The sequence below is a fragment of the Rutidosis leptorrhynchoides genome, chromosome 1 (assembly GCF_046630445.1).
Source record: "Rutidosis leptorrhynchoides isolate AG116_Rl617_1_P2 chromosome 1, CSIRO_AGI_Rlap_v1, whole genome shotgun sequence".
In the NCBI taxonomy this organism is placed as follows: Eukaryota; Viridiplantae; Streptophyta; class Magnoliopsida; order Asterales; family Asteraceae; genus Rutidosis; species Rutidosis leptorrhynchoides.
In genome coordinates, this window is record NC_092333.1 from 234,085,623 (window position 1) to 234,157,711 (window position 72,089).

Below are 72,089 nucleotides of genomic sequence, written 5' to 3' on the forward strand. Positions count from 1 at the left end.
AGTAAACGAGAATCCTCAATCAACCGACCAAGGTTAATTATGGTCAATGGTGTTTCCGCCAAGGAAGCAAAATATTGGGAGGATTACCAATTCTCCGATGAATCGGATTCCGACGAGAATTCCGATGATGTTATAGAAATTACCCCAACTGAATTTAAAAAGGCAAAAGAAAATAATAAGGGAAAGGGCATAAAAATAGAGAAATCTAATTCCAACCCCGATGAACTTTATATGTATCGTCAACCCCCGAAGTCCTTAAGTTGTAACAATGACCCGAGAACCTCTAAACCACCAGGTTTTTCTAAACCAATGTGGACAACGACATCTCGTATTAGGGGAACATCATATATCCCTAGAAACTTGGCAAAACGAACTAAAACCGAACAAGAAGAAACGAGCGAGTCGGAATAAGATAGTTGTATTCGTGTGGTGTAATATATGTAATATAGTGTGCTTATACTTTATGATATATGTAAAAATTGCTTGTATTAATAAGTATTTTTTTTTATTAATCTAACTCTTGTCTATTTTACAGTATAAAAACATAAAATGGATAGACAACCCAATATTTTAAGAGACCTACCCGGAGACATGATTGATGAAATCTTGTCTAGAGTCGGTCAGAATTCCTCGGCACAACTATTTAAGGCGAGATCAGTTTGTAAGACATTCGAAGAACGTTCCAAGAAAGCCTTGGTTTATAAAAGGCTTTCGTTCGAAAGATGGGGGATATCACATTGGGAAATCCATAAGTTACGATGTGTTTACTTTGACGCATATATTGCGGGGAACCCAAATGCTATTTTACGCAACGGGTTAAGAAATTATTTTGACTCAGTATATCCGAATATAGGACTTCGTGATTTAGAAAAAGCGGCTAACATGCAACATAAAGAAGCATGTTATGCTTACGGGTTAGTAATGTTCGCTTCTCACCAAAGTGAGAACAAGAACATCGGGCTACAACTATTAAACAAAACGTTCCCACAAGTGACGGAGTCGGTAAATGGGGTAAGAAATGAGGTTTTTAGGTTATTACAAGACTGTTGGTCATTACGTAACCCTCGTCCCTTTGACGTCGTTACAACACGCTGTCTTATCAACGGCCATAACGGTTATGTTCCACAAGACTAAGGATGGGAAGTAGTCCTAGTAAAACCAGAATGCATGACTTGTTTCTGGACGTATGAATTACGTGTCTTTATTGCCTTTGCTGAACGACTTGTGTACTAGCTAGAATTATCTTCACAACTATCTTGTATCAAAGTTATTGTGTGCTATATTTCATGCTTTATGTAAAATAAGCGGTATTGTAAGTTTGTAAAATATTGTATAAAAGTTTGAACGCGAAATATTATTACAATCAGTTTTTCATATAGAATTGTAGTAGTTGAATTGTATATTAGCTACTAAGTATGAACTTAACAGGTAGGTACTACCCGAATTTAAACTTATAAAACGCTAATATGAAGAAAAAGCTTTTATAAATGAGTTCATATTATGCTACGAAATACTATTAACTACTCTTAATATTCTGTATGATTAACTTGTTCCATTTGACTATTTTGAAGGAAATGGCACCGACTACTCGACACACCGTGAATATGAATGAAGAGGAATTCCGTACTTTTCTAGCTTCAAACATAGCCGCAGTACAGGCTGCGCTACATACCAACAATAACCTTGGATCTGGCAGTACAGGAAATCGTGTAGGATGCACCTACAAAGAATTCACTGCCTGCAAACCTTTGGAATTTGATGGAACCAAAGGACCGATCGGATTGAAACGGTGGACCGAGAAGGTCGAATCGGTGTTTGCCATAAGTAAGTGTACTGAAGAGGACAAAGTGAAGTACGCTACGTATACCTTCACAGGTTCTGCGTTAACATGGTGGAATACCTATCTAGAGCAAGTGGGACAAGATGATACGTACGCACTACCGTGGTCAGCATTCAAGCACTTGATGAACGAGAAGTACCGACCCAGAACCGAGGTCAATAAGCTCAAGACAGAACTTAGAGGGTTACGAACCCAAGGATTTGATATTACCACGTACGAAAGACGATTCACAGAATTGTGCCTATTGTGTCCGGGAGCATTCGAAGATGAGGAAGAGAAGATCGACGCGTTTGTGAAAGGATTACCGGAAAGAATCCAAGAAGATATAAGTTCACACGAGCCCGCCTCCATACAACAGGCATGTAGAATGGCTCACAAACTAGTGAACCAGATTGAAGAAATAATTAAAGAACAGACTGCTGAAGAGGCCAATGTGAAGCAAGTCAAAAGAAAGTGGGAGGAAAACGGTGATAAGAATCACCAATACAACAACAACAGCAATTACAACAATAATCGCAACAATTATCCCAACAATCGCAACGAAATCAATTAATATGGAACGTTTTTAATCAATAAGAACGGGACATTTCACTTGGCACCATAAAAAATTGCACATTAACGCCTCCAACTCTTTAACAATTGCACTCGGGAGGATGAAAACTGACTGCCAGTAGATTTGCATAGAAGATAAAACTGACACGATTAATTGGACACGTCCGGAAAATGACAAAAATTTATTCGTCCAATAAATGTTTTTACTTTTGACTCGCTCCACAAGCTCCTGGCAGTCTCTATGCACTAAGCTGGATGACACAAGGGGAACTCCCAAGTATCTAACCGGAAGATTACCCTCCTCAAAAGGAAGAAGCGATAATATCACATCTTTCATATTGAAACGACCCAACCCGTATTCAACCCGAATAAATTTTTTTTATATATAATAAACCATTCACACGTCACTTAAATGGTTACATGATTTCGACCGGTTCATACGAAACGTAAACATTCGACAAGTTTAAAGTTTACAAAGTAGGCACAAAGGCCCTTAATCAAATGTGTTACAAGTTCGACCTTAAAATGATAGTTTTAAACCAAACGACACATGAGCATGGTTTAGGGCTAAACTACCCAAAACAATAACCAACATGGGAACACCTAATTCCCGACAACCCCTTTCCCTTTCTCCATACTTGTACCTAAAAAGTAAACAACGAGAGGGGTAAGCAAATCTTAGTGAATGCAATAATTATACACATACATATATAACCCACTTACTTGCAATCACAACATAAATACCTCATACACGCTAGCAAACTAAATAGCATACCATCGCAAAGTAAAATGCTAAAACTTGAAGACCACAAGCTAGCATAAACAATAGCATATATAACTCGAACAATATAATATGCTACACTACAACACATAACCATGGTTAACCATATCGCACACAAGGGAACGGTACTCGCACAATGACTGCTGGTACACGCATAATGACCGTTAGTATACACTAACCCCCTAGGTGGACGTCCGCACTTACCGAACCACCCTTCAAGCACATGTGGTCTCCATCGCACAAAAGAGTAGTGAATCCACACGCCTGGATAACACTATAGTGAATCCACACGCCCGAATAACACTAACCACAAGTCCGCAAGCAAATAGACTATATACGCATATATATAATTATTCCGCTCACCTTAACGCCTTCGGTGAATGAGAAATCAAGCTTGCATCCTTCAACATAACGTACCTATTACATTACGCATATAATCAACATACAAACTAGTTGGACTAAACACTAACTTTTAACTCTTGTGCATTTAATGGCTTTAATGCATTAAATGACCCATTTATACCAAACCACCCATTCGAGGCCAAGACTTATCATTAATCACTAGAAGCTAGTGATTAAAGTCCACTAACACCAACTAACACAATTTAAGGTATTTTCGTACCCATCTTGCCCTACTAGGTCAACCATTACCCATTTGACTCATTTTGACCTCAAGACCCATAATTTGGTCAAACTTGAACCCATTACAAAACCTTTCACTAACACATAAGTGCATTAGTGATTTAACAACACAATTAACACTTACAAACACCAAATTAGATGACCAAACCCTAGATTACAAACCTTGGGGTTTTAATACATCAAGTTTACCTAAATTCACCCATTTAACCCTAAAATGGGTCTTACAAGCTTTAAATGAACAAACCCTAGCTATAAATTAAATTAAACTCAAAACTCGAAGTTAAAACTTACCAACACTATCACAACGTAGCTAGAGATGTAGGGAACAATTTTAAAACGCATACTCGGGCAAGATTTGGTCTTCTTTTTCCCTAAAGTGAGCTCTCTCACTCTAAAACTCTACTCTCTCTAAAATTTAATTTGTGTAGGTGGAAGAGTGTTTAATGTGATATGGATAAGCCTTGTATCAGTTTTTAAGCTCACAAACCGTCCATATAGTGAAAAGACCAAAACACCCCAAAAGATACCCTTAAAAACGGGTCAATTTGGTCAGACCAGCGACTTTGTCGCATTTCGCGACAGCCTGTCGCGTTTCACGACAACCAGAACGCGGTAATACTCACTCGAACGCGATGAACTGGTTAGGAGGGGGACTTTCGAGCCATCGCATTTTGAACCAACCTATCGCGTATCGCGACACACCCGAACGCGACATAACCCCCTAAATCGCGACAGTTTACCAGTTTTGTCCAATTTTCAACATTTGACACATTTACAATCGATCACGGTTAATATTAAACATTCACAAGGTTAAATACGCACCTTTGGACCATGTACGAGGAAACGGGGTGTTACAATACTTTGAGTGACATTAGCGAAAAAGGCAATCTTTTCTGTTAAATTCAACCTTAACATTAAATTCAGCATCATTGCTCTCTTTATATCTACCTTTCATTACATCAATTTTCAAAAAAAAAATAAAAAAAATGTCAAATATGAAGAGAATTAAGCTGGGATCAGAGGGGTTAGAGGTATCGGCAATTGGACTAGGATGCATGGGTATGTCTCATGGTTACGGCCCCGCTAAACCTGACCAAAAAATGATCAACGTTATCCACCACACCGTTAATTCCGGTGTTACCCATTTTGACACCTCCGAATGACTAACAAAAAATGAAGAGATCTTTTATTCCGACAAAGGAGAGTGGTCCATTATCAGAACAGAAACATCAAGTTGTTATAAAATATCAGAGAAAGCTTACACCGAAGCTGTGAAGAAGATGGAAAATGTGGTTTTTCGGCTGCAGAAATGGAAGCTCGATGTGAAGGCCACCGCACGTACAATGGACAATTAAAGATCAGTGAGCCTTTGAGAGAAGAAATAGCAACAACAGCACCAGAGTCATCAACATACGAAACAAAAGCTTATCTCCTCTCATGCCTAATTTTAATTTCGGCTAAAACACCTAGGTTTCCGAGGGTGCTCTAGATCATGTGACGTGTTGTAGTTCTTTCCAGACGGCCGATGAAGATGTTAGATCAAAAATTAGCAGATTTATTACCAGAATTTCTTGGAGGAGAACCCACCAGACAATCTTTAGCCACCAAAACATGTACACATATCTGACCAACGGACGATCTTTACAGATCAGAGAGGTTTACTAGATTAGGAACGTGATTTAAGTTGGGAAACGTAGGTTGATCGGAGACGGGATTAACGGAAAAAGTGTTGTTAGTTACTTGTACTAAATGCTTTATTAGTGGTTGTATTATTTTACTATTCACAATTTTATTGGTTTAGTATATGAGAGGTGATATTCACACATCCAGTTTTGATCCATAAATACTTTTGATCATAAAACTTACAATTATACTTCTAAGTTTATCTAGTGAGTTGAACTTCCATTATTGTAAATAAAAATATAATAGTAATATAGGTATGTACGGATCAAAAATTGGTATGTGAGCATTTAGGTAAATTTATGATCAACCCAATGTAGTTTCATCCATTTACACCTCACTTTCCTCATTTAACAACCAATATATATATATATATATATATATATATATATATATATATATATATATATATATATATATAACAAATGTTTCTCTATTTCGTTTTCTCTCTTTTCTTCTTTTTTTATTTTTTCCTTTTTGTGTTTTTTTTGTTTACGTTTCATTTGGCATTTGGTAAACGCTTTGTGTCAAATCTTGATATGTTTATTGTAATTATGAAATACGGAGTTGCGAAAGTTTGTTTAATGTATATAGTGAAATCATGTATTGCTAATAACGATTTACCGCCACAGCGCACGAGTCATCTCTACTACTGAAAAAATATTTTAAAGTATAGAGCGAAATTATTTTCGTTCAACAGCGCAAGCCTCTCTCAACTCGTTATAAAGTTATTAAAGAATATTCAAGATTATATGCTCTTATATAAACTACCTAACAACTTTGATTAATATTATATATTATATTTATTGATATTATAAATAAAAAGACAATTAATTTAGACAGCCATAATAATATCTTATCTTATGTACCTAATACCGAGGAAAAGAACGTGATTTCTAGAAAAGTTAGAATGAAAAACTTGAAAATTGAAAGCAAATATTACGAGTATTTATTTATCTTTTGAAAATAAAAGAATTAAAACGCACTCCTCTTGTTTCTATTAATCCTTTCCTAATAAATTCAAATGAAACAAAAGAACCTACACATGGCTTTCTTAAACTTGGAAAAAGCTTATAATAGTGTCCCACGAGAGTTGATTTGGAAGATCCTTAATAGTAGAGGTATCCCAAGTAGGTATATAAGAGCTATTATGGACATGTACCAGGGGGCGAAAACTCGCGTTCGGACGACAGTAGGATACACAGAGTATTTCCCAGTAGAAGTAGGTTTACATCAAGGATCTGCTCTTAGCCCTTTTCTTTTCGCTTTAGTCTTAGACGACCTGTCTCAAAGGATACAAGGGAGTATCCCTTGGTGCTTGATTTTTGCCGATGATATTGTTGTAGTATCGGAATCCCAGGATGAGCTAAACAGAAGGCTGGGGCAATGGAGGAATGCCCTGGAACAAAATGGACTGCGGATTAGTAGACTTAAATCGGAGTATCTTAGATGCGACTACGGGAGGATCGAAGATCACAATGATACTGTGGATATTCGTATTGGGGATCAGGTCTTACATCCACAGGATTCCTTTAGATACTTAGGATCAATGCTACACAAATCGGGAAGGATAGATGAGGATGTGTCTCACCGTATAAGAGTAGGATGGTTGAAGTGGAGAGCTGCGAAAGGGGTTTTGTGCGATAAGAAGATACCCCTTAAATTGAAGGGGAAATTCTTCAAGGTAGCGATTAGACCGGCCATGTTGTACGGATCGGAGTGTTGGCCAATGACGAAGGCCCAAGAGAGGAGGATGGAGGTGGCAGAAATGAGGATGCTTAGGTGGACGTGTGGTAAGACCATGCTAGACATGATACCTAATGGAATTTTTAGAAAGAACTTAAAAGTTGGGAATATCGTCAACAAGATGAGAGAAGGACGGCTTAGATGGTTTGGCCGTGTAAGGAGGCGGCTACCCACAGCACCGGTCAGGAGAGTGGAAGCCCTCACGGTTGGCGGCGTAAGGAGAAGAGGTAGACCTACACGTAGGTTGGAGGATAGACTGAAGCTTGACATGAAGGAGCTTTTATTGACCGAGGACATGACTTCTGATAGAAATTTGTGGAGGAGTAGAATTAGGATTGATGACTAGGTTGTGTATTTATTTTATTTTCCTATTTTTAATTTTCTAATTAGTTTTATATATTTTTACCGTATGCCTTTTTGCCTACTTGCTTTTGTGCTTCGTATATGCTTTGTATTTCCATGTTTTTTTTTTCACACACTATACTTATACTTATTGTAGCATTTCGCAATTTGTTGTGTGCATTACATTATACTTATTTACATGTGTTATTGCACTATACCGTTACATGTTGCATTGCATTATATCGCATTAAATTACACGTATTTACATGCTACATGTCTTTATGCTTACATAGTTTACTTATATGTTTTATACTGCATATTATAACTACATGCTTTATACCTACATGCTTACATACACATATTATACTTACACGACTTGTTATAGTTGCATATTTGACACTTACATTTTTCACTTATATGTTCTTTTACTTTACTTTGTTACATGCCATATTTATCTTTACATTTTCCATGCTAAGGTTTCTTTTTTATCTACTTTACTTGCTTTTAGTTACTTCACTTAACGGATTTCATGGTTTTTCTGGCCGGAGGTCCTTGGAAAGCAGCCTCTCTGCCCTATAGTATAGGGAGTGTGACGCCCCGTACTAAATCATCATGTACGGACCATCATCAACAGGATCATTACAAGGTTAAGTACTATATGCGTTTTCAAAACAGAGTTTGCATTCATAAATAAAAGTGACGTCATAACATACGTCAATTGTTTTACAAATCAAAAGTATGCTTCGCTAAGTGGAAGCATTGAATAAGTGTACGTGACCATAATGGTCGTTACATAACATAAGTTCATAAGTAAAAAGTTTGAATGCAACATAAGTAGTCATGCGATAACAACTCTAGGCAGCGGGTTCTACAGCACGACTAGTAAGATAGCGGAAGCGACTTCAAGGACCTGAGAAAATACATGCTTAAAAAGGTCAACACAAAGGTTGGTGAGCTATAGTTTAAGTATAACAGTAATGTAAGTAGGCCACGAGATTTCAGTGCTACAACGAGCGTTTCAAAAGTATGTAAAAGTATATGCTTAACCGTGGGCACCCGGTAACTAACTTAACGTTTAATGTACCCCCTTAAAGTGCACTTGGCAAGTGCGTATAACCTCGAAGTATTAAACACTCGTTAAATGCTAGCGCTACTAGCCCGAGTGGGGATGTCAAACCCTATGGATCCATATCTAAGATTCGCGTTCACGGTTCAAAAACCAATGATTAAACGTTACCGAGCTAAAGGGAATGTTTCTGCCGTTATATAACACACACATATATAAACTTTAAGTACTCATGCCTAGTATGTAAAACATAAAATCCGAATGTATTCTCAGTTCCCAAAATAAGTTAAAGTAAAAAGGGAATGCTATAACTCACAATGATTAGTAGTAATGGTAAGGTAGTAGTCGGAAAGTGGTGTGCAAGTAACGGTCCAAACGTCCTCAACCTAAGTCAAATAGCACTAAGTCAATAAGTCGTCTCAAAAGGTTTACAAGTACGTAATTAAGGTCATAAGGGTCATCATCAATCATCATTAAACAAAAGGTAACAAGTAAGACTCGTTTATGAAAGTCGTTTAAAACAAAGGCTGACTTCGGTCAGTCACCACGGCCTCTACCCTTACTGAATTAAGGTGAGACCAGTGGCCATGGCTCCGTCTATGAGTCCCTTAAGTGTGGTAAAATTTACAGAAGCAAACTCGTCTTGGTTTGACCGTGGCGACGGTCTAAGTGCGAGTAGGTCAGAAATTTCTGCACAACGTTAAAGGACATGGTAACGATCGGAGGGCCATAAATCCTAAACCGTAACTCGGATTAAGACGAGTCCTATATGAAAAGTTATCTACTCGAAAAGTTCTATCCAAAAATCAAGGTTAGAACAGCCCAGGTCTACTGGTCTGTTCCAGAAGCATCAGGTCAGTAGGTTTTGGACAGAACAGTGGGTTTTGGAGAGTTCCGGTTGTCTCGGTGCTTGATGTTCATCACGGTTCTCATCCTTGATGCGTATAGCTTCAAGTGTACAACTCGTTGATGTGTTAACATTATTTTGACCAAGGTTTGTCCATCATAACTCAAGTGCAAGTGTTGTAAGTGTTTGATGAACCAAGGTTACATGTAAGTTTATGAACAAGTTCATGAACACTAAGAAAGATCACAACCAAGTGTTGGATCCATGATACTTGCACCAAAGTGTAAGCTCTTGTTGGTTTCATGTCCTTGTTCAAATATGTAGTAAGCAACTAACAATAAGAAATAAAGAAAATAAATGATAAGCCTAAACCAACCATGAAGGTGGTATTCTAGTAACATACAACAAACAAGAACACAAGTAACAATTATAAAGATTATAAACTTTAAATCTTTGAAACAAATAAAGTAGAAAACTAAATAAACAAGAAAATGATTCATAGTTGCTCATACTTTTAAAGATTCAACCAAGTTGATCTTTAAGTGAAGTAACTTCAAAGTTACTTCAAGAACTACAAGTAATGAGTTTATACAACTATGAAGTTTAATCTTTTGAAACAAAATATGTAGAACATAACTAGATAGCTTATGTTCTTGATGTTCTTGTAAAATACAAGATATAAATGGAGAATCAAACTAAAAAGTTTGTTCTTGTAACTTAGTAAAGAAAGACATGTAATTAAGTAATAATAACAAGTAATCAAGACAAGTAAATAATCTTTAACAAGAACAAGTAATAACAACCAAGATTGATGATGATTATGGGTCTCATGGCCACGGTTTGCAAGAGAAAAAAGAGAAAAACTCTTCAAGTTGCTTACAAATTAGAGAGAAAAAGGAGAGAAACTTGAGAGGAAATTGTGTGTGTTTTGAGAGAATGAAACAAGGATGAGTGTAATGAAAAAAATGAAAGCAAAAGACCTCTCTAAAGGCCTCAAATTTTCGGCCAGCTGCATATGGGGAGTGGATGGAAGTATTTGATGGTCACTAGCATGTAAAGAGTTTAAAAGTTGGTTAAAGAGTGGGGTTACATGGGGATTATGGCAACTAGATTCCATTTCTAAGCAACTAACTAGTTCCATGTCCTAAATGATACTTACACTTGCAAGAGTTGGGCTAATTAATCCAAAATATAAGTAGGGTGGGCTTACACTAGTCCATTAACTCTTAAAAGGCCCAAGTTGCAAGTAGTTAGCAAGTAATCCAATAAAAGTCCATCTTAAGCCCAAGTAACTAACTAAAGGCCTTAGTTAATTAAAATGATTAATAAAATTAATCATGAATGTAAATAATATCTTAAAATATTATTCGTGCAAGTTCCGGGTGTCACAAAGACGTTTCGGGCATTTAAAGTTCAAGTACGGACAATTAAAGCAACATGTAAATGTAATAACATACATTCGTTTAATCAAGCGTATTAATAATAATAATTATTAACAAATAAATGTTGGAAATTCTAGGGTCGTTACATTACCCACCTGTTAAAGAAAATTTTGTCCCGAAATTTAAGCTGAGGTAGATGGAGGAGTCGGGAAAAGGTGAGGATACTTCCGCATCATTTGATCCTCTCGTTCCCAAGTAAACTCAGGTCCTCGTTTGGCATTCCATCGTACTCGTACAATCGGAATCTTGTTGCGTTTCAAAGTTTTGATCTCACGATCCATAATCTCAACAGGTTCCTCCACAAAGTGGAGTTTGTCATCAATAGTAAGTTCTTCCAAAGGTATGATGAGTTCGGGTGCAGCAAGACACTTCTTCAAGTTTGACACATGGAAGGTAGGATGAACTGAGCTCAATTGTGCTGGTAGATCCAAACGGTATGCAACTGGTCCAACACGTTCCAAGATCTCGAATGGACCAATGTATCGTGGGTTCAACTTTCCACGTTTTCCAAAACGGATCACACCTTTCCAAGGTGCAACCTTCAACATTACACGATCACCAACATTAAATTCAAAGTCTTTCCGTTTAAGATCGGCATAGCTCTTTTGGCGATTACGGGCAGTCTTAAGTCTAGCTTGGATCTGAGCAATCTTCTCCGTGGTTTCGTGAACTACCTCGGGTCCGGTGATTTGCTTTTCGCCTACTTCGGCCCAACAAATAGGAGATCGGCACTTACGACCATACAATGCTTCAAAAGGTGCAGCATTAATGCTTGAGTGATAACTGTTGTTGTACGAGAATTCGGCGAGTGGCAAATGCCTTTCCCAGGCCTTTCCAAAATCAATGACACATGCACGCAGCATGTCCTCCAAGGTCTGAATCGTTCGTTCACTTTGCCCGTCAGTCTGAGGATGATAAGCAGTACTCATGTCAAGACGAGTTCCCATGGCTTCTTGCAAAGAACGCCAAAATCTGGAAGCAAAACGGGGATCGCGATCGGAGATGATTGATAAAGGTACACCATGACGAGATACAACCTCTTTGATGTACAGCTGAGCAAGTCTTTCCATTGTATCAGTTTCCTTCATCGCTAGGAAGTGTGCAGATTTGGTGAGGCGGTCAACAATAACCCAAATAGTATCGCATCCGCCCACCGTCTTCGGCAGCTTAGTAATGAAATCCATTGTGATCCTTTCCCACTTCCATTGTGGGATTTCCGGCTGTTGAAGTAACCCAGAAGGTCTCTGATGCTCGGCTTTAACCTTCGAGCAAGTCAAACACTTGCCAACATAAGTCGCAACGTCCTTCTTAAGATTCGGCCACCAATATTGTTCTTTAAGGTCGTGGTACATCTTACCTGCACCGGGGTGAATCGAATATCTCGATTTGTGTGCTTCATCAAGTATCAGGCTTCGTAGATCTCCATAGTAAGGTACCCAAATTCTTCCGGCATAACATCGGAGTCCAGACTCTCTAACCTCGAATCGAGAGACAAGTATGTTCAAATGCTCGTGAGATATGTTCTCCTCCTTGAGAGCCTCAACTTGGGCTACTCTGATCTGGTTGTTGAGGTTCGAATGGATGGTGATGTTCAGAGCCCTAACACGGAGAGGTGCCGTCCTCTCCTTTCGGCTTAAAGCGTCAGCTACAACATTGGCCTTGCCAGGGTGATAACGGAGTTCACAATCGTAGTCGTTGAGCGTCTCGATCCATCGACGCTGTCTCATATTCAATTGCTTCTGATCGAAGATGTGCTGGAGACTCTTGTGATCGGTGAAGATAGTGCTCTTAGTTCCATACAAATAATGTCTCCACAATTTGAGTGCAAAGACAACGGCTCCAAGTTCAAGATCATGTGTAGTGTAGTTCCGCTCGTGAATCTTCAATTGGCGGGAGGCATAGGCAATAACCTTTGATGGTTGCATCAGTACACAACCAAAACCACTCTTCGATGCATCGCAATAAACAACAAAGTCGTCACTGCCTTCAGGAAGTGATAGGATAGGTGCGGAGGTTAACTTCTTCTTCAAAGTTTGGAATGCTGATTCGTGTGTGGGCTCCCAAATGAACTTCTTGCCCTTGTGAGTCAGTGCGGTCAAAGGACGCGCAATCAGAGAAAATCCTTCGATAAACCTTCGATAATAACCGGCGAGACCTAGAAATTGGCGAATATGCGTTGGAGTAGTGGGGGTCTCCCACTTGCTGATGGCTTCAATCTTGGCGGGATCAACTTTGATACCCTGGTCACTCACAATATGACCCAAAAACTGTACTTCCTTCAACCAAAATTCGCACTTGGAGAATTTGGCGTAAAGTTGCTCTTGTCTTAAGAGTTCAAGCACTAATCGGAGGTGTTGCTCATGTTCTTCTTCGCTCTTAGAGTAGATGAGGATATCATCTATGAAGACGATAACAAACTTATCCAAGTAAGGCTTGCAGACACGATTCATGAGATCCATGAACACGGCAGGTGCATTTGTCAAACCGAATGGCATCACGAGGAACTCATAATGACCATAACGGGTCCTGAATGCAGTTTTCATCACGTCACTTTCCTTCACCCTCAGCTGGTGATATCCGGATCGCAAATCGATCTTTGAATAAACGCTCGATCCTTGTAGTTGATCAAAAAGATCGTCAATTCGTGGAAGAGGATATCGATTCTTGATAGTCAATTTGTTGAGTTCACGGTAGTCGATACACATACGGAAGGATCCATCCTTCTTCTTTACAAACAACACAGGTGCGCCCCAAGGCGAGAAGCTTGGTTGGATAAACCCTCGATCTAATAGCTCTTGTAGTTGACTCTGTAATTCTTGCATCTCGGAAGGTGCGAGTCTATAAGGTGCGCGAGCTACAGGTGCAGCTCCTGGCACTAAGTCAATCTGAAACTCTACTGCCCTCGGTGGCGGTAATCCAGGCAGTTCTTCGGGAAAGACATCGGAAAACTCGTTCACAATACGCACATCGTTCACGTTCTTCACCTCAGTTTCTACCGCTTTCACATGTGCTAGGACAGCAAAGCGTCCCTTCTTCATAATCTTTTGCGCTTTCACGCAACTAATGAGGTTCAACTTCGAGGTACATCTCTCTCCATAGATAACCAGTGGTTCACCATCTCCTTGTGGTATGCGAAGTGCTTTATCTCCACAGATAACATCGGCCTTTATCTTGCTCAACCAATCCATACCGACGATTGCGTCAAAACTTCCCAGTTTGATGGGTATCAAATCAATTTCGAAATCTGCACCAGCTATGTTGATAATAGCTCCACGACTAATATGGTCAACCTTTTCAAGTTTTCCATTGGCGACCTCGCATACTTTCCTTCAAAGGAACTAACGACCAATCTAACTTATCACAAAAATGTCTACACACATAGCTCCTATCGGCACCAGTATCAAATAGGACGGAAGCTAAAAGATTGTTGATCTTGAATATACCTGTCACCAAGTCGGGGTTGTCGCGAGCGTCCCTTGCATTAACATTGAAGGCTCTAGCACGTGGTGGTCCGCCATCCTTACGCTTGTTAGGACACTCGTTTCTGAAATGGCCCGTCTTTCCACATTCATAACACTTCTTGGGCCCATTGTTGTTGTGGTTTGGCTTCACATTCAAAGTGGTAACCTTGCAATCCTTGCCAACATGTCCAGATCGTTGGCACTTCTCACAGATAACATTGCAATACCCAGTGTGGTGCTTGTAGCACCTATTGCATTGTGGTAAGGTTCCTTTGTAGTTCGGATTGGTGCGGTTGTTGTTGTTGGGGTTGGTGTTGTTGTTGTGCATGTTGTTGTTTTGCCTACACCCTTCATGTCGCTTTGCCGGGTTTTGATCATAGTTCCTACCCCTGTTGTTATTGTGGTTGTTGTCCCATTTCCTCTTTTCACCACTAACAGTTTCGAACTTAGCCTTCTCCGGCTCGTCAAGGATGATTTGATTCAAGAGAGTATGCGCCATGCGCATTGCTTCGGGAACACTTGGTGGCTTGGATGAGGTAACATTACCCTTGATGGACTTAGGAAGTCCCGAGAAGTATTTCTCCAAACGCTTAAATTCGGGGGTGACCATGGTTGGACACATAAGAGCCAATTCCAAAAACCTACGGTTGTAGCTGTTAAGGTCGTTCCCTACGGTTTTCAATTGCATAAATTCGATTTCCATCTTTTGAATCTCGGTTCTCGGACAGTATTCCTCGATCATAGCACATTTAAATTCTTCCCAAGGCGTAGCATACGCCTCATCAATTCCTTTCGCTTGGGCCATGGTATTCCACCATGTGAGCGCGCCATCAGACAGCGTGCAAGATGCAAATTTCGTTTTGTTAGCCTCAGAACAGTTGCTAACCCTGAATACCGATTCCAACTTTTCGAACCATCTGGTGAGACCGACGGGTCCCTCAGTGCCACTGAAGTAGTGTGGCTTGCAGTTTTGGAATTCCTTGTAAGTACACCCATCTCGGACGACAGGTGGATTGACAGGCGGTGGTGGTGGAACTTGGGGTTGTCTTTCAGCTAGTGCAGCAGCGACTCGCTCGTTAATCATTTCCTCAATTTGTGCCGCGGTGGGGATAGATCTCCCGTTGACCATGATGTTCTATACAAACATTTTGACTCAAGTCAAAATCCATTATGCAAATAATAATAATATAGTATATAACAACCAACATGAAAACAGCACAACACATGTTGATTAAGTAATGCAAGCATATATAAGTACCACAAAACCATGATATGATAACGTAAATAGAACACTTGCGCACAAAGTAACAACACAAATTCCATTCATTAATGATAATAAGTTCATACATTACAATAAGTTCGTACATTACATAAGTGAAATATGAAATTACAAAAAGAGATTACAATACAGAATCTAGTACAAAGTCCTACGGCGATGGTGGGTACAAGATGTCCAAAACATGAGTCATCTGCTCCTCGAGCTCAGTAACTCGAGTCTGGAGAATCTCAATCTCCCGCCTCATTTCCTCATTAGAGGAAGATGGTGGGGCAGGTGGTGCTGGCGGTGCAGGTGGAGCCGGTGGTGCTGAAGTGGATGGTCCGGCTCTGGGTGGAGACGGTAATATCAGTGGGTCGGCGGGGTACGGCACCAGCCGTTTACGAGCAGTGATCCTACGACGCCGACCATAAGCGTCAGTGACAGTACGACCAGGAATTATGCCAGCGAAGCGATACCGCTTCTTCGGCGGGGTAGAAGGTGCCTGAATCGGTCGGTCAGCGGGATCCTCCTCATCACTGGAGTCGTCAGATGAGGTGTCGTCTGAAGAAGCATCGGTGGAAGAACCGTCGTCTGAATCATGCGGTGGTGGCGCGGGTGGCTCAACATATCCGAAAGCGGCCAACATCTGTCGGTGTCGGCCTGGTGTAATCACAGCTAAGCGGCCGTCGGCAGTGCGTCGGCAAGGTGTGCGCCAGTGATTACGGAAGGGTCCTTCCCCGAACTCCGCGGGGATCTCCATGCCACCAATGCGAGCCAGTTGCCTCAGGGGTCTGGAAGAAGACGCCGGGATAGGCACACTAGAGCTAGCTCCAGAACTAGAGGCGCCGGGGTCGCCAGTGGGTGTCGGGGCCGGAATGTCGGCAGCAGCAGCAGCAGCAGCAGCAGCAACAGGTGCAGCAGTGGGTGGAACAACGGGGCCTGAGCCGCTCGGGATGTCAGTAGGTGGAACGTCCGACATCTGAACAAGGAAAAATAAATTTTTCATGTCAGTATGTCATAAAGCAAGCAAATAATAGGCCAACAGTTTATATCATGTATAACAATAAGTAGCATGGCAATATCAGTACTCGTACGAAACTAGCATGCAATCGAAAGCAAGTAATAGCATGCAGTAGTGAAATCACGTAGTAGCATACGGCATATAGCAGTAACAGTAAGCTGCAGCATGCAGTAAGTTCAGCTAAAACAAGTAAACTAACAAGTTGTAGATTAGTCCTATTAGTGAATCCTACTCGGGTCGGTCTTAGACTCACTAATGCATCCTAATTCCCTACAACCAATGCTCTGATACCAAATGTGACGCCCCGTACTAAATCATCATGTACGGACCATCATCAACAGGATCATTACAAGGTTAAGTACTATATGCGTTTTCAAAACAGAGTTTGCATTCATAAATAAAAGTGACGTCATAACATACGTCAATTGTTTTACAAATCAAAAGTATGCTTCGCTAAGTGGAAGCATTGAATAAGTGTACGTGACCATAATGGTCGTTACATAACATAAGTTCATAAGTAAAAAGTTTGAATGCAACATAAGTAGTCATACGATAACAACTCTAGGCAGCGGGTTCTACAGCACGACTAGTAAGATAGCGGAAGCGACTTCAAGCACCTGAGAAAATACATGCTTAAAAAGGTCAACACAAAGGTTGGTGAGCTATAGTTTAAGTATAACAGTAATGTAAGTAGGCCACGAGATTTCAGTGCTACAACGAGCGTTTCAAAAGTATGTAAAAGTATATGCTTAACCGTGGGCACCCGGTAACTAACTTAACGTTTAATGTACCCCCTTAAAGTGCACTTGGCAAGTGCGTATAACCTCGAAGTATTAAACACTCGTTAAATGCTAGCGCTACTAGCCCGAGTGGGGATGTCAAACCCTATGGATCCATATCTAAGATTCGCGTTCACGGTTCAAAAACCAATGATTAAACGTTACCGAGCTAAAGGGAATGTTTCTGCCGTTATATAACACACACATATATAAACTTTAAGTACTCATGCCTAGTATGTAAAACATAAAATCCGAATGTATTCTCAGTTCCCAAAATAAGTTAAAGTAAAAAGGGAATGCTATAACTCACAATGATTAGTAGTAATGGTAAGGTAGTAGTCGGAAAGTGGTGTGCAAGTAACGGTCCAAACGTCCTCAACCTAAGTCAAATAGCACTAAGTCAATAAGTCGTCTCAAAAGGTTTACAAGTACGTAATTAAGGTCATAAGGGTCATCATCAATCATCATTAAACAAAAGGTAACAAGTAAGACTCGTTTATGAAAGTCGTTTAAAACAAAGGCTGACTTCGGTCAGTCACCACGGCCTCTACCCTTACTGAATTAAGGTGAGACCAGTGGCCATGGCTCCGTCTATGAGTCCCTTAAGTGTGGTAAAATTTACAGAAGCAAACTCGTCTTGGTTTGACCGTGGCGACGGTCTAAGTGCGAGTAGGTCAGAAATTTCTGCACAACGTTAAAGGACATGGTAACGATCGGAGGGCCATAAATCCTAAACCGTAACTCGGATTAAGACGAGTCCTATATGAAAAGTTATCTACTCGAAAAGTTCTATCCAAAAATCAAGGTTAGAACAGCCCAGGTCTACTGGTCTGTTCCAGAAGCATCAGGTCAGTAGGTTTTGGACAGAACAGTGGGTTTTGGAGAGTTCCGGTTGTCTCGGTGCTTGATGTTCATCACGGTTCTCATCCTTGATGCGTATAGCTTCAAGTGTACAACTCGTTGATGTGTTAACATTATTTTGACCAAGGTTTGTCCATCATAACTCAAGTGCAAGTGTTGTAAGTGTTTGATGAACCAAGGTTACATGTAAGTTTATGAACAAGTTCATGAACACTAAGAAAGATCACAACCAAGTGTTGGATCCATGATACTTGCACCAAAGTGTAAGCTCTTGTTGGTTTCATGTCCTTGTTCAAATATGTAGTAAGCAACTAACAATAAGAAATAAAGAAAATAAATGATAAGCCTAAACCAACCATGAAGGTGGTATTCTAGTAACATACAACAAACAAGAACACAAGTAACAATTATAAAGATTATAAACTTTAAATCTTTGAAACAAATAAAGTAGAAAACTAAATAAACAAGAAAATGATTCATAGTTGCTCATACTTTTAAAGATTCAACCAAGTTGATCTTTAAGTGAAGTAACTTCAAAGTTACTTCAAGAACTACAAGTAATGAGTTTATACAACTATGAAGTTTAATCTTTTGAAACAAAATATGTAGAACATAACTAGATAGCTTATGTTCTTGATGTTCTTGTAAAATACAAGATATAAATGGAGAATCAAACTAAAAAGTTTGTTCTTGTAACTTAGTAAAGAAAGACATGTAATTAAGTAATAATAACAAGTAATCAAGACAAGTAAATAATCTTTAACAAGAACAAGTAATAACAACCAAGATTGATGATGATTATGGGTCTCATGGCCACGGTTTGCAAGAGAAAAAAGAGAAAAACTCTTCAAGTTGCTTACAAATTAGAGAGAAAAAGGAGAGAAACTTGAGAGGAAATTGTGTGTGTTTTGAGAGAATGAAACAAGGATGAGTGTAATGAAAAAAATGAAAGCAAAAGACCTCTCTAAAGGCCTCAAATTTTCGGCCAGCTGCATATGGGGAGTGGATGGAAGTATTTGATGGTCACTAGCATGTAAAGAGTTTAAAAGTTGGTTAAAGAGTGGGGTTACATGGGGATTATGGCAACTAGATTCCATTTCTAAGCAACTAACTAGTTCCATGTCCTAAATGATACTTACACTTGCAAGAGTTGGGCTAATTAATCCAAAATATAAGTAGGGTGGGCTTACACTAGTCCATTAACTCTTAAAAGGCCCAAGTTGCAAGTAGTTAGCAAGTAATCCAATAAAAGTCCATCTTAAGCCCAAGTAACTAACTAAAGGCCTTAGTTAATTAAAATGATTAATAAAATTAATCATGAATGTAAATAATATCTTAAAATATTATTCGTGCAAGTTCCGGGTGTCACAAAGACGTTTCGGGCATTTAAAGTTCAAGTACGGACAATTAAAGCAACATGTAAATGTAATAACATACATTCGTTTAATCAAGCGTATTAATAATAATAATTATTAAAAAATAAATGTTGGAAATTCCAGGGTCGTTACAGGGAGGGACGACTTCCTCTACCCGCGGACCGATAGGTATCCGTGGGGGGAGGAATGACTTCCCTTTTACTCTTGGGTAGAGGAAAGACTGTCTACATCTAACCTCCCCTATACTCCACTTTAGTGGAATTTGGTATTGTTGTTGTTGTTGTTGTTGTAATAAATTCAAAAATAGATTGTTGATATTTCAATTTAGGTCTATTGTAACACCCGTATTTGGGTACATTTTTTCACCAACACGTCTGTAGCGCGGCGTGTTGGTGGATCTTCATCGTCGATGTGCTAGCTAGTGGCACAGAGAAGTATCAAGCGTGTTGGATACACGTAGTACTCTGATTGGTCAATTTTTGAATATATATTCAACCACTAAAAAAAATTTTAAAAAATATAACGGATATATTATTAAACGGTTGCAAAATTGTCATCATGGAACTTGAATACTCCAACATTGTCATCATGGAAATCTGAGTAAAAGCATGAGACATTTGGGTCATTTTTCTCAACAAAGTTGAAAGTAAAACATAAAATAGTGAATAAATTTTTTTCCACTTATTACAAATTAATCAAATAACTTTTCAATTATTACAAATCAATTATACTCCATCCGTTCCATTACAAGTGTCCACTTACTTTTTGCACACAGTTTTAGGAAATCCCACTAACTTCATTCTCCACCAATCAGAAATCTTCTCTCTCCAGAATAACTCATTCTCATTGGTTAAAACACAAAGTGGACACTTGAAATGGGACATCCCAAAATAGAAATGTGGACACTTGTGGTGGGAAGGAGGTAGTAATTATTATTGTTGTTGTTATTCTTAATATAATAATATAATTGTTATTATTTTATGTTTTTTTATTTTTATTTTTTTTATAAACTTTAGATTTTTAATCCAATTTAATTTATGTCCTTTATTTATTTGTAATTTTCCCTCATATTTCGGGATCGAATTTACACCCCCTACTCGTTTCCAACATAGAGAGAACATACATCATTTAATAAATAAAAAATACTCCGTACTACATTATTAATATTTCCCCTGCGCACGTTATCGGTTAGACTGAAGAATTCTCACTTTGCTGCTGCTTTCCAGTCTTAAACGACGAGCGTTGATACTTCAATTATTCAACAACGGAGTATATCTTTTCTGTTAAATTCAACCTTAACATGCATTAAACTCAGCATCATTGCTCTCTTTATATCTACCTTTCTTTACATCAATTTTCCAAAAAGAATTAAAAAAAAAAATGTCAAATATGAAGAGAATTAAGCTGGGATCACAGGGGTTAGAGGTATCGGCAATTGGACTAGGATGCATGGGTATGTCTCATGGTTACGGCCCCGCTAAACCTGACCAACAAATGATCAACGTTATCCATCACGCCGTTAATTCCGGTGTTACCCATTTTGACACCTCCGATGTTTACGGTCCTCACACTAATGAGATCCTCGTTGGCAAGGTTTGTTATTATTCCAGTTGATTGCTCTTATCTTTATCTGACTATTTAACAACAGAGTTAAAAAAACAACTTAACACCACCTGCAAAACTCAATCTTACATGTGTGAGATATGGGTAGTACATGTAGACAATCTTTTCTTTATCGAATAAAAGAAGTCATTCACACTCCAAGAGCAGAGAAAGAGATTTTTTTTAAAAAATAAAAATAAAATAAAATAAAAAATTACGAGACATCATGAAAATGTTAGAATCAAATTTTCATGTATTTTAAAATTTGCCTGGACTTTAATTTTGCATCTAAACGGCAATCAAGTCGCCAATAAATAGACACACCGTGTTGATTCGAATAATAGAGCCGAAACAGAATTAAAAAAACAATAATAATTAAGCTTAGACTGATTGTGGAGTTTGTTCATATAGGCGTTGAAGGGATTAAAGAGAGATCAAATTCAATTGGCTACAAAATTTGGGGTCAAATTTGGGGACGGTTATGAGCTGAAAATCCGAGGGGATCCGGAGTATGTGAGAGCTTGTTGTGAAGCAAGCTTGAAGAGGCTTGATGTTGATTACATTGATCTTTACTATGTTCATCGTATTGATACAAACATCCCGATTGAAATCACTGTTAGTACTTCCTCATTTCGCTCCTTGTGTTTATTTCAAACTGAACAATGCTTTATATAGTGTTGACAAAAAGCCTGAGTACTCGGAAAAAAATCTTCCGATCACTCGGTCAAACTTGGTCATACTCGGTCAAAACTTAAGATTACTCGGTCAAACTTAGTCAAAGCTCGGGATTACTCGGAAAATCGGTGAAAACTAGAACAAAGTTAAATTTAGATATCTAAACTCCTCGAGTTTTCCCCGATTGCCGAGTACTCCCAAAAAATTCTTGACCGAGTAGCGATTTTCGCAACCTTGGTATCGAGTTATCTCATTGGCCTCAAGGTTATGGGTTCAAGTTATGGGGTGGATCTATCCGTGAATATTCGTGATATGGGAGTGTGTGTGTGTGTGTGTGTTTGCCTTTCTTAAAAACAGAATATGATATAGTTATTTGAAGTTATTAATATTGAGATTGGTAGCTCAGTGGCATGAGACTTGGAATCTCAAGCGGAGACTCAAGTCTCCCACATATTGTATTTACGGCGAGTGTCAGTTATATCTATATATTGTATTATTGTGTGTAAGAAAGAACAATATCTTTGTAGATGGGAGAACTCAAGAAACTTGTTGAAGAAGGTAAAATAAAATACATTGGACTATCTGAGGCTGGTGCGGACACTATTAGAAGAGCGCACGCTGTTCATCCAATAACAGCCGTACAACTGGAGTGGTCCTTGTGGACTAGAGATGGTGAACATGAGGTCATTCCTACCTGCAGGTAATTAAGCACAAGCTATAATAGGCTCTATGTTACTAATGTTATTAAGTTACTAAAAGCCATATACCCTAATAATGTCATGTGTCTAATTTTGCTCAGAGAATTAGGAATTGGGATTGTTCCTTTTGGTCCATTGGGTAGTGGGTTCTTTGCAACTGGTCCGAAATTGATGGACAATGTGGCAGATACCGACTTCAGAAAGGTATATATGCACATATTTAAATTAACCATTTTAGTTTTCTTAAGTATCCTTTTCTTGAGAAAGATTGATAATATGCAGCAGTCACTGTTTATGATTCGATTGTTGGAGCTTGTCACATTTTTATTCATCTGAATATTATTATTTCTTCTGTTAAATATAGTTTATTCCAAGGCTACAAGGAGAGAACTTTGACCACAACAAACTTGTATTTGAGAGAAATAGTGATATGGCTCAAAGAAAGGGGTGCACCCTGGGCCAATTGGCACTTGCGTGGGTCTTGCACCAAGGTGATGATGTGGCTCCAATCCATGGTACGACAAAGATTGAGAACCTGGACCAAAACCTTGGTGCTCTTGTGGTTAAACTAACCGCCGAGGAGATGGCTGAGCTTGAATCCTTGGCTTCATTCAAGGGTGCTCGAATGCCAGAACAAATCTTGGCACATAGTTATCTGGATACTCCACCACTGTCATCATGGAAAGCCGAGTAACAATATGGGTTCTTAGGAGGCTTTTGTTTTAATATGAGCTTCGTTAAATTATGGTTTGAATAATGCCGTTTCGGGTGCTTTTGTTGTGAATAAATTTACAAGTTATATGTTTGTGTTTGGATTATGTGATGATATGTTGAGTGTGTTTGTTATATATGTTCCATTTTGTATTTTTTTTTTCTAGAGACACATTTTGCATACATCTGATTACTTTTCACCGCTGTTAATTTATAATTACAATATGAAGTATGTATATGCGGTTAATCATTTGATACATCCTAATTATAAGATTGTATTTGAGAGAGTTAGTAAAAGGATCAAAGAAAGCGGTGCACCATGGGCCAATTGGCACTGGCTTGAGTCCTAGCACCAAGGGGATGATGCAGATCCTATCCCTCAGACAACTAAAGATTGAAAACACAAGTCAAAACCTTATTCGTGGTTAAAGGTTACGATTGAGGACTTGGTTGAGCTTCACTTCATGTCTTCATTCTATGAAAAAGCTCCTGTATAATATTTTTGCTTGTGGCTAAGTTACTTGTCAATCGACTCTCTAAGGTTATCGACAGTGTTATAAGTAATGAACAAACTGCATTTATTCAAGGTAGGCAAATCCTTGATGGCCCATTGATGCTTAGCGAAATTATTGGCTGGTTCAAAAAGAAGAAGAAAAACTTACTGGTTTTCAAGGTTGATTTCGAGAAAGCGTTCGACTCGGTTGATTGGCATTATATCGATTTTATGCTCTTACAAATGGGATTTGGAGATAAATGGCGTCGATGGATAAAAGCTTGTCTTTCCTCGGCCAGAACTTCAATCCTAGTCAACTGTAGCCCCACTTCCGAGTTCTCGATTAGGAGTGGTCTCCGCCAAGGTGATCCACTTTCTCCTTTTTTATTCATCATCGTGATAGAAGGTCTTCATCTTGCCTTAAAAGATGCGGTTGCCAATAATCTGATCAAGGGGGTTTCGATTGGTTTGCTAAATATATCCCATTTTCTTTTCGCGGACGATGTTGCCATAATATCATAATGGTGCAACAATGATATGGACAGTATTTTACGTGTTCTGGATATATTCCACTTAGCCTCGGGCCTAAAAATCAATCTGCTGAAATCGAAGATTTATGGTATAGGTGTTAACCCGGATCAGATTCAATCGATGGCCATCAGATGCGGATGTGAAGCAGGCTCAACTCCATTCAACTTTCTGGGCATGCAAATTGGATCGTACCCTTCTAGATCAGCACACTGGCAGCTGTTATTGATCATTTTAAATCCAAATTTTCATCATGGACCGCAAACTCCTCTCGATTGAGGGTAGATACACCTTGATTAAGTTGGTTCTTGGCGAACTTGGTATCTGTTATCTTTCGCTTTTTCGTGCTCCTACTTTGGTGATCAAGGCTATTGAAAAACATAGAGCTCGTTTCTTTTGGGGTGGTAGCAAAGATAAAAGTAAGATGGCTTGGATCAAATGGGAGCAATGTATGGATTCCCATGAAAAAGGCAGCCTTAATATTGGAAGCATTCGCTCATTTCATCTGTCACTTCTTTTTAAATGGAAATGGCGTCTGGTGCATTCCTCTGACTCACTTTGGGCGCGCACCATAGTTGCGATCCATGGCATCCATGCTGGTTTTGAGGGTCATGGCTGTAAAACAACTGATGTATGGAGTAATATTGTGGGTGTTATTAATTCGTTACATGAAAATGGAGATATTTCTCTAGATATGCTTCACATCAAGATTGGTGATGGTACGAAATGATCCGAATTGTTTTGTTTGCGATAGATTCAATCCGACTACTGGATGGTCCTGGGATTGGTCTCGGCTACCTCCTGCTTCGTCAAATCTGGCTAGTCTGTTTTCAGAGTTGCAACCAATTTCGTTAAATAATTCTCAAGACTCGTGGCAATGGAACATTGGAAATGATGGTTTATTTCGTGTCTGCGATACTCGAATCCATCTGGACACCATTAATCTTCCTACTTGTGGTTACACTACTCGTTGGTGCAGGTCTATCCCAATAAAAATAAATATCTTTGTGTGGAGACTTATAATGGATCGGTTGCCTTCTCGGGTTAATCTAGCTTTCAGGGGGCTTGACAGCAATACTATTATTTGTCCTGTATGTAGCGTTGGTGGTGACTCAAGAGACCACACTTTCATTGATTGTCGAGTGGCTAATTCGATTTGGAGGCTCATTGAGACTTGGACGAACTTGGACTGGCCAACGATTATTACCATCGAAGACATTTTTTTTGGATGGATTCCTTCACTGGATCTATTTCCAGTAAGACTCGTCTATATTGTATTATTACTGCTGCGCTCTGGTGGCTTAGGAGACTAAGGAACAACTCTTTACACTACTCTAATTTGATCAAATAACGGGAGCTTTTCAACAACATAAGGCTCTCTTCCTTCTCGTGGCTAAAGGCAAGAAGCAATTTTGCTCCCAACTGGACATCCTGGCTAAGAAATCCTATGTTATCGTTTTTTTCTGTTGTTTTTTTTTTTTTTTGCTTGCTTGTTAGTTTGTTTCTTGCTTTGTCTTTGTTTGTAGCCTTTTTGTTTTGCTTTTTTGGCTTTAGCTTCTCGCTAGCCGTTAATAAAATGTCAGTCGTTCAAAAAAATTAATATTTTTGCTTCGTTTGGTTGCAGTAGCTTTTAGCTTTTAGGAAAAATAAAAAAGCTCCAATTATAAACGCTACAACATCAAGCGTTTAGGGAAAAAAGGTTTGGCACATTAAATACTTAAATACCCTTTCCTCCATGGTAACGTAAATAAAAAAAATGTACGCCTGATTTTTTCCATACGCCTCAACAGTCGATTGCAGCTTCTCACAGATTTCTTTCTGTGTTTGGTCTGCATCCATCTGCATTTGGCATGTATGTTCAACAACAACAACAACAACAACAACAACAACAACAACAACAACAAAATCCAATATCACATAAGTGGTGTATGGGGAAGGTGAGATGTTGACAATCCTTCCCCTATCCGAGAATAAAGACAAGTCATTTCTCCACCAAGAGTGAAAACACTCTCTAAAGTAGAGAAACTCATCTCTCTCTCTCTCTCTCTCTCTCTCTCTATTCGTCGTCGGATAGAGAGATTGCTTCCGAGTGAACCTCCGGTCAATAAGTAGGAAAAAAGTTTTAAAAAATAAAAATAAAATTGAGACGCCATGAAAATGGTAAAATCAAATTTTCATGGGTTTTAAATCCTGCCTGAAATTTAATTTAGGCTCTAAGAGTCAATTAAGTCGCCAATAAATCGACGCTTGCTGTCGACTCGATAACTAGAGCCGTACTGGTATGTATGTTCATGTTTATCAATTGAGCACCACTTGTTTTGTAAGCAAACATGTGGATTATGATGTGTTTTTTGGTTTATATATATATGTACTTGTTTTTTGGTGTGTCATATGAAGATGGAGATCAAGATAATTTTGGCAGGCCATAATGAAGTGAACATTAAAAGTCACAAACTTTAAGTATCTTAAGGCTATGCATCGCGTCCTCGTGTTTCAGTTTTAGCAAATTTGATTAATAGTTTAGTACATGGACGTATTTTTTTTTATTTTTTATTTTTTTTTTAATTTTTATTTTTTTTGAGTTTTTAACATATATACCCTTCATAACTTATGAAATCACATATATACCCATCTAAATATATACCCATCTAAATGAATTAATATCATATTGTCCATTAATAAGTTTTAAAATAACAAATTTACTCATCTTAAAAAAATAATATCATAAATGCTCATTTTAAACATTTAAATCATCATATATACCCATTCATTTCATTAAATAATTTGAGTGATTATAAAGGAAAGTAACTCTTCAATCCTATCATGACTAATATGTTCCATGTACAGTACTCTTATTCATTCATCGCCAACATCATGATTTATTTATTTATATTTATATATGTATATGGACCATATAAATATGTATAACAGTTACTTCCCTAAACATCGATCCAACGCAAAATTATATACTGCTTCATACTACTTAATTACTTCAACATCAAAAGCACTGTTCTTTTTGTTCAATACTTGAACGATTTACTTACAATTTACTCATTTAGTGTATTTTACATAAATCCACAAGACGACAACGTTTTTTTTTTCTGCACTATTTTTTGAAAATAAACACTACATAGTTTTTGTAACATCCAGCATTTTTCCGTTAAAATTATTTTAACGCCCGTCTTTTTATTTTAATAACATCTTTCGTATCTAGATTCGTATCCTCCGTTGGTTAACGTTCTTAATATTTTCGTTATTGGATTATAACATCTCCCGTTTACTCTCGTGTATTTCAAAATAATTCGTTTGGTTAACTCACGCACCCGCATCCGAACTCGAGGGACTAATTTCGTCATTTGATCAAAGATGTGACTAGTTGGACTAGTCAACATCCACCACCACCATTCATTTCATTCATCACCTCCCATCTTTCTCTACTACTTCCATTTTTACTCTCAAATACCCATTCCACTAAATCATCATCCATTTTGAATCTAGCAAGCTGCAAGCACCAACTAAAACAAACTACATATTTGGAATCCTTGCATCTTCCTCTTCAATTTCATACCAACTTCATCTATTTTGGGTAACTTTCTAAAAACACTAGATTTTGTGTTCTTGATAAATTTGACTTATAAAAGTATTAATTAGTGTCCATGGCTCAAGTCTAACATGAATATGTGTTTGGTTTGCTCGATTTGTTGTTTTGAGAAACTAGCTTGAATATGAAAAATGGGTGTGCTTAATCTAGAATTTTGTATGATTAAATGTTGTTTAAATGTTAAAGTTCATGTATTAAATGTGTTACTAGCATCATTAGCTTCAATTTGATGTGTAAGTTGATTTAGAAAAGCTTCATTTACAAAATAGTTGAATTGATGATTTTGGTTAGGGTTTGATGAGCTTTAAAATGAACTTTTGATGCATTGAATGCTTGTTAATATTGTTAGTAAATGTTTAGTTGCAATGTATGTTAAATTACCTTCGAAACGACATATCGTATGTGTAAATTAGATTCCTGAATCATAAAATGCGTTTTACGAACTTGAAACTTCAATGATGAACTTTTAACGATCATTCGACGAAGATTTGGTCATTTAAATGATGTAATTGTTTGATGATATGTGATTAGTTGTATTCCTCATCAAAATACCTTTACAACGATATAAGATACATGTTTTAAGGGTTTTCGGTTCACAATTTGTGTTTGTTTGAGTTTTGGTTCGAGACTTGTGAAATTTCATCTTCAGCAACCTGTAGTTCATTGGGACGCCGTCCCATATCTTGGACGCTGTCACGACCCAGAAAATTTTGACTAATTTTAAACCAAACTCTCGATACGATTTAATATTTTTACACGATAAGCAAAGTATGTAAGATTAAGTCTCAAAAAGTTTGAACTATTTCATATATTCAATTGACCTTCGACTGTTCTCGACGATTCACGAACCATTACTTGTAAATAAATGTGCATACATATGAATATAAATATATGTATATATAATAACTTAAAATAATAATATACGATATAATTAAATTATTATTAAGATAAATATATATATATATATATATACATAGAGACTATATTAAATATAGTTATTTAATTATTGTAATATTCGTTGGACGTTTCGATTATTATTTAGAGAAGTTAAATTAAAACTTATGTAATCTTAAAATAAATGAAAGCTCATTAATAGACTACGTAAACTTCAGACTAGATGAAAATACAATTACTATCTTATCTTGAATTTTAATTAATTTGTATATTTTAGTTGGGATTGAGCTCGAATGACAGATTAATTTTTATGATCGACATGAAATGAGTTTAAACTCGAAATTATGAGAAGTTGAAATTAAACGTTGGTTCATAATTAAGTTTGCTAAAAATATAATTAAATACCCTGAGTTAAGTTTTAATACTCCGTACAGATTACTTGGAATTAAAAACTAATAATGGACGAACCTTTTTGACTAGGGTTCAATCAGCTAATGACTAGAATAGATAAATGAACTTAATTTAAAAATATGAAATTTTTCTAAAACACTTTCATCCGTAACTGTTTAGCAAAGGATCACGAAATAATACCACTAATATTAGATTATCAAATGTCGGTAATAAAAATCCAAGGTTATGACTGCCATACTATTTAATCACGGATATTTTACTGTCTATTTCTTAAATCCATTAGCCCTTTCTTAATTTAACTTTGCAGCTAAAAGACTATGACAACTTTCTGGTTTATTGTTTTCATTCGTTCCACTATCTATTTAAGATCATATATATATATATATATATATATATATATATATATATATACAATACACATACATAATGCATATTATTGAATCATCCAAGAGTCAATTTGTGAGGTTTCTATTTTCCATTTCAAGCATATTTCTTCTATTCTCTATAATACTAGATTATATATATATATATATATATATATATATATATATATATATATATATATATATATATATATATATATATATATATATATATATATATATATATATAACATGGAGATTACAATTTATTAACCAACTCATCACCATTCTTTACTTCTATTTATTTTACGATCATCAACACCCACCGGCTATCCTCAACTTCCGGTCACCTTAAAACCCGCCATCATCGGCCCATAAATACATCACCACCACTAAACCCATCATCAAACCCAGATTGCTACAGTTACTACAATGCTTACGTTTCTAATTTCTGTTCTATATGAACCCCACCATCATCATCACGATTAAACCGGCAACATCTTCGATCGCTACCGCTGCTATAATTCTGTGTTCTAATCGACCACCGTGACAACCATAACAAGCTTCACCTTGGTAAAAACTGCTGCTGATATGATATTGTTTCCTTTCTTTGCTACTGCAATCACTTAAATCGCCACACAAACACGCCAACTGCAGTTGATACCTCGTCTGTTAGTTTCTGTTTTAAACCCACCCATAGCCACCACCTTATAACCACCATAACCCATCGCCATAAAGAACCATCACCTTAATTCTTTAAACTATCGAATCACTGTTACGACACCACTTGTTTCCTTCTTCTTTCTTACGACTACAACCATCAACCACCACCAAACATAGCTACTACTGCCGTTGTGTTTTCTGTTTACTAGCATAAGAATAAAGGATAATGATAAATAATATGATAAAGATTATGATGAGCAATGATAATGATACTTTCCTGTTTCGAATAAATAAATAACCACTTGTGAAATTTGGTGACTCCATATTATTATTAAATATTTCGGTGGAGCCAACAAGGACAACAAACACGCACATATGTCTTTTAGTTCCCTGGATATTGTTTTTGAAAGTTGGGCCGATAGCAAATAGAAATCAGATTGGGCCGAGTTGTTATTTGTTTAAATAGTAGTCTGTGATATCGGGTGTTGGACTGCCACATTCTATTTTAATATTTGGGCCGAAACCCATTTTAAATAGACTAATCATGATTGTGATTTATGATGAAACCGAGATTGTGTATGTTGATACCGTGAGGTTGTTTAATGATGATCGGTGACAATGATATTAGATAAAACGAGAATTATGATGCTGAAATAATAATGAGCATGATAAAGATGATGAATGATCATGATGGTAGTAAGATGATGATGTAATAAGAAAATGAAATCGAAAGAAAAACGGATCCAGTAGAGTGGTTTAGGATGTTATCGGGTTAGTGGGACGTCACGGGTTCAAACCCGGACTTGGACATTTTCTTTTAGGACTACATACTTGAGGTAGTTACCTATTACTCATTATTATTATTATTATTATTATTATTATTATTATTATTATTATTATTATTATTATTATTATTATTATTATTATTATTATTATTATTATTATTATTATTATTATTATCATTATTATCATTATTATGGTTATTATTACAAATAACTATTATTTTACAAAAATTACATTACAAATATGTTAATATTAAATATTACTAAATTTTTATACTAATTAAGCTATATATAAAATATATTAATAATATAAATATATATATTCATATCATACATAAACCTTGAATTAAATTTCTATTTTTAATATATCATGATAAATAATAAATATTATATTATTAAACTACTTTATTAAGTATTTACTAAATTAATATAAATAAATGTATTATAGAAATAAATATTTACTACTTAAGGTATATAGGATAAATATAACTTATTTAGTAATATGATATGTAAATTATTAATACATAAACTTGTTAGTTGTTATTATATATGTTAATATACATAATTGATATAGGTTCGTGAATCTGAGGCCAACCCTATACTTGTTCAATGTCGTCCTATGTATTTTTACTACAAAATACAGTATGGTGAGTTTCATTTGCTCCCTTTTTAATTGCTTTTGCAATATATATTTTTGGGCTGAGAATACATGCGCTGTTTTTTTTTATAAATGTTTACGAAATAGACACAAGTACTTAAAATATATTCTATGTTGAGTTGTACCACTGGCATATTTCCCTGTAGCTTGGTAACTACTATTTACATGGGTATTGTAAACGCGAATCCTGTTGATAGATCTATCGGGCCTGACAACCCCAACCGGACTGGACGAGCAGTATTCAACGGTTGCACAGTACTTCGTTTTGTTACTACACTTGGTACAGTGCAGGGAGATTTCATAATAAAGAGAATATGCGACGTTGATTAAGTGTTAAGTATGGTTACCAAGTGCTCAACCACTTAGAATGCTTTACATACACTTGCGAGTGTATTATATTTATGATAACGGAAATCTTGTGGTCTATTAATATATTGAAATGATTATCATGATAAACCTATGAACTCACCAACCTTTTGGTTGACACTTTTAAGCATGTTTATTCTTAGGTACGAATTAAGTCTTCCGCTGTGCATTTGCTCATTTTAAGGACATTACTTGGAGTCGATCATCGCAATGGGACCAAATGTTGATGACTTTGTCCAGGAGGATAAGGACGGGTCCTCACAGTTGGTATCAGAGCGGTGGTCTTAGCGAACTAGGTCTTGCATTAGTGTGTCTAACTGATAGTTGATTAGATGCATTAGTGAGTCTGAACTTCGACCGTGTTTGCATGTCAAAAGTTTTGCTTATAATTCCGTGTCGAAAATTTCCTGCTTATCATTTTTAGGGAATCACTTGCTTATCATACTTAATCTAGACATATCTTACTGCCTGGATTGCGTGAATAGTGTATAGACATAATTTATATCTTAGCGTATCTGCTAATTCATATCTTAGCATATCTGTTTCTGTAAACTTTGCCTAACATATTCCGTAGATTCCTCCGTAACTTATGAGATTTTAGTATTATATATGCATATGTAAATTATGTATTGCAGGGTACTAATCTACATCCTATAATCTATTTCTTATCGAAAATCTTTCATTTGATCGTACGAGATGAATCCCTCAACTAGTTTGAATTCCTCGGATTCCGACAGCTATTCTAATATGGAGTTTCACCTAAGCTCCGAAAGTAGTGTCACCAGAATGAATCAACCAATCATCCATCCCCACTTCATCTGATGGGTTCGTTGTCGACTTAATCAATGGAGACGTGCAGAAGGCGATCCCTTCCACTAACCGAATTCACCTTTTGATGAAGAACCTGAAGCACTTACCGGCGAACCTGTTCGTAACACCATTTTCAGCCTCAGTTCCAGAGTAGTTCGACACGATTATATTCTATCCACAATTCTGAACCTTTTTCACCCGCTCGTTTCAACCGACAATCATCCTGGAATAATAGAAGAAGTCAACGAATTTCGCGCTCGAGTAATCAATTGGGAGAATATGGTGCAAAAATTTACCAGCTTCAGCAACATCACCGGCACCAACAGTACCATCAGTAACAACACCAGTACCATCAACAATCCATGCCTCAACATTTCATTCTGTACCTCGAGCATAATCTTCGTTTTACACGTTGTTCTACATCGATTAATTTTCATTCTACGAATCGTTCTATATCATTTATCTTCACGGAACATGGCGATTATGTAATCTCTAAAGTCTTAGAGATTAGCTATTCTAGCTCAAACCGAAAAGCAAATGAGATTAATATCATATTAATTCATTAAATCCATGATTAAATCTGAAGAAAATATATATGTAAGTATATTTTCATAAAGATTGTAATTAAAAATTCTTTCGTACAAACTGTTAATGTTGAAAATATTTTAACGGGTAGGTAATACCCGAGGAATATTCAGATTTCACATTAATAAGTATATTGTACATTCTTTCAAATCTAATTCAATAGTCATTTACGATCCTATTTACAACCACCGATATACGTATCCGTTCACCACAGAATAACCATTTTCATTCAATTTCATATTTGGATTTTGATCTATCAGAATCCAACAAGTGGCATAATGAAGAAAACACTGGACAAAATAAAATTTTTTTAGAAACAAACAAATTAACTACGAGAAAAATGTTGTTAAGAATCCACGCTAACTGTTCCTAGCTAATTGTTCCTAGCTAACTGATTACATTTTATTTATCGCAATTTATTTATCGCAATTTACATTCTCGCAATTTTATTTATCGTCATTTAATTTCTGTTATTTACTTTACGCACTTTATTTATCGTCATTTAATTTTTGTTATTTATTTTTACGCACTTTAAATATCGGGACACGTATACAAGGTTTTGACATATCATATCGACGCATCTATATATATTATTTGGAATAACCATAGACACTCTATATGCAGTAATGCGGGAGTTAGCTATACAGGGTTGAGGTTGATTCTACAATAATATATATAGTTTGAGTTGTGATCGAGTCTGAGACGTATACGGGTCATGAAACGTATTAATTAATTCGAATATTATATATTAAACTATATATGAATTATTGGACTGTGAACTGTGGACTATCGACTGTGGACTAATGACATTGGACAATTAAAATGAATTAAAATATTGATTATAACATATGAAACTAAACATTTCTTCAAGATTGCCACTTGATTTCATCTTAAACCTCATTGTATCTCGACGATTACAATCAGCGTTCAAATCTATCATGATTCTTAAAAACACCTCAATCAAGAGGATAAACCAACCGCACTTCATCTACGGAAGAAAAGATTGATGCATATAGTTATGCACCTAAAAAACTCTTGGAACCTGAGTAAGGGTTCAACACGTATCTGTGCTAGCTCCTTTGGCATTGTTATTACCGAAAATAACATTGAAATTCTTTCAAATTAGCCAATTCTGTCACAGCTCCAGCAGGTCAACTTCGAATTTTCATTCGGATTAGCCTTATTATAACCTTGCTATATAAGTTGGCCTTTCGTTATCATTATCGGGGATCCGTGTATATTCCACCACATTAGCATAAACTTAATAGCAACTTCATTACTCATTAACTTAAGTTTCTCCGAAGAATCATTATAATTGTTCATTAAAACCATATCATATACTCATCCACATCTTGTAAAGAGAATTGACATATCAATTACCGAGAATCAGCAATCAGTATTTTGAAATCTCACAGCATGTCTACATCAACAGTTATATGTATACATATAACCTTTATCTCTTAGAATTATGATCTTCCATTCTGAAATTCTGAAAAACACTCAGTCTACAAATCTTCATCATCATTCATCGATATTAGAAATTCTAAGATATCATCGTATCTTTCATTATAAATACCCTCGATATTTCAGAAGATATTTCATAACCATTCTTACCTGAAATCATTTACCTCTTCGCGCTAACGGATTTACACCAGAAAGGAAACTATATTTGTTTCTAAAAATTCTGGAAAGTTCGAATTTAAAATATGAATGATATTGAAGTAGTGTTGGGAACTGAAGCATGAGTTAGTATAATATAATGGCGCTTGGCCAATGTAATTATATTACATTAAGTCATGCTAAATTTCTAATGTAACGTGATGATGATTCACAGACCTTATCCTCATCATGTACCATGTTACACGACTCTTTTATTCTACTTAAGCTCTAAGCATATCACGGAAATATTTCCTTTGATATTTATGTTCTTCCGTACTTCTAACTGTTGCTAATAAATCGTGTTATACATTTTCTTCCTGATTAGAAGATTTTCCTTAAATTCCTTGAATTTCGGAAGTCCACCATGACTACGTTAAAAGTCAAGACGAAACATTTTACTCTTTTGTGATAGCTTCACTCGTACGCTTCACATGATCGAATCGTTTTATCTATATTAATCAATAATGATAAAAGACTATGTATCAACTCATATTCATCATGAAAACATTTTTATTGTTAGCCATGACGATCTCAATCAAATTTCGGGACGAAATTTCTTTAACGGGTCGGTACTGTCACGACCCGGAAAATTTCGACTAATTTTAAACCAAACTCTCGATACGATTTAATAATTTTACACGATAAGCAAAGTTAGTAAGATTAAGTCTCAAAAAGTTTGAACTATTTCATGTATTCAATTAACCTTCGACTGTTCTCGACGATTCAGGAACCATTACTTGTAAATAAATGTGCATACATATGAATATAAATATATGTATATATAATAACTTAAAATAATAATATACGATATAATTAAATTATTATTAAGATAAATTTATATATATACATAGAGACTATATTAAATATAGTTATTTAATTATTGTAATATTCGTTGGACGTTTCGATTATTATTTAGAGAAGTTAAATTAAAACTTATGTAATCTTAAAATAAACGAAAGCTCATTAATAGACTACGTAAACTTCAGACTAGATGAAAATACAATTACTATCTTATCTTGAATTTTAATTAATTTGTATATTTTAGTTGGGATTGAGCTCGAATGACAGATTAATTTTTATGATCGACATGAAATGAGTTTAAACTCGAAATTATGAGAAGTTGAAATTAAACGTTGGTTCATAATTAAGTTTGCTAATAATATAATTAAATACCCTGAGTTAAGTTTTAATACCCCGTACAGATTACTTGGAATTAAAAACTAATAATGGACGAACCTTTTTGACTAGGGTTCAATCAGCTAATGACTAGAATAGATAAATGAACTTAATTTAAAAATATGAAATTTTTCTAAAACACTTTCATCCGTAACTGTTTAGCAAAGGATCACGAAATAATACCACTAATATTAGATTATCAAATGTCGGTAATAAAAATCCAAGGTTATGACTGCCATACTATTTAATCACGGATATTTTACTGTCTATTTCTTAAATCCATTAGCCCTTTCTTAATTTAACTTTACAGCTAAAAGACTATGACAACTTTCTGGTTTATTGTTTTCATTCGTTCCACTATATATATATATATATATATATATATATATATATATATATATATATATATATATATATATATATATATATATATATATATATATATATATATATATATATATATATATATATATACAATACACATACATAATGCATATTATTGAATCATCCAAGAGTCAATTTGTGAGGTTTCTAGTTTCCATTTCAAGCATATTTCTTCTATTCTCTATATTACTAGATTATACACACACACACACACACACACACACACATATATATATATATATATATATATATATATATATATATATATATATATATATATATATAACATGGAGATTACAATTTATTAACCAACTCATCACCATTCTTTACTTCTATTTCTTTTACGATCATCAACACCCACCGGCTATCCTCAACTTCCGGTCACCTTAAAACCCGCCATCATCGGCCTATAAATACATCACCACCACTAAACCCATCATCAAACCCAGATTGCTATAGTTACTGCAATGCTTACGTTTCTAATTTCTGTTCTATATGAACCCCACCATCATCATCACGATTAAACCGGCAACATCTTCGATCGCTACCGCTGCTATAATTATGTGTTCTAATCGACCACCGTGACAACCATAACAAGCTTCACCTTGGTAAAAACTGCTGCTGATATGATATTGTTTCCTTTCTTTGCTACTGCAATCACTTAAATCGCCACACAAACACGCCAACTGCAGTTGATACCTCGTCTGTTAGTTTCTGTTTTAAACCCACCCATAGCCACCACCTTATAACCACCATAACCCATCGCCATAAACAACCATCACCTTAATTCTTTAAACCATCGAATCACTGTTACGACACCACTTGTTTCCTTCTTCTTTCTTACGACTACAACCATCAACCACCACCAAACATAGCTACTATTGCCGTTGTGTTTTCTGTTTACTAGCATAAGAATAAATGATAATGATAAATAATATGATAAAGATTATGATGAGCAATTATAATGATACTTTCCTGTTTCGAATAAATAAATAACCACTTGTGAAATTTGGTGACTCCATATTATTATTAAATATTTCGGTGGAGCCAACAAGGACAACAAACACGCATATATGTCTTTTAGTTCCCTGGATATTGTTTTTGAAAGTTGGGCCGATAGCAAATAGAAATCAGATTGGGCCGAGTTGTTATTTGTTTAAATAGTGGGCTGTGATATCGGGTGTTGGACTGCCACATTCTATTTTAATATTTGGGCCGAAACACATTTTAAATAGACTAATCATGATTGTGATTTATGATGAAACCGAGATTGAGTATGTTGATACCGTGAGGTTGTTTAATGATGATCGGTGACAATGATATTAGATAAAACGAGAATTATGATGCTGAAATAATAATGAGCATGATAAAGATGATGAATGATCATGATGGTAGTAAGATGATGATGTAATAAGAAAATGAAATTGAAAGAAAAACGGATCCAGTAGAGTGGTTTAGGATGTTATCGTGTTAGTGGGACGTCACGGGTTCAAACCCGGACTTGGACATTATCTTTTAGGACTACATCCTTGAGGTAGTTACCTATTACTCATTATTATTATTATTATTATTATTGTTATTATTATTATCATTATTATCATTATTATGGTTATTATTACAAATAACTATTATTTTACAAAAATTACATTATATGTTAATATTAAATATTACTAAATTTTTATACTAATTAAGCTATATATAAAATATATTAATAATATAAATATATATATTCATATCATACATAAACCTTGAATTAAATTTCTATTTTTAATATATCATGATAAATAATAAATATTATATTATTAAACTACTTTATTAAGTATTTACTAAATTAATATAAATAAATGTATTATAGAAATAAATATTTACTACTTAAGGTATATAGGATAAATATAACTTTTTTAGTAATATATATATATATATATATATATATATATATATATATATACATACTTGAATTAAATTTCTATTTTTAATATATCATGATAAATAATAAATATTATATTATTAAACTACTTTATTAAGTATTTACTAAATTAATATAAATAAATGTATTATAGAAATAAATACTTACTACTTAAGGTATATAGGATAAATATAACTTATTTAGTAATATGATATGTAAATTATTAATACATAAACTTGTTAGTTGTTATTATATATGTTAATATACATAATTGATATAGGTTCGTGAATCTGAGGCCAACCCTATACTTGTTCAATGTCGTCCTATGTATTTTTACTACAAAATACAGTATGGTGAGTTTCATTTGCTCCCTTTTTGATTGCTTTTGCAATATATATTTTTGGGCTGAGAATATATGCGCTGGTTTTTTTTTATAAATGTTTACGAAATAGACACAAGTACTTAAAATATATTCTACGTTGAGTTGTACCACTGGCATATTTCCCCGTAGCTTGGTAACTACTATTTACATGGGTATTGTAAATGCGAATCTTGTTGATAGATCTATCGGGCCTGACAACCCCAACCAGACTGGACGACCAGTATTCCACGGTTACACAGTACTTCGTTTTGTTACTACACTTGGTACAGTGTAGGGAGATTTCATAATAAAGGGAATATGCGACGTTGATTAATTGTTAAGTATGGTTACCAAGTGCTCAACCACTTAGAATGCTTTACATACACTTGCGAGTGTATTATATTTATGATAACGGAAATCTTGTGGTCTATTAATATATTGAAATGATTATCATGATAAACCTATGAACTCACCAACCTTTTGGTTGACACTTTTAAGTATGTTTATTCTCAGGTACGAATTAAGTCTTCCGCTGTGCATTTGCTCATTTTAAGGACATTACTTGGAGTCGATCATCGCAATGGGACCAAATGTTGATGACTTTGTCCAGGAGGATAAGGACGGGTCCTCACAGACGCCATCCTGGCTTTCACATCTGGACGCCGTCCAGCCATTTTGGATGCCATCCAGATGAACTACTAAGGGCTGTTTCATTTGGTCGTTTACCGTTTAATTCTAACTATGCTACGCACCTCCGATTAACATGTAACTTGTTCTAACATGCTTATATATGATTAAAAACCTCAGAAAAATAGTTCGAGACCCAACTCGAATGTGTTGACTTTTTCGTTGATTTTGACTCGACCAAAGTTGACTTTTAATCAAACTTAATCAAATACTTACGCAATCATTCTAATTTGCTTCTATACTTGTATCTTGCATGAAACTTGACAATTTGATTCACATGCTATATAATCAAGTCGTAACGAGCCATAGGACTAATTGAACAGCTTTGACCAACTGTGTTTACCGTTATTGATACAACCTACTTGTTTAGGTCAAGACTAGCATCCGTTCTTGCACTCGTTAAGTTTGTGAAGTATATTTATTTTCTCGTGTACTCAAGGTGAGATCATAGTCCCACTTTTACTCTTTTAAACTTACATTTGGGATGAGAAAACATAAACGTTTCATTTTACAAAGTGACCACAAGTATGAAAACAAACATTCTACATACGAGTTAGACACAAAATCCTCAATTCGATTATCATTAGTTACACTTGCCGGGTGTAAGCGAAAACTTATGTTGTATGGCCATATGGGTTTGACAAACCCTCATTCGAACGGTTCGCTACCGTTACTTCGGATGAAATATATTTTCGAGAAACAGTGTTTGTTCTAACACTATTGTGATGGGGTTCTATGGAAGGAAAGTTAAGCCTTGATAATTGGGTGCTCGTGATAACAATTTTTGGAATGGTTTACTATTATTTCAATGTTATAAATCTTGTGGTTCATTTGTACTTACTTACTTACTTAAACCTATGATTTCACCAACGTTTTCGTTGACAGATTTCTATGTTTTTCTCTGGTCTTTAAACGATATGTGATACATGCTTCCGCTCATTATTTTGATACTTGTATTGGATGTCGAGTATATATGCATACATGGAGCGTCTTTTGACTTTATTTTAAACTGTGTCGCATAGGTTTCATTTGTACTTATAACTTTGTAACGTGACTAATGGTTGAACTATTCTTGTAAACTTTGAAACAATCTTTACATTTGAAATGAATGCGACATATTTTAGTCAAACGTTATTTTATAGACTTATGACCACGTAACGGGACCTAAGTAGACGGTGCCGTCAATGACAATTTTATCGGATCGCTAGAGATGGTATCAAAGCGTTGGTTGTAGGGATTTAGAGGTCATTGATGTCAACCCCGAGTCATAGGGTGCATTAGTGAGTCTAGACTACAACCGGCATATAGACTTGAAGTAGGACTTACTTGACTACTTGTGCATTTATACTCGAACTCTTTCATTCATATCTAACTCTTATTCCATCTTGATCTCACGTTGTTTAATTTGATTGACACGCCACCTTAACTTAGTGAAATAATGTCGAATGCAAATATGAATTAGGGTAATATAATTTCCGGGATTATATTATGGTGACTCATATGAACGTTCCGACATTATGACATAAAGAATTTAAGGCGAGTCAAGGAAAATTTTCTCTCTATTTTTGTTCCATATCACGATTAGTATTATTGATAATACTAATCAACGATATTCTTGTGTCATGAAGGAACAATGGCTCACCAAGGTCAACACAATACTCCTCCCGAAACTCTCGAACGAGTTCTTCAACAAATGATAACCACCGCCGTAGATGCGGCCATGGTCGGTCACTTCTCGAACAACAACAACAACAATCATAGAGTCGGTGATTTAAACGAGGGGTGCTCCTACAAAAACTTCATGGAATACAAACCTCCCACTTTCGATGGAACCGGGGGACCGGTTGCTTTCACACGATGGTTGAACAAACGGAAGCCGTTTTTAGCATAAGCGGTTGTCGGGACCAAGATAAGGTCAAGTTTTCCACCCTCACTTTCACCGGTATTGCTCTCTCATGGTGGAACACGTATGTACAATCTGTGGGTACCTATGAAGCCCACATACTCTCTTGGACCTAATGAAGAGAAAGAATGATCAATGAATACTTCCCGCGCGAAGAGACTCGAAGGCTCAAACAAAGACTAAGAAATTTAAAGACAGTCAGGAATGACCTCGAAGCTTATAATCAACGGTTTGCCGAACTAGCCTTAATGTGTCCAAACCTCATGACCCCTGAGTCCCTAAGTGTGGAACTTTACATGGATGGCCTCCCTAAGAGCATTCAACACGGGGTAATGTCATACAAACCCGCTAACCTACAAGAGGCTTTAACGATGGCCCGCCGATCTATAGAAACGGTGGATGAAATTGAAGCACCGGCACCAACGGCCGAGAATCAATCGGGTAACAACAAAAGAAAATGGGAAGCCTCTCAATCAAGAAACTACGACAACAACGACAACTTCGTCAAGAAGCCTTTCACCCCCGGCGGCAAGAAAGGGTATGCCAGAAACCTACTTTATTGTAACAAGTGTCGCAAACATCATTTGGGTGAATGTGGCAAACCATTTTGCCTCAAGTGTCAAAGAAGTGGCCATGTGGCCCATGTTTGTAAGAATACCATTACCGTCACTCAAAAGGTGCCCAATACACACAGAACGGGTGTTTGTTTCGAATGTGGCCAACTTGGTCATTTTAGGAATGCGTGCCCAAAGAAGAAAGCCAACCTCAATGCACACGGTTGAACTTCCAACATTAATGCCAAGGATGCCCGAGGTGACGAGGAACTAGTCACATGTACGTTTCTTCTCAACAACCTTTATGTTTCATGTTTATTCGATTCGGGTACCGATAATTTCCTTGTATCCAAGGCTTTGGCTCATACTCTTTGCACTCCACCACTTTCCCTAGACACTACTTACACCATTCAAGTGAACAACGGAAAACTATTGCGTACCGACAAATTTTATCGGAGGGTGTACGTTAAACTTATTGGGTGGATAATTTGAACTTTGACTTGATACCTATAGAACTAGGGAGCTCGAAACCTGTTCGTTAAGAAGAAAATGATTCCTTGCATGTGTATATGTTATCGTGAAATAATTAATTTCCGGTTAAGAACCGATATCCTCTTTCCCGTACCGATGACCTCCTGATCAATTACAAGGATTCCGGGTGTATTCCAAAATCGACCTCCTTTCTGGTTATCATCAATTGAGGGTTAAGGGAGAAGGTATCTCCAAAACCGCTTTTCGAACTCGCTACGATAGTTATAAATTTTTTTAGTGCCGTTCAGTTTATCTAAGGCTCCGTCCGTATTCATAGACCTCCTGAACTGCGTATGCAAACATATCTAGACAAATCCGTTATCGTATTTATAGATGATGTCTAAATCTATTTAAGTAGAGAATAAAACGAACAACATGTGACGACCCGGAAATTTCCGACTAAATTTAAACTTTATCTTTATATTATTCTGACACGATAAGCAATGTTTGTTAAGTTAAATCTCAAGGATTTTAAACTATGTTTATACATTCATTTAAACCTCGACCAAATTCCAATGATTCACGAACCATTAAATGAACATATATGAATATGTATGTATATGTGTATATGTTATAAATTGAAAATGTCAACAAAGTATTTAAACGTATAATGCTTTATATGAACGTATTTGTTTCAATATGATTATCGACGAAATTAAAAAAAAATATATTAAATGATTGAATTATCAGAAACATTGAATTATGATTACAAGTCTCTGTTGAGAGGTCCACTATAATTTGAGAAAATCTATTCCTCTTAACGATATTCGGAATAATTTGTAAAGCTATTTATAAATAAAAATAAAAAGTGTCATTTACGAAAGTTAGACAAAAGCTAGTGGAGAATTGGTTTCCATAATATTCTATTAATCTATTTTCAAACGTACAAAAACGTTTTCAGTTTAAAAAGAACTTTATTATTAAAACGTATATAACTTTTATAAATATCTAGAATCACTTTTGAAAACTCATTACTTAACCAGTATAATAAATATAACGATATTTATATTTTATTTTATTAAATATATATAACGATTTAAATTAATATTATATATATTTATACGCGTATTATACATACATAGTTTTTATACTTTTACTATACTTTAACTTTACCTTTACTTTACTTTTACTTTAATAATTCATACTTTAATAATTCACTTTAATAATTCATACTTTAATAATTCACTTTAATAATTCATACTTTAATAATTCACTTTAATAATTCATACTTTAATAATTCACTTTAATAATTCATACTTTAATAATTCACTTTAATAATTCAAAAATCTATTATAAATAGAATTTAATAGGTTTCATTATTTTATAGAAACTTGAAAATATATTTCTCTAAACTCTCTCAATCGATTTACATATATATATATATATATATATATATATATATATATATATATATATATATATATATATATATATATATATATATATATATATATATATATATATATATATATATATATATATATATTTGCTCTGTATTATTTCAAGATATTATTAGTATACATAAAATATTACGACGGAGTGATGTCCGAGTGATTTCAAAATAGTTTTTTTGAATGAGTCGAAGCTAAGGAAATTATGGGTTATAGCTATGGAGGTGATGGGTATGGTTCATGGGTATGCTCGTGAGGTCAATCTAGTGTTTATCATCTCCGTTGCGTCTACGTACTTTCCTGCAATATTGAATCTCAATATTGATACGTGAGCACTCATAACTTAACTTTTATATATCAATAGTGTATCCCTGACTAGTGCTCGAGTATATAGGATTATGCATGCTTGTACATTCGATATTGTCCTTAGATAGGTTTGTTGAATCCTGAATTAGATACATATGCTACCGAGATAGGGTATATGATATGCATGTCATTGGAAAGCTAGCGAAAAATTAAGAACTTTTCATTTAGATATCGAATGGTTTCGATGAACGGATTTGAAGTTATAGTCAACTGAATTTTAGTATTATTGTTAAAATGATTATTATTACTATCGTCGTTATTATTTTAATAGAAATATCATTGTTATTATAAAATATTATTATTACTATTATGTTAGTATTATCATTTTATCATAATAACATTTTTAGTAAATATAAATATTGTTATTTTTTTTATAGAATAATAATAATTATTATTACAAAATAATACAACTTTTACTTATTATTATTATGATTATGATCAATATTATTTTATCAAATAAATAGGGGATACAAAGATATTTTTCACTACGCGTAATATAATTACATTAATAATACATACCACTATAGTTTTACGATATTAAGTGAACTTTATAAATTTTACTACTTAAGATATATAAAAGTATATTTTATCATATATAAACGTTAATATAAATTTTTATTAATAAATGACTTTTATTATTATAAAATCTAATAAATATATTTAAATATATAAAACGACTATAGTTAAGTTATATAATAAACACGTATAAATTTTAGAAGTCATTTTGGGTCAAGTTGACTTTTGTTGACTTTTGCATATTTGTCTCGAGCATTAGGATTGTGGTACACTATGACTTGACCAAAAATTGTTAGACAAATATTGACCAACATATAAATATATATAATTAAGATAGGTTCGTGAATCCGAGACCAACCTTGCACTTGTTAAATGACGTTATATGTATTTTTACTACGAAATACAGTATGGTGAGTTTCATTTGCTCCCTTTTATATATATTTTTGGGACTGAGAATACATGCGCTGTTTTTTATAAATGTTTTACGAAATAGGCACAAGTACTAAAACTAATTCTACGTGGGTTTAAACCAGAAATATACCCTTAGCTTGGTAACATTAAACTACTTATCTATGTATGGTAGGCGCGAATCCTAAAGATAGATCTATTGGGCCTGACAAACCCCATCCAGACTATGGATGCTTCAGTACTTCGAGGTTATTTTAAACACACCTGATCTGGTGTACTTCAGAGGGTAAAACATGAACGTTAAGGCTTGTTACTGGGTGCCTACAATTTATAGAATACTTTTATACACTTACGAGTGTACATATATTTATAAACAGAAATCTTGTGGTCTATTAATATATTGAAATGATTGTTATGATAAACCTATGAACTCACCAACCTTTTGGTTGACACTTTAAAGCATGTTTATTCTCAGGTATTAAAGAAATCTTCCGCTGTGCATTAGCTCATTTTAAGGATATTACTTGGAGTCATTCATGGCATATTTTGAAAGACGTTGCATTCGAGTCATTGAGTTCATCAAGATTATTATTATGTCAATTATAGTTGGATGTATTATGAAATGGTGTGTATTCCGTCAACTTTCTTTGTAAAGAAAGTTTGTCTTTTAAAAACGAATGCAATGTTTGTAAAATGTATCATATAGAGGTCAAAATACATCGCAATGTAATCAACTATTGTGAATCGTTTATAATGTATATGAACGGGTCCTTTCAGTTGGTATCAGAGCGGTGGTCTTAGCGAACCAGGTCTGCATTAGTGTGTCTAACTGATAGTCGTTAGGATGCATTAGTGAGCCTGGACTTCGACCGTGTCTGCATGTCAAAAGTTTTGCTTATCATTTTTGTCGGAAATTGCCTGCTTATCATTCTTAGTCTAGGCACGTCTTACTGCATTGATTGCATGAATAGTATATAGACAAAATTCATATCTTAGCGTATCTGCTAATCCATATCTTAGCGTATCTGTTACTGTAAACTTTGCCTGACATATCACGTAATTTCCTCCGTAATCTACGAAATCTTTTGCGCTATATAGATAGATATTCTATGTAATTAGAATACCACCCGATAGCCGAAAAATCATTTCATATCGAAAAATCCTTTATTCAATCGAATGAAATGGAATTCGTCATTAGTTCAAGTCCCTCGAATTCCGATATGGAATCCCACTCAAGCTCCGAAAGCAGTGTGACCGGAATGGATCAACCAATTAGCCATTATCTATTTTGGATGAATTGGAGATAGGTTCGTAGCCTCCTCAATAATTGGAGACAAGAAGAAGGTGATCCCTTCCATCCACCACATTTCCCTCTTCGCGATGAACCTGAAGCATTTACCAGCGAACCGGTCCGAAACACCATTTTCTATCTCATTTTCAGAGTATCTCATCACGATTATATACTACATCAAATTCTAGATTTTATTTATCCGCTCGTCCGAACCGACAATCACCCTGGTGTAATAGAAGAAGTCAACGAGCTTCGCGCTCGAGTAGCGGCTTTAGAGAATATGGTGCAAGGGTTACAAACACCAACAAATAACGAAGTATTAATTCATAATTTCAATTTTATTGAATAAATACTCCGTAAAAGTTATGTAATTTCTAAAGTCTTTAGGGATTATTCAGTTCTAGTTTCAACCGTAAATCAAATGAGTTTAATTTAATATTAACTCATTAAATCTATGTTACATCTGAAGAAAATATGCACATATATATTTTCATAAAGACTGTAATAAAATTCTGTTGTACAAAATATTAATTGTGAAATTTTTTTTAACGGGTAGGTAATACCCGAGAGATATATAAATTCACAATTAATATGTTACATTTTTCGAATCTGATTAAGCAAATCATCAACTATACTCCCAAAATCTCACAACAATATACATTCTTGTATAGAAATCAAAACAACCATTCTCACCCAAATTTGATTACGCATTCTGATTTTGACAAATCAAAATCCAAGTCATGATTTAACAGAAGACATCACTCTTAGATTCCTACATCTTTTAAAGCTATACTTTGACTTCAAAACTATGTTAGAACATCATATGTATATTAACGATTACAAACTGTGTTCAAACTCTCCGAAGTTTTCGAAGACACTTCAAACAATGAACAATCGAGATGATGATCCAACCACATATTACCCACATTTATGTACCTAAAAAGCTCTCGAAGCCAAAGTCATAGTTCTACGCGTATCCATGTCAGACCCTTTGGCATTTATTAGCTAAAATGACTTTTCAATTCCTTTTCAAAGTAGACAGTTTTGTCACAGCTCCAGCAAGTCAACTTTGACTTTTCAGTCGGACTAGTCTTATTATAACCTCGATAGATACGTTGCCCTTTCGTCATCATTACTGGGGACCTTTCATATCTCGCCACCTTAGCAATAAACTTACCAACAACTTCAATTATCTTTGACTTTTCGAAAAATCATTATATTTATTGAAATCACATCATTTACTCATTCGCATCTTGTAACGAGAATTGTCATACGAATCATCGGAAAACAGTAACCAGTATTTTGAAATCTCGCAGCATGTCTACGCCAACAGTTATATGTGTACGTAAAGCGTCTATCTCATGGACTTACATACTTTGAATGTGAAGTTCTGAAAAATATTTTGAACTGCTAACTAGTTCTTGAAATGCTGACGAAGCATCAAAAACTGTAAAAGATCTTAACAGTAAAAAGTTTGATGACAAAGAATAGTAAGGTAGTAAAGCTAAGAAAAAGAGAAGGTTTGGAACTGGAAAACGGATTGAACAGACTATGAAGGAGGCTGTGGACAAATTACAAAGACTAAATCTGCCTTCAAAGAATCCAAATGATTCAGTGCCTGCTAAAGTCATTAACGAATACCTTACTCTTTATTCTAAACCTTTACAGACAAATCTTCATCATCAGCCATCAATATTAGAAATTCTAAGATATTATCATATCTTTCATTATAAATATCCGCGATATTTCTGAAGATATTTTCACAACTAATCTTATCTGAAGTCATTTATCTCTTTGCGCTATCAGTGTTACATCATATAAGAAACTATTAGTTTCTATAATCTATAAACTTTCGAGTTTAAATTATGAATGTTTTGAAGTAATGTTGGGAACTGAAGCATGAGTTAGTATAATATAATGACACTTGATCAACGTGATTATATTACAGTAAGTCATGCTGAGTTTCTAATGGGACATGATGATTCACAGACCATGCCGTCATCATGTTCCATGTTACACGACTCTTGTATTCTATTTAATCTCTAAAAATATCAAGAATATATTTTCTTGATGATTCGGTCTTTTCAGGGTATTCTGGTAAATTAACAAATCAAGATCGTGCTATTACCATTTCCTTCTTAGAACATTAACTATGTTCATTCTAAAATTCATATCTGCGAATACTGGACCATTACAAACGTTGCTTAATCGCAAGAAGAAGAAACGAAAGGAAAAAAACTCCAAAATAGAAATTGGAGTATAAATCGCAGCAAATAGAAGGGAGCATTAACTGTGGATGTCAATGATTATAGAAGACAAAAGCAGGGGCTTTGAAATATAAGGGAAGATATAAAACCCAACAACCACCCAAAAATTATAAACCATATATATCGATGTATATAGCAATATAAAGACACGGAAGAACTAAAAACACTATAAAACCGAGAGTATAGTAGAAGTAAATAGATTCTTCCGAAGACAGATGAAAAAGAAGAACGACAGATATGAAAGTGAGGAGTATATCGAGAATCAGTACTGGATGAAGCATATTGACAAATACTTTAAAATATGAGTTGAGGGAGAAAGAATAGAAGGTGTGAGTTGTAAGGAAACGAAGGAGGCGGATTTATAGTGAAATACCCGACAGAGAAATCAAGATGGATTATCGTATTAATTCGAAGAGAATCATAATCTCCTTAATCACCGAAGCATCAATTCCAACATAGATTACAAAGATTTTCTTTAAATTCGGAGATCAATTGTGATGACGTCAAAAGATATGACGAATCACTATAATCTTATTTCCTTCATTTATGATAACTTCCCTCATACGCTTTGAGTAATCGAATTATTTTATCCATACTTCTTAGACATGATAAAACTTCATAATCGTCATAATAACATTCTCATTGTTAACCATAACGACCTCTATCAAATTTCGGGGACGAAATTTCTTTAACGGGTAGGTACTGTGACGACCCGGAAATTTCCGACTAAATTTAAACTTTATCTTTATATTATTCTGACACGATAAGCAATGTTTGTTAAGTTAAATCTCAAGAATTTTAAACTATGTTTATACATTCATTTAAACCTCGACCAAATTCCAATGATTCACGAACCATTAAATGAACATATATGAATATGTATGTATATGTGTATATGTTATAAATTGAAAATGTCAACAAAGTATTTAAACGTATAATGCTTTATATGAACGTATTTGTTTCAATATGATTATCGACGAAATTAAAAAAATATATATTAAATGATTGAATTATCAGAAACATTGAATTATGATTACAAGTCTCTGTTGAGAGGTCCACTATAATTTGAGAAAATCTATTCCTCTTAACGATATTCGGAATAATTTGTAAAGCTATTTATAAATAAAAATAAAAAGTGTCATTTACGAAAGTTAGACAAAAGCTAGTGGAGAATTGGTTTCCATAATATTCTATTAATCTATTTTCAAACGTACAAAAACGTTTTCAGTTTAAAAAGAACTTTATTATTAAAACGTATATAACTTTTATAAATATCTAGAATCACTTTTGACAACTCATTACTTAACCAGTATAATAAATATAACGATATTTATATTTTATTTCATTAAATATATATAACGATTTAAATTAATATTATATATATTTATACGCGTATTATACATACATAGTTTTTATACTTTTACTATACTTTAACTTTACCTTTACTTTACTTTTACTTTACTTTAACTTTAATAATTCACTTTAATAATTCATACTTTAATAATTCATACTTTAATAATTCACTTTAATAATTCATACTTTAATAATTCACTTTAATAATTCATACTTTAATAATTCACTTTAATAATTCATACTTTAATAATTCACTTTAATAATTCATACTTTAATAATTCACTTTAATAATTCAAAAATCTATTATAAATAGAATTCAATAGGTTTCATTATTTCATAGAAACTTGAAAATATATTTCTCTAAACTCTCTCAATCGATTTACATATATATATATATATATATATATATATATATATATATATATATATATATATATATATATATATATATATATATATATATATATATATATATATATATATATATATATATATATATTTGCTCTGTATTATTTCAAGATATTATTAGTATACATAAAATATTACGACGGAGTGATGTCCGAGTGATTTCAAAATAGTTTTTTTGAATGAGTCGAAGCTAAGGAAATTATGGGTTATAGCTATGGAGGTGATGGGTATGGTTCATGGGTATGCTCGTGAGGTCAATCTAGTGTTTATCATCTCCGTTGCGTCTACGTACTTTCCTGCAATATTGAATCTCAATATTGATACGTGAGCACTCATAACTTAACTTTTATATATCAATAGTGTATCCCTGACTAGTGCTCGAGTATATAGGATTATGCATGCTTGTACATTCGATATTGTCCTTAGATAGGTTTGTTGAATCCTGAATTAGATACATATGCTACTGAGATAGGGTATATGATATGCATGTCATTGGAAAGCTAGCGAAAAATTAAGAACTTTTCATTTAGATATCGAATGGTTTCGATGAACGGATTTGAAGTTATAGTCAACTGAATTTTAGTATTATTGTTAAAATGATTATTATTACTATCGTCGTTATTATTTTAATAGAAATATCATTGTTATTATAAAATATCATTATTACTATTATGTTAGTATTATCATTTTATCATAATAACATTTTTAGTAAATATAAATATTGTTATTTTTTTATAGAATAATAATAATTATTATTACAAAATAATACAACTTTTACTTATTATTATTATGATCAATATTATTTTATCAAATAAATAGGGGATACAAAGATATTTTTCACCACGCGTAATATAATTACATTAATAATACATACCACTATAGTTTTACGATATTAAGTGAACTTTATAAATTTTACTACTTAAGATATATAAAAGTATATTTTATCATATATAAACGTTAATATAAATTTTTATTAATAAATGACTTTTATTATTATAAAATCTAATAAATATATTTAAATATATAAAACGACTATAGTTAAGTTATATAATAAACACGTATAAATTTTAGAAGTCATTTTGGGTCAAGTTGACTTTTGTTGACTTTTGCATATTTGTCTCGAGCATTAGGATTGTGGTACACTATGACTTGACCAAAAATTGTTAGACAAATATTGACCAACATATAAATATATATAATTAATATAGGTTCGTGAATCCGAGACCAACCTTGCACTTGTTAAATGACGTTATATGTATTTTTACTACGAAATACAGTATGGTGAGTTTCATTTGCTCCCTTTTATATATATTTTTGGGACTGAGAATACATGCGCTGTTTTTTATAAATGTTTTACGAAATAGGCACAAGTACTAAAACTAATTCTACGTGGGTTTAAACCAGAAATATACCCTTAGCTTGGTAACATTAAACTACTTGTCTATGTACGGTAGGCGCGAATCCTAAAGATAGATCTATTGGGCCTGACAAACCCCATCCAGACTATGGATGCTTTAGTACTTCGAGGTTATTTTAAACACACCTGATCTGGTGTACTTCAGAGGGTAAAACATGAACGTTAAGGCTTGTTACCGGGTGCCTACAATTTATAGAATACTTTTATACACTTACGAGTGTACATATATTTATAAACAGAAATCTTGTGGTCTATTAATATATTGAAATGATTGTTATGATAAACCTATGAACTCACCAACCTTTTGGTTGACACTTTAAAGCATGTTTATTCTCAGGTATTAAAGAAATCTTCCGCTGTGCATTAGCTCATTTTAAGGATATTACTTGGAGTCATTCATGGCATATTTTGAAAGACGTTGCATTCGAGTCATTGAGTTCATCAAGATTATTATTATGTCAATTATAGTTGGATGTATTATGAAATGGTGTGCATTCCGTCAACTTTCGTTGTAAAGAAAGTTTGTCTTTTAAAAACGAATGCAATGTTTGTAAAATGTATCATATAGAGGTCAAAATACATCGCAATGTAATCAACTATTGTGAATTGTTTATAATGTATATGAACGGGTCCTTTCACAACATCTCTGTCTTACGCTCGAACTCTTGAGAAAAGAGCAACTCTATGCTAAAATCTCCAAGTGTGAACTTCGCTTAAACAACGTCCAATTTCTAGACCATGTTGTTAATGGTCAAGGTATTACAATAAATCTTGCAAAAATCGAAGCCACACGTAATCGAGAAACCCTTACGACTCTGACTTGTATTCGTAAAACCTTAGATCTCACTGGTTATTACCAAAGATTCGTTGCCAACTTTCCCCGTATTACTCGACCTTTAACCTCGTTAACTCACAAAGGGAAAATTTAAACCTCTCCGTGTCCGAACCTTGAACATGATTATTCAAACCAACCTTACTAGCCAAATTCGAGTAGCACAATGGGATTCTAATATAAAATATTTCTACGTGAACGCCTGAAAGGCATCCTCTTTCGACTCGAAATCAAGGAAACTGAAATTCGTTATTTTGCCTGAAAAATTGGAACACTTAATTATAGACCCCATCAATCTTCTTGTCATCACGTACCACGTTACATAACTTTGTTATTTCATCGTTACTATCTGATATTACTGGAATTTAAGATAACACACAATCCAAGGATACCCCCTTCTTCTTTGACTTAACGTCCTTGTGCTTCTGATATACGGTCAACTACTACTCAACCTCGAACTATAAAACTACGTGTACTATCTCGTTTCCCACCAAGTCTCAACATTTGACCACTAGATGCGCGATATGGCTACCTCAAGATGTAAACTCATCCTATTCTAAGTTCTCATTTCACTCCTATCTTTTTCGCCCATACTTCAGTATAAGGAAACCTCTTATCTAAATTCTCAATAGAGAGAGAGAGACTCTTCACGTATTACTAGTATTCGCCACGAGAGTGAATAGCCCTGACGAACGTTTTTCAGTAGCCGATAAGAAACTTGTTCCAACAAATGTTTTCGAACCCTAACTAACTTGTTCAAACATATCTTAAAGAAACCCTTTTCCAACCCGGTGTACCATTGTCAATTATCTCGGATCGAAATACTCGTTTCACTTCTAGTTTTACAAGAAGCTTTAGGAACACGTTTGAGCATGAGTACTGCGTATCATCCACAAACCAACAGAACAAGCAAACGTACAATTCAGATCTTGGAAAGACATGTTACAAACTTGTATTATCGTTTTTAGTTGATTCCTCTTACAACAGTAGTTACCACTCGTATATTAACGCCGCACTTTTCGAAACCTTATGTGATCGTAAACGTTGCTCTCCTATTCTTTGGACCGAAGTAGGTGACAAGAAATCACAGGATCCGAACTTATTCAAGAAATAACCGTTGAGATAGTTCAAGTCTGAGAAGGGCTCGAGCCGGCCCATAGTCGCCAAAAGAGTTATACCAATGATAGACGAAAACCTCTCGAATTCCAAGTGAGTAACCGCGTAATATTGAAAAACCGCACCTTAGAAAGGTATAATCCGTTTCGGGAAATCGAGAGAAGTTAAATCCGCGATATATTGATCCTTTTGAAATCTTGGGGCGTATTGGACCCGCTACATACCGTTTGAATCATACAACTCGATTAAGTTTCCGTTCATCCTACATTTCATGTAACAAACTTAGAGACGTGTCCTGCGGAACAGGAACGTGTTATTCTTATAGTTAAGCTTATCTTTGATGACAAACTCCACTTCATAGGAGAACCGGTTGAAATTATGGATCGTAGAACCAAACCTTAACACAACGTAAAATCCCGACTGTCAAAGTTCGTAGGGATGCCAAAAAGAGCACCCAAGTTTACGTGGGAGGAACATGACCAAATAATAAGGGAGTACCTTCACTTATTCGTAGATTTGACAACGCAAGGTCTCGAGGAAGAGACATCGACTATTACTTTCAACTAAATTTCGGGACGAAATTTCTTTTAAGGTGTGGGTAATGTAACATACCGCATTTTTCCGTTAAAATTATTTTAACGCCCGTCTGTTAATTTTAATAACATCTTTCGTATCTAGATTCGTATCCTCCGTTGGTTAACGTTCTTAATATTTTCTTTATTGGATTATAACATCTCCCATTTACTCTCGTGTATTTCAAAATAATTCGTTTGGTTAACTCACGCACCCGCATCCGAACTCGAGGGACTAATTTCATCATTTGATTAAAGATGTGACTAGTTGGACTAGTCAACATCCACCACCACCATTCATTTCATTCATCACCTCCGATCTTTCTCTGCTACTTCCATTTTTACTCTCAAACACCCATTCCACTAAATCATCATCCATTTTGAATCTAGTAAGCACCAACTAAAACAAACTACATATTTGAAATCCTTGCATCTTCCTCTTCAATTCCGTACCAACTTCATCTATTTTAGGTAACTTTCTAAAAACACTAGATTTTGTGTTCTTGATAATTTTGACTTATAAAAGTGTTAATTAGTGTCTATGGCTCAAGTCTAACATGAATATGTGTTTGGTTTGCTCGATTTGTTGTTTTGAGTAACTAGCTTGAATATGAAAAATAGGTGTGCTTAATCTTGAATTTTGTATGATTAAATGTTGTTTAAATGTTAAAGTTCATGTATTAAATGTGTTACTAGCATCATTAGCATCAATTTGATGTGTAAGTTGATTTAGAAAAGCTTCATTTACAAAATAGTTGAATTCATGATTTTGGTTAGGGTTTGATGAGCTTTAAAATGAACTTTTGATGCATTGAATGCTTGTTAATGTTGTTATAATGTTTAGTTGCAATGTATATTTAATTACCTTCGAAATGACATATCGTATGTGTAAATTGGATTCCCAAATCATAAAATGCGTTTTACGAACTTGAAACTTTAATGATGAACTTTTAACCATTTTTCGACGAGGATTTGGTTATTTAAATGATGTAATTGTTTGATGATATGTGATTAGTTGTATTCCTTGTCAAAATACCTTTTCAACGATATAAGATATATGTTTTAAGTGTTTTCGGTTCACAATTTGTGTTTGTTTGAGTTTTGGTTCGAGACTTGTGAAATTTCAGCTTCAGCAACCTGTAGTTCATTGGGACACCGTCCCATATCTTGGACACCGTCCTGACTTTCACATCTGGATGCCGTCCAGCCATTTTGGACGCTGTCCAGATGAACTACCAAGGGCTGTTTCGTTTTGTCGTTTATCGTTTAATTCTAACTATGCTACGCACCTCTGATTAACATGTAACTTGTTCTAACATGCTTATATATGATTAAAACCTCAGAAAAATAGTTCGAGACCCAAACCGAATGTGTTGACTTTTTCATTGACTTTGACTCGACCAAAGTTGACTTTTAATCAAACTTAATCAAATACTTACGCAATCATTCTAATTTGCTTCTATACTTGTATCTTGCATGAAACTTGACAATTTGATTCACATGCTATATAATCGAGTCGTAACGAGCCTTAAGACTAATTGAACAGCTTTGACCAACTGTGTTTACCGTTATTGATACAACCTACTTGTTTAGGTCAAAACTAGCATCCGTTCTTGCACTCGTTAACTTTGTGAAGTATAATTATTTTCTTGTGTACTCAAGGTAAGATCATAGTCCCACTTTTACTCTTTTAAACTTACATTTGGGATGAGAAAACATATACGTTTCATTTTACAAAGTGAACACAAGTATGAAAACAAATGAAATGTCCCGTTCTTATTGATTAAAAACGTTCCATATTAATTGATTTCGTTGCGAGGTTTTGACCTCTATATGAGACATTTTTCAAAGACTGCATTCATTTTTAAAATAAACCATAACCTTTATTTCATAGATAAAGGTTTTAAAAAGCTTTACGTAGATTATCAAATAATGATAATCTAAAATATCCTGTTTACACACGACCATTACATAATGGTTTACAATACAAATATGTTACAACAAAATAAGTTTCTTGAATGCAGTTTTTACACAATATCATACAATCATGGACTCCAAATCTCGTCCTTATTTAAGTATGCGACAGCGGAAGCTCTTAATAATCACCTGAGAATAAACATGCTTAAAACGTCAACAAAAATGTTGGTGAGTTATAGGTTTAACCTATATATATCAAATCATAATAATAGACCACAAGATTTCATATTTCAATACACATCCTATACATAGAGATAAAAAATCATTCATATGGTGAACACCTGGTAACCGACATTAACAAGATGCATATATAATAATATCCCCATCATTCCGGGATACCCTTCGGATATGATATAAATTTTGAAGTACTAAAGCATCCGGTACTTTGTATGGGGTTTGTTAGGCTCAATAGATCTATCTTTAGGATTCGCGTCAATTAGGGTGTCTGTTCCCTAATTCTTAGATTACCAGACTTAATAAAAAGGGGCATATTCGATTTCGATAATTCAACCATAGAATGTAGTTTCACGTACTTGTGTCTATTTTGTAAATCATTTATAAAACCTGCATGTATTCTCATCCCAAAAATATTAGATTTTAAAAGTGGGACTATAACTCACTTTCACAGATTTTTACTTCGTCGGAAAGTAAGACTTGGCCACTGGTTGATTCACGAACCTATAACAATATATACATATATATCAAAGTATGTTCAAAATATATTTACAACACTTTTAATATATTTTGTTGTTTTAAGTTTATTAAGTCAGCTGTCCTCGTTAGTAACCTACAACTAGTTGTCCACAGTTAGATGTACAGAAATAAATCGATAAATATTATCTTGAATCAATCCACGACCCAGTTTATACGTATCTCAGTATTGATCACAACTCAAACTATATATATTTTGGAATCAACCTCAACCCTGTATAGCTAACTCCAACATTCACATATAGAGTGTCTATGATTGTTCCGAAATATATATAGATGTGTCGACATGATAGGTCGAAACATTGTATACGTGTTTATGGTATCTCAAGATTACATAATATACAATACAAGTTGATTAAGTTATGGTTGGAATAGATTTGTTACCAATTTTCACGTAGCTAAAATGAAAAAAATTATCCAATCTTGTTTTACCCATAACTTCTTCATTTTAAATCCGTTTTGAGTGAATCAAATTGCTATGGTTTCATATTGAACTCTATTTTATGAATCTAAACAGAAAAGTATAGGTTTATAGTCAGAAAAATAAGTTACAAGTCATTTTTGTAAAGGTAGTCATTTCAGTCGAAAGAACGACGTCTAGATGACCATTTTAGAAAACATACTTCCACTTTGAGTTTAACCATAATTTTTGGATATAGTTTCATGTTCATAATAAAAATCATTTTCTCAGAATAACAACTTTTAAATCAAAGTTTATCATAGTTTTTAATTAACAAACCCAAAACAGCCCGCGGTGTTACTACGACGGCGTAAATCCAGTTTTACGGTGTTTTTCGTGTTTCCAGGTTTTAAATCATTAAGTTTGCATATCATATAGATATAGAACATGTGTTTAGTTGATTTTAAAAGTCAAGTTAGAAGGATTAACTTTTGTTTGCGAACAAGTTTAGAATTAACTAAACTATGTTCTAGTGATTACAAGTTTAAACCTTCGAATAAGATAGCTTTATATGTATGAATCGAATGATGTTATGAACATCATTACTACCTTAAGTTCCTTGGATAAACCTACTGGAAAAGAGAAAAATAGATCTAGCTTCAACGGATCCTTGGATGGCTCGAAGTTCTTGAAGCAGAATCATGACACGAAAACAAGTGCAAGTAAGATCATCACTTGAAATAAGATTGTTATAGTTATAGAAATTGAACCAAAGTTTGAATATGATTATTACCTTGTATTAGAATGATAAACTACTGTAAGAAACAAAGATTTCTTGAGGTTAGATGATCACCTTACAAGATTGGAAGTGAGCTAGCAAACTTGAAAGTATTCTTGATTTTATGTAACTAGAACTTGTAGAATATATGAAGAACACTTAGAACTTGAAGATAGAACTTGAGAGAGATCAATTAGATGAAGAAAATTGAAGAATGAAAGTGTTTGTAGGTGTTTTTGGTCGTTGGTGTATGGATTAGATATAAAGGATATGTAATTTTGTTTTCATGTAAATAAGTCATGAATGATTACTCATATTTTTGTAATTTTATGAGATATTTCATGCTAGTTGCCAAATGATGGTTCCCACATGTGTTAGGTGACTCACATGGGCTGCTAAGAGCTGATCATTGGAGTGTATATACTAATAGTACATACATCTAAAAGCTGTGTATTGTACAAGTACGAATACGGGTGCATACGAGTAGAATTGTTGATGAAACTGAACGAGGATGTAATTGTAAGCATTTTTGTTAAGTAGAAGTATTTTGATAAGTGTATTAAAGTCTTTCAAAAGTGTATAAATACATATTAAAACACTACATGTATATACATTTTAACTGAGTCGTTAAGTCATCGTTAGTCGTTACATGTAAGTGTTGTTTTGAAACCTTTAGGTTAACGATCTTGTTAAATGTTGTTAACCCAATGTTTATAATATCAAATGAGATTTTAAATTATTATATTATCATGATATTATCATGTATGAATATCTCTTAATATGATATATATACATTAAATGTCTTTACAACGATAATCGTTACATATATGTCTCGTTTAAAAATCATTAAGTTAGTAGTCTTGTTTTTACATATGTAGTTCATTGTTAATATACTTAATGATATGTTTACTTATCATAGTATCATGTTAACTATATATATATCCATATATATGTCATCATATAGTTTTTACAAGTTTTAACGTTCGTGAATCACCGGTCAACTTGGGTGGTCAATTGTCTATATGAAACATATTTCAATTAATCAAGTCTTAACAAGTTTGATTGTTTAACATGTTGGAAACATTTAATCATGTAAATATCAATCTCAATTAATATATATAAACATGGAAAAGTTCGGGTCACTACAGTACCTACCCGTCAAATAAATTTCGTCCCGAAATTTTAAGCTGTTGAAGGTCTTGACGAATCTTCTGGAAATAGATGCGGGTATTTCTTCTTCATCTGATCTTCACGCTCCCAGGTGAACTCGGGTCCTCTACGAGCATTCCATCGAACCTTAACAATTGGTATCTTGTTTTGCTTAAGTCTTTTAACCTCACGATCCATTATTTCGACGGGTTCTTCGATGAATTGAAGTTTTTCATTGATTTGGATTTCATCTAACGGAATAGTGAGATCTTCTTTAGCAAAACATTTCTTCAAATTCGAGACGTGGAAAGTGTTATGTACAGCCGCGAGTTGTTGAGGTAACTCAAGTCGGTAAGCTACTGGTCCGACATGATCAATAATCTTGAATGGTCCAATATACCTTGGATTTAATTTCCCTCGTTTACCAAATCGAACAACGCCTTTCCAAGGTGCAACTTTAAGCATGACCATCTCTCCAATTTCAAATTCTATATCTTTTCTTTTAATGTCAGCGTAGCTCTTTTGTCGACTTTGGGCGGTTTTCAACCGTTGTTGAATTTGGATGATCTTCTCGGTAGTTTCTTGTATAATCTCCGGACCCGTAATCTGTCTATCCCCCACTTCACTCCAACAAATCGGAGACCTGCACTTTCTACCATAAAGTGCTTCAAACGGCGCCATCTCAATGCTTGAATGATAGCTGTTGTTGTAGGAAAATTCTGCTAACGGTAGATGTCGATCCCAACTGTTTCCAAAATCAATAACACATGCTTGTAGCATGTCTTCAAGCGTTTGTATCGTCCTTTCGCTCTGCCCATCAGTTTGTGGATGATAGGCAGTACTCATGTCTAGACGAGTTCCTAATGCTTGCTGTAATGTCTGCCAGAATCTTGAAATAAATCTGCCATCCCTATCAGAGATAATAGAGATTGGTATTCCATGTCTGGAGACGACTTCCTTCAAATACATTCGTGCTAACTTCTCCATCTTGTCATCTTCTCTTATTGGCAGGAAGTGTGCTGATTTGGTGAGACGATCAACTATTACCCAAAGAGTATCAAAACCACTTGCAGTCCTTGGCAATTTAGTGATGAAATCCATGGTAATGTTTTCCCATTTCCATTCCGGGATTTCGGGTTGTTGAAGTAGACATGATGGTTTCTGATGCTCAGCTTTGACCTTAGAACACGTCAAACATTCTCCTACGTATTTAGCAACATCGGCTTTCATACCCGGCCATCAAAAATGTTTCTTGAGATCCTTGTACATCTTCCCCGTTCCAGGATGTATTGAGTATCTGGTTTTATGAGCTTCTCTAAGTACCATTTCTCTCATATCTCCAAATTTTGGTACCCAAATCCTTTCAGCCCTATACCGGGTTCCGTCTTCCCGAATATTAAGATGCTTCTCCGATCCTTTGGGTATTTCATCCTTTAAATTTCTCTTTTTTAAAACTCTTTGTTGCGCCTCCTTTATTTGAGTAGTAAGGTTATTATGAATCATTATATTCATAGATTTTACTCGAATGGGTTATCTGTCCTTCCTGCTCAAGGCATCAGCTACCACATTTGCCTTCTCTGGGTGGTAACGAATCTCAAAGTCGTAATCATTCAATAATTCAATCCACCTACGCTGCCTCATATTCAGTTGTTTCTGATTAAATATGTGTTGAAGACTTTTGTCGTCGGTATATATAATACTTTTGACCCCATATAAGTAGTGCCTCCAAGTCTTTAATGCAAAAACAACCGCGCCTAATTCCAAATCATGCGTCGTATAATTTTGTTCGTGAATCTTCAATTGTCTAGACGCATAAGCAATCACCTTCGTTCGTTGCATTAATACACAACCGAGACCTTGCTTTGATGCGTCACAATAAATCACAAAATCATCATTCCCTTCAGGCAATGACAATATAGGTGCCGTAGTTAGCTTTTTCTTCAATAACTGAAACGCTTTCTCTTCTTCATCATTCCATTCAAATTTCTTCCCTTTATGCGTTAATGTAGTCAAGGGTTTTGCTATTCTGGAAAAGTCTTGGATGAACCTTATGTAGTAACCAGCTAGTCCTAAAAACTGGAGTATGTGTTTCGGAGTTTTCGGGGTTTCCCACTTTTCAACAGTTTCTATCTTTGCCGGATCCACCTTAATACCTTCTTTGTTCACTATGTGACCGAGGAATTGAACTTCTTCCAACCAAAATGCACACTTTGAAAACTTAGCGTACAATTCTTCCTTCCTCAATACTTCTAACACCTTTCTCAAATGTTCACCGTGTTCTTGGTCATTCTTTGAGTAAATAAGTATGTCATCAATGAAAACAATGACAAACTTGTCAAGGTATGGTCCACACACTCGGTTCATAAGGTCCATGAACACAGCTGGTGCATTAGTTAAACCAAACGACAGGACCATAAACTCGTAATGACCGTAACGTATTCTGAAAGCAGTCTTTGGAATATCATCTTCTTTCACCCGCATTTGATGATACCTGGAATGTAAGTCAATCTTTGAATAAATAGACGAGCCTTGTAGTTGATCAAATAAGTCGTCGATTCTCGGTAGTGGGTAGCGGTTCTTGATGGTAAGTTTGTTCCACTCTCGGTAGTCGATACACAACCTGAATGTACCATCTTTCTTCTTGACAAACAAAACAGGAGCTCCCCACGGTGATGTGCTTGGTCGAATGAAACCACGCTCTAAAAGTTCTTGTAATTGGCTTTGCAGTTCTTTCATCTCGCTTGGTGCGAGTCTGTAAGGAGCACGAGCTATTGGTGCAGCTCCTGGTACAAGATCTATTTGAAATTCAACGGATCGATGTGGGGGTAATCCCGGTAATTCTTTCGAAAATACATCGGGAAATTCTTTTGCAATGGGAACATCATTGATGCTCTTTTCTTCAGTTTGTACTTTCTCGACGTGTGCTAGAACAGCATAGCAACCTTTTCTTATTTGTTTTTGTGCCTTCAAATTACTAATAAGATGTAGCTTCGTGTTGCCCTTTTCTCCGTACACCATTAAGGGTTTTCCTTTTTCTCGTATAATGCAAATTGCATTTTTGTAACAAACGATCTCTGCTTTCACTTCTTTCAACCAGTCCATACCGATTATCACATCAAAACTCCCTAACTCTACTGGTATCAAATCAATCTTAAATGTTTCGCTAACCAGTTTAATTTCTCGATTCCGACATATATTATCTGCTGAAATTAATTTACCATTTGCTAATTCGAGTAAAAATTTACTATCCAAAGGCGTCAATGGACAACTTAATTTAGCACAAAAATCTCTACTCATATAGCTTCTATCCGCACCCGAATCAAATAAAATGTAAGCAGATTTATTGTCAATAAGAAACGTACCCGTAACAAGCTCCGGGTCTTCCTGTGCCTCTGGCGCATTAATATTGAAAACTCTTCCGCGGCCTTGTCCATTTGTGTTCTCCTGGTTCGGGCAATTTCTAATAATGTGGCCCGGTTTTCCAAATTTATAACAAACTACATTGGCATAACTTGCTCCGACACTACTTGCTCCACCATTACTCGTTCCGACACCATTTGTTCCTTTCGTTCTATTAACCACTGGTCCGTAGACCTCACACTTCGCCGCGCTATGACCATTTCTTTTACACTTGTTGCAAAATTTGGTGCAGAACCCCGAGTGATACTTTTCACACCTTTGGCATAGCTGCTTCTGATTGTTGTTGTTGTTGCAGTTATTATTATTGTTGGGATGATTGTTGTAGTTGCTGTTGCTGTTGTTGTTGTTGTTGTTGTTGTTGTTGTTGGTCCATTTGTTGTAGTTGCGATTGATGTTGCGATTGTTGGGATAATTGTTGCGATTATTGTTGTAATTGCTGTTGTTGTTGTTGTATTGGTGATTCTTATCACCGTTTTCCTCCCACTTTCTTTTGACTTGCTTCACATTGGTCTCTTCAGCAGTCTGTTCTTTAATTTTTTCTTCAATCTGGTTCACTAGTTAGTGAGCCATTCTACATGCCTGTTGTATGGAGGCGGGCTCGTGTGAACTTATATCTTCTTGGATTCTTTCCGGTAATCATTTCACAAACGCGTCGATCTTCTCTTCCTCATCTTCTAATGCTCCCGGACACAATAGGCACAATTCTGTGAATCGTCTTTCGTACGTGGTAATATCAAATCCTTGGGTTCGTAACCCTCTAAGTTCTGTCTTGAGCTTATTGACCTCAGTTCTGGGATGGTACTTCTCGTTCATCAAGTGCTTGAATGCTGACCACGGTAGTGCGTACGCATCGTCATGTCCCACTTGCTCTAGATAGGTATTCCACCATGTTAACGCAGAACCTGTGAAGGTATGCGTAGCGTACTTCACTTTGTCCTCTCCAGTACACTTACTTATGGCAAACACCGATTCGACCTTCTCGGTCCACCGTTTCAATTCGATCGGTCCTTCGGTTCCATCAAATTCTGAAGGTTTGCAGGCAGTGAATTCTTTGTAGGTGCATCCTACACGATTTCCTGTATTGCTAGATCCAAGGTTATTGTTGGTATGTAGCGCAGCCTGTACTGCGGCTATGTTTGAAGCTAGAAAAGTACGGAATTCCTCTTCATTCATATTCACGGTGTGTCGAGTAGTCGGTGCCATTTCCTTCAAAATAGTCAAATGGAACAAGTTAATCATACAGAATATTAAGAGTAGTTAATAGTATTTCGTAGCATAATATGAACTCATTTATAAAAGCTTTTTCTTCATATTTGCGTTTTATAAGTTTAAATTCGGGTATTACCTACCCGTTAAGTTCATACTTAGTAGCTAATATATAATTCAACTACTACAATTCTATATGAAAAACTGATTATAATAATATTTCGCGTTCAAACTTTTACACAATATTTTACAAACTTACAATACCGCTTATTTTACATATAGCATGAAATATAGCACACAACAAATTTGATACAAGATGGTTGTGAAGATAATTCTAGCTAGTACACAAGTCGTTCAGCAAAGGCAATAAAGACACGTAATTCATACGACCAGAAACAAGTCATGCATTCTGGTTTTACTAGGATTACTTCCCATCCTTGGTCTTGTGGAACATAACCGTTATGGTCGTTGATAAGACAGCGTGTTGTAACGTCGTCAAAGGGACGAGGGTTACGTAATGTCCAACAGTCCCGTAACAATCTAAAAACCTCATTTCTTACCCCAATTACCGACTCCGTCACTTGTGGAAACGTTTTGTTTAATAGTTGTAGCCCGATGTTCTTGTTCTCACTTTGGTGAGAAGCGAACATTACTAATCCGTAAGCATAACATGCTTCTTTATGTTGCATGTTAGCCGCTTTTTCTAAAACACGAAGTCCAATATTCGGATATATTGAGTCAAAATAATTTCTTAACCCATTGCGTAAAATAGCATTTGGGTTCCCCGCAATATATGCGTCAAAGTAAACACATCGTAACTTATGGATTTCCCAATGTGATATCCCCCATCTTTCAAACGAAAGCCTTTTATAAACCAAGGCATTCTTGGAACGTTCTTCGAATGTCTTACAAACTGATCTCGCCTTAAATAGTTGTGCCGAGAATTCTGACCGACTCTAGACAAGATTTCATCAATCATGTCTCCGGGTAGGTCTCTTAAAATATTGGGTTGTCTCTCCATTTTGTGTTTTTATACTGTAAAATAGACAAGAGTTAGATTCATAAAAAAAATACTTATTAATACAAGCAATTTTTACATATATCATAAAACATAAGCACACTATATTACATATATTACACCACACGAATACAACTATCTTATTCCGACTCACTTGTTTCTTCTTCTTCGGTTTTGGTTCGTTTTGCCAAGTTTCTAGGGATATATGATGTTCCCCTAATACGAGCCGTCGTTTTCCACATTGGTTTAGAAAAACCTGGTGGTTTAGAGGTTCCCGGGTCATTGTTACAACTTAAGGACTTCGGGGGTTGACGATACATATAAAGTTCATCGGGGTTGGAATTAGATTTCTCTATTTTTATGCCCTTTCCCTTATTATTTTCTTTTGCCTTTTTAAATTCAGTTGGGGTAATTTCTATAACATCATCGGAATTCTCGTCGGAATCCGATTCATCGGAATTCAGTTGGGGTAATTTCTTTTGCCTTGGTCGGCTGGTTGAGGATTTTCTTTTACTTAACCATTTTATTATTTCCCCCACCGGTTCTATTTCTTCCTCCGGTTCCGATTCTTCTTCCGGTTCCGATTCTTCTTCCGGTTCCGACTCTTCTTCCGGTTCCTCTTCGGGAACTTGTGAATCAGTCCACGAATCATTCCAATTTACATTTGACTCTTCATTATTATTAGGTGAGTCAATGGGACTTGTACTAGAGGTAGACATCTATCACATAATATCAAACGCGTTAAGAGATTAATATATCACATAATATTCACATGTTAAAAATATATAGTTTCCAACAAAATTTGTTAAGCAATCATTTTTCAAGTAAACACGGTCGAAGTCCAGACTCACTAATGCATCCTAACAAACTCGATAAGACACACTAATGCAAAATTCTGGTTCTCTAAGACCAACGCTCTGATACCAACTGAAATGTCCCGTTCTTATTGATTAAAAACGTTCCATATTAATTGATTTCGTTGCGAGGTTTTGACCTCTATATGAGACGTTTTTCAAAGACTGCATTCATTTTTAAAAAAACCATAACCTTTATTTCATAGATAAAGGTTTTAAAAAGCTTTACGTAGATTATCAAATAATGATAATCTAAAATATCCTGTTTACACACGACCATTACATAATGGTTTACAATACAAATATGTTACAACAAAATAAGTTTCTTGAATGCAATTTTTACACAATATCATACAAGCATGGACTCCAAATCTCGTCCTTATTTAAGTATGCGACATCAGAAGCTCTTAATAATCACCTGAGAATAAACATGCTTAAAACGTCAACAAAAATGTTGGTGAGTTATAGGTTTAACCTATATATATCAAATCATAATAATAGACCACAAGATTTCATATTTCAATACACATACCATACATAGAGATAAAAAATATTCATATGGTGAACACCTGGTAACCGACATTAATAAGATGCATATATAAGAATATCCCCATCATTCCGGGACACCCTTCGGATATGATATAAATTTCGAAGTACTAAAGCATCCGGTACTTTGGATGGGGTTTGTTAGGCCCAATAGATCTATCTTTAGGATTCGCGTCAATTAGGGTATCTGTTCCCTAATTCTTAGATTACCAGACTTAATAAAAAGGGGCATATTCGATTTCGATAATTCAACCATAGAATGTAGTTTCACGTACTTGTGTCTATTTTGTAAATCATTTAAAAAACCTGCATGTATTCTCATCCCAAAAATATTAGATTTTAAAAGTGGGACTATAACTCACTTTCACAGATTTTTACTTCGTCGGAAAGTAAGACTTGGCCACTGGTTGATTCACGAACCTATAACAATATATACATATATATCAAAGTATGTTCAAAATATATTTACAACACTTTTAATATATTTTGTTGTTTTAAGTTTATTAAGTCAGCTGTCCTCGTTAGTAACCTACAACTAGTTGTCCACAGTTAGATGTACAGAAATAAATCGATAAATATTATCTTGAATCAATCCACGACCCAGTGTATACGTATCTCAGTATTGATCACAACTCAAACTATATATATTTTGGAATCAACCTCAACCTTGTATAGCTAACTCCAATATTCACATATAGAGTGTCTATGATTGTTCCGAAATATATATAGATGTGTCGACATGATAGGTCGAAACATTGTATACGTGTCTATGGTATCTCAAGATTACATAATATACAATACAAGTTGATTAAGTTATGGTTGGAATAGATTTATTACCAATTTTCACGTAGCTAAAATGAAAAAAATTATCCAATCTTGTTTTACCCATAACTTCTTCATTTTAAATCCGTTTTGAGTGAATCAAATTGCTATGGTTTCATATTGAACTCTATTTTATGAATCTAAACAGAAAAATTATAGGTTTATAGTCGAAAAAATAAGTTACAAGTCATTTTTGTAAAGGTAGTCATTTCAGTCGAAAGAACGACGTCTCGATGACCATTTTAGAAAACATACTTCCACTTTGAGTTTAACCATAATTTTTGGATATAGTTTCATGTTCATAATAAAAATCATTTTCTCAGAATAACAACTTTTAAATCAAAGTTTATCATAGTTTTTAATTAACTAACCCAAAACAGCCCGCGGTGTTACTACGACGGCGTAAATCCGGTTTTACGGTGTTTCCAGGTTTTAAATCATTAAGTTAGCATATCATATAAATATAGAACATATGTTTAGTTGATTTTAAAAGTCAAGTTAGAAGGATTAACTTTTTTTTTTGAACAAGTTTAGAATTAACTAAACTATGTTCTAGTGATTACAAGTTTAAACCTTCGAATAAGATAGCTTTATATGTATGAATCGAATGATGTTATGAACATCATTGCTACCTTAAGTTAATTGGATAAACCTACTGGAAAAGAGAAAAATGGATCTAGCTTCAACGGATCCTTGGATGGCTCGAAGTTCTTGAAGCAGAATCATGACACGAAAACAAGTGCAAGTAAGATCATCACTTGAAATAAGATTGTTATAGTTATAGAAATTGAACCAAAGTTTGAATATGATTATTACCTTGTATTAGAATGATAACCTACTGTAATAAACAAAGATTTCTTGAGGTTGGATGATCACCTTACAAGATTGGAAGTGAGCTAGCAAACTTGAAAGTATTCTTGATTTTATGTAACTAGAACTTGTAGAATATATGAAGAACACTTAGAAATTGAAGATAGAACTTGAGAGAGATCAATTAGATGAAGAAAATTGAAGAATGAAAGTGTTTGTAGGTGTTTTTGGTCGTTGGTGTATGGATTAGATATAAAGGATATGTAATTTTGTTTTCATGTAAATAAGTCATGAATGATTACTCATATTTTTGTAATTTTATGAGATATTTCATGCTAGTTGCCAAATGATGGTTCCCACATGTGTTAGGTGACTCACATGGGCTGCTAAGAGCTGATCATTGGAGTGTATATACCAATAGTACATACATCTAAAAGCTGTGTATTATACGAGTACGAATACGGGTGCATACGAGTAGAATTGTTGATGAAACTGAACGAGGATGTAATTGTAAGCATTTTTGTTAAGTAGAAGTATTTTGATAAGTGTATTGAAGTCTTTCAAAAGTGTATAAATACATATTAAAACACTACATGTATATACATTTTAACTGAGTCGTTAAGTCATCGTTAGTCGTTACATGTAAGTGTTGTTTTGAAACCTTTAGGTTAACGATCTTGTTAAATGTTGTTAACCCAATGTTTATAATATCAAATGAGATTTTAAATTATTATATTATCATGATATTATCATGTATGAATATCTCTTAATATGATATATATACATTAAATGTCTTTACAACGATAATCGTTACATATATGTCTCGTTTAAAAATCATTAAGTTAGTAGTCTTGTTTTTACATATGTAGTTCATTGTTAATATACTTAATGATATGTTTACTTATCATAGTATCATGTTAACTATATATATATCCATATATATGTCATCATATAGTTTTTACAAGTTTTAACGTTCGTGAATCACCGGTCAACTTGGGTGGTCAATTGTCTATATGAAACATGTTTCAATTAATCAAGTCTTAACAAGTTTGATTGCTTAACATGTTGGAAACATTTAATCATGTAAATATCAATCTCAATTAATATATATAAACATAGAAAAGTTCGGGTCACTACAACAAACATTCTACATACGAGTTAGACACAAAATCCTCAATTCGATTATCATTAGTTACACTTGCCGGGTGCAAGCGAGAACTTATGTTGTATGGCCATATGGGTTTGACAAACCCTCATTCGGACGGTTCGCTACCGTTACTTCGGATGAAATATATTTTCGAGAAACAGTGTATGTTCTAACACTATTGTGATGGGGTTCTATGGAAGGAAAGTTAAGCCTTGATAATTGGGTGCTCATGATAACAATTTTTGGAATGGTTTACTATTATTTCAATGTTATAAATCTTGTGGTTCATTTGTACTTACTTACTTACTTACTTAAACCTATGATTTCACCAACGTTTTTGTTGACAGTTTCTATGTTTTTCTCAGGTCTTTGAACGATATGTGATACATGCTTCCGCTCATTATTTTGATACTTGCATTGGATGTCGAGTATATATGCATACATGGAGCATCTTTTGACTTTATTTTAAACTGTGTCGCATAGGTTTCATTTGTACTTATAACTTTGTAACGTGACTAATGGTTGAACTATTCTTGTAAACTTTGAAAAAATCTTTACATTTGAAATGAATGCGACATATTTTGGTCAAACGTTATTTTAAAGACTTATGACCACGTAACGGGACCTAATTAGACGGCGCCGTCAATGACGATTTTGTTGGGTCGCTACAGTTTTGTCGTTATTATTTTATAAATTTCGGCGTATAGTGATTACTTGGATGATTATTACTAGTTTTATAAAAATGTCAAATTTCATGTTTTTTTGTAGGTTGTAACAAAAGCATTCGAAATCTAAAATAAACATTAGGTAGTAGGTAACAGTTATCATTACAACGTTAAGTTTAAAAAATAAATTGAGTTTTTAATGAATTAATGAAATAAATGGGTACACATGATCGATTTAAATGTTTAAAGTGAACATTTATGATATTATTCTCTTTAACTGGGTAAATATGTTATTTTAAAATTTAGTTATGGACATATATGATATTAATTCATTTAAGTGGGCATATTTGTGATTTTAAAGGTTAGGAAGGATATATATGATAAAAACTCTATTTTATAAGGTAACAGAGCCTTAATAAGACTTGTGATATATATGATTTTAAATGTTTTACAGTTTTAGATACCACCTTAATAAGACTTTTGATTTTATATTACATTTTGGATTTGGATCGTTAATGTTTTGTTTAATTGTAAATTTTATAAGGTAACAGAGCCGAGTGTTTTAAATTAGGTATTAAACTTTTGATAGATGGCCTCCAAACTACATAGATGAGCTTAGTGATGTTAGTAGTCTTGTCTCAAGCACCGGACGTATTTCTGAAAGAACAAGGAATGAGATGAAACACATTCGTAATGATATTGATAATTTAAATTGGAATGTACGTCAGTAATGCTTTTGTATTTGTTATGTTCTCGATTGTTTTTTAATGATTATCTTTCATTAAATTAAAATGATGATGTTTAGCAAATATTATATGTTATTGTACTTTTTCATTAATATATTATGTATTAATTTAGCATTTAGTGTTTTTTGTACTCGTGTCTATTTTTGTCATTTTACTATTTTTTTAACAGCTCCAGCTATTATGCGAAACACCTGAACATATATTAAAAGCTTCAGCTACCAGCTTTCAGCTAACAACTCCAGCTAATTTTGCCAAACATACCGAGCACTTGTGCCTTCATTTAGTTTTACCAAAAAACACAATAATTTAGAATAGATCATGCAATCTAAAAGTTACATATTTTTTTAGACCTATACATGTCTGATTGACTAGATCCTACCGATCTATTTGAACTAACATAAACTTGACCATGTGTAGAACAAACTAACCTTAGAGCAAACACACTTGAAATCGCTCACTTGTTTTTCGAACAACAAACTTCGATAGAAACCAACTAGCAAGAAACAAGAAATATTACAAAGCAGTTCAGGAGCTAGCTTAGACCTAGACTTCAATCAATAAAAGGAAGTCTAATATTGTCAAAAAGCACGACAATCTCGAATAAATTACAACCGTGAAGAATGTCATTACAAAGACGCTACATCCACCATAGTGTAAATGAATGGATGCATGTAATGCGAATCCTTTGCCCATTGACACAAATCGCGGAGGAATCCATTTGAAAATATCAACTATCGAAACAAACATGGGTCGTACTATATCTAACCAAGCAAAGATATGACACCATAACATCCCAACCAAATTGCACGTGATAAAACTATGATTCTAACACATGATGGAGTTATCTCTAAACCTCGAATTTAGGTGGGTATGAAGCTAATCAAGATTTAAATGTCATATAAAGATATTGATGTTATGCGAGGTGTATATGAAATAGCTTATATTTTACTAGGAAATACTATTAAATACGATACAATTTTACACAAGATATTTATTTATTTATAAAATAGATATACCTAAACCTTGCTACAACACTTATAGGCAGTGTACCTAATCGTACAGTAGTGTAGTTTTTAGTAAGTCCGGTTCGTTTCACAGGGAAAAATCTTTAAACAAAGCTTAACGCTATATTAGTTATATTTTATAAAAATACAAATATATATAAGTAATATTATTGTTATAAAGGGGGGTTTTTACCGTTTAATGACC

The 72,089-nt window shown here is 34.7% G+C and overlaps 2 protein-coding genes across 2 annotated transcripts; both read left to right on the forward strand.

Moving 5' to 3' along the window:
- The first annotated feature begins 20,860 nt into the window (after positions 1-20,860).
- On the forward strand, positions 20,861-23,499 carry LOC139868682 (auxin-induced protein PCNT115-like). Its single transcript, XM_071857018.1, has 5 exons — positions 20,861-21,287; positions 21,708-21,911; positions 22,499-22,671; positions 22,771-22,873; positions 23,034-23,499. The coding sequence occupies exons 1-5, from the start codon at positions 21,075-21,077 to the stop codon at positions 23,361-23,363; spliced, it is 1,023 nt and encodes a 340-aa protein (XP_071713119.1). The 5' UTR covers positions 20,861-21,074; the 3' UTR covers positions 23,364-23,499.
- A 345-nt stretch (positions 23,500-23,844) lies between these two features.
- Positions 23,845-24,395, forward strand: LOC139895894 (secreted RxLR effector protein 78-like). Its single transcript, XM_071878441.1, has 2 exons — positions 23,845-23,871; positions 23,922-24,395. The coding sequence occupies exons 1-2, from the start codon at positions 23,845-23,847 to the stop codon at positions 24,393-24,395; spliced, it is 501 nt and encodes a 166-aa protein (XP_071734542.1).
- The last annotated feature ends 47,694 nt before the right edge of the window (positions 24,396-72,089 follow it).

Excerpts from the sequence above, each read along its gene's own strand:
- LOC139868682 (XM_071857018.1), top strand. The coding sequence starts at position 21,075 with ATGTCAAATATGAAGAGAATTAAGCTGGGATCACAGGGGTTAGAGGTA. Across the intron at positions 22,672-22,770 it reads GAGGTCATTCCTACCTGCAG|AGAATTAGGAATTGGGATTG; the intron begins GTAATTAAGCAC and ends AATTTTGCTCAG. Across the intron at positions 22,874-23,033 it reads CAGATACCGACTTCAGAAAG|TTTATTCCAAGGCTACAAGG; the intron begins GTATATATGCAC and ends TGTTAAATATAG.
- LOC139895894 (XM_071878441.1), top strand. The coding sequence starts at position 23,845 with ATGTCTTCATTCTATGAAAAAGCTCCT. Across the intron at positions 23,872-23,921 it reads CATTCTATGAAAAAGCTCCT|GTTATCGACAGTGTTATAAG; the intron begins GTATAATATTTT and ends CGACTCTCTAAG.